We start from the raw sequence: 72089 nt of genomic DNA on the forward strand, positions 1-72089 counted from the left end.
AATTAATGGGTACATTTCTTTCATACGTGATTTTAAAATGGGGATTTTGTTGTTTAGTCAATATTGATATTACTGAAACAGAATTGACAAGAGTCAATTACGTAATTCGTAATTTCGTAATGTGACTGATACTTAAAATCAAGATTATATATAGTGCCATCAGATGTTCATAGACAAAAAATCAGCATGCATTCCCAGCTTTTTTTGAAAGATATATATCAATTGATGATAATTCTTTGATGATTCGAAGAAAACTTTATAAATATATATATCACATATTTTCTAGATGTTTCTTTTATCAAAAATTGTTTACAAGAAGTGTACAGTACCATATACAGACATTAAAATATAGCACACAGTTTCTTCAAGAACCGGAACTCTTCAACTCCATGACAGTTAACGTATGACGAACTGAGACTTTCGCTTGAAATTTAAAACAACTTAATAAAGCAAATGTCAGTATTTATAAATGATTGTGCTGAATTGCATCACAAAAACATCGATAAATAAAACCATTTCAAGTGTTATTTTTACGCAAACAGCAATATTTATGCTTAAGTAAGGGAATTCCCAAAAGATTCACTCTTATAGAACCTAAATTCTCATTGGCTGTCCCAAAACACAATCTATTAAGGTCAGTAAACATGGCAGATAAATTCAAGAGGTGATGTTGACCTACACGAAAAATAACCGATATATGGATCATTCTGTATATTTTTGGATTGATTTATGTCTTGGATAACTACATTTTTGGAATCCAGGTAAGAAATGTTAATAAAATAGCCATTTACTGACAATTTGAACTGAAATCCATGCGGAAGCAAATCAAGCCTGCAGCTGCACCATTACGGAGATCCTAAGGAGTTGTAGCCCTCTGCCCCCCCCCCCCCCAAAAAAAAGGGGGAGAGGGCTAAATTATTGCAGCTAGTAGCATTGTAGTCATACTAGACTTGGAAATGAGTATTGGGTTATGCTAATCAACTTTTCCGTGTGAAGCCTCTGCATGGAATCTACTGTAAATGTATTATATTTAGCTTGTACAATATTTGACGGAAATTGATTTTTGAATGAGTTAGCATAGATTTGATGTAGCGCAATTTTCAATGTTATTATTTATGTATAAATGAGCAAGACATTTAGCGTTGTACTTGAATTAGCGGAAGTTCCTTTCCGCTAAAAGCTCTAAAAAGAATACACAGCCAAATGTAATACGTTTACAGTATTATAATTCTTTAATGATTGTATAAAAGCTTTTACATATATCTGAAAATCTTGGCAATCAAATGGATAAATGCAGTAATTATCTTATTTGCAGTAATCTCAGATCTGTCTGAAACAATATTACTTGAATAACAGGTATAGTCCAGTCAAACTATCATAAACCTTAAACAAAGTTGCAACAGAATTTTTATCTTTATTTTTAATTAGTAAATTGTATTATAATCAACATATAAAAACTCGAGAAAAATATATCAAGGCAAAAGATGTGATTTTAAGAAATAAGTATTCCATAGTCTGATAAAATATGTATTGCAGAAATGTGCTGCCATATGCAACAAGCAGGGTTCTCCACATTTGAAAATTTAATCGTGGAGGATGCTGATCGAAGGCGAAAAACATGAGAAACGATGTGACTGAAAACATGAATGCATGTTTGACTTCCTAACCTTCATTAATCAATACTCAATTACTGCAACACAAAAGTTTAAACAACCAATCTATAAATAAGAATAAACATGATAAAAAAAGTTATGTATGTTACTTTACAAATGTGTAACAAAAACCAAAGACTGTATAAGGAACAATTTGAAGGAATTTCCAAAAAAAAATTAATTGATAGAGTAACCATGGAAACATTATAAAATTGATATAGGCCTACAGAATTGAAGTTGCCTGTATGAAACATTTTATTTAAATATGAATAAAACTAATAATGAATGGGTAGTCTTTTTTTTTTAAGTTATCAGACACACAAACACTGACGTCCTATCAATATGATTCTCAGCTTTTTTTTACTGTATGGTCTATAAAATTTTGCTGATGGCATGCATGGTAGAAGTAACTTAGTATAACCAGGGGCATAAAGAATGAATCGTTTAAACGTCCAAATCTGGCACGTTGATAATTTACAAAAAATATAATTTAAGATTTTCTACGTATTTTTGCCTCAATCTTTCCATCAAACATTGTACATGTAGTTTATTAATTTCAATTTCAAGTTTTACTTTCATGCACTGTAATTAGGTGTTTATCTGATTAATATAGCAGGGGTACGTTCCCGCACCTCAGATCTCCATATATTTTCCATATTCAAAATAAGGAGAAAATGCGGACGGGAGTATTTGGACTATTAATTTCCTCTTGTATATAGAAAGGACACAGTTTGGGCAAAACCATGATTTATTCAGCATTGTTACAAAGTAAACATCAAAGTATTATTCAAGTAATCATGGGTAATTTTCCGCATCGTGAGAAATACAAATCATGGTAGGATCTAAACTAATGTTACTACTAAACTAGACATTATATAAAGACATCACGCACACACCAAACACATACACACACTCACACACATAGAGAAAAAAAAAAAAAAAAAAAAAAAAAAAGTGACGTGGGTTCTGCCTCGGAGGAATTTCTAAGAAAGTGAAGTTAACTGGCCAAAACATGGGTTGAAATAGACGATTAAAGCAATTTGATTGGATGGCACAGTGGACGAATTTAAAAACAAGAAAGTAAGCAATCTGATTGGATAACGGTGACGTCAATAGGTGGCGCTAGTTTGCCTCCGATAGGGGTCGCTTTACAAGAATAGAAAACCCCTTGATTGGTTAACAAATAGAATCGCCCTCAATTTTCCGCATTCATTCCAGATTTCCGTAGATTCAAATTTCCAGATTTTCTCCGTATTCAAAATATGGAGAAAATATGGATGGGAGTATTTGGACTCTTTTTCCGTATTCTCTCCAGATTTCCGCATTTCCATATATAAAGAATATGGAGGTATTTACTTGGTTGATAAAATGCGGAAATACAGAAATCCGGAGAAAATACGGAGTTAATCACATGGTTATAAAATGGCTTAAAACTGCTACGTGATGCATACATACATACATATATATTTACAAAACCATCAACAATGTGCAAAATTATATACAATTTATTATACCATTATGAGAAAAACATTTAAATGAATGAAAAATTTACACATTATGGACATGAGCAATGTATTGGATCTTATATCTTGGACAAACAAACAGAGGAGCATGCATGGAAAAAGTTTGAACTCTTATTAAGCCACAAATTCATCATGAAAAAATTAAGAATGTGGCATTTTTTATATATATAAATTAAATGGAAATCTATTAATTCTCTAAAAGCAAAAGTGGTAGTGAAAAGTTCAACACTTTTAGATATTGGGGGAAAAAATAACAATTGACATAGCTAGCATTGAATATTTACCCCCAAAAAAGCAATTTTATAGATATTTTTTATCAATCTGGATCACATTTGCCATTTTCTACCTGCATCCCTGATTCATATTTCTCACAATTCAATTTATATCTCAGGTCTGTGCTTTACACCCATCTGTCCATTAAAAATTTTCTTCAAACTTCTTTGTAATTTGTAAGGTCACTGCATGTTTAATTTCTTGCAGCAGCACTTGCGGTCGAATTGGCAAATCCTATAAGTTAAAAAAAATACTTATATTATGGTGCAATATTAATAAAATTGAAATTAATTGCTTTTATTCCTTTTATAATCTTTTTATAAACACAAGTTTGGGTTCTTCAATTTTATATCAATTTGTTTAAAGTAATATTTATAATAATGACAATCATAGTTGACTGTTCTTAATTAAACGAGCAATAAAAAAGAAAAAAAGGATATATATATATCTCATACATAACCATCCATGAACCAGCTTTAAGCCTGTTAAAACTGCAGTTAGTTAATAACCACTTATTCTTTTTCAGAAAATCTCCTCCTTTTGCACAGACGCTTCCAAAATAAAATGTATGGTAAATCATTGCTAGAGATTACAGCCCATGGCTCCCCAAAATTAATTTAACACCTTTCATTGTGGTTAATCATAATTAAGTTCTTTGAGCTGGTTGAATAATTTGAATCACCAGGCATATTGGCTGAAACGAACGTAGCCTGGTAGCTCAGTCCTAGGCCTAGAGCAATTTTATTTTCATCATCACTGACACACATTAAAAAAAAATGACTGACCTACTGTATATGAAATACGTGATCTGCATCTATTGGTTGATACAGTAATACGATCTCAGGCTTCCTGGTCAACAAAACTCCTCTTCAAAACAGTGCAGACGTTACAACATGGAAGCCAAGGTCAAATTTTGGCGGTCTGTTGTTTAAATTAATTGATCACTGAGCCCGACTTTTTGAAACGTTCTTTCGATCCCGATCAAATTGTACATAACATTTAGGAAAAACAGAGAACTGCTGAAGTCCAGAGCTCCGTACTTTTTCCAGATGAAAAATATTCTAAGTTAAGAGTTAAATATTTTTCCAGATGAAAAATAGACTAAGTCCAATTCTCCATATTATTTCCGTATATTTTCCAGATTATTTCCGTATATTTTCTACTTTTCCGTATTGTTAATTCTCTGTGTATTTTTTCCACATTTTTTCCATATTTAAAATGAGGGAAAAATGCGGAATAATGTGGAAATCTGGAGATCTGAGGTGCGGGTTGTTTACATCGATTTCTCATAGGCTTTAGGCCACACCCCCATTTTGCAAACCAATTTTTTATATGAGCGCATGGGTGTTTCAGCTGGCCATGAAAACGGTCAATATAAAGAGATAAATTAGTCATTTTCATTTATGAAAGAAATTGAAACAGTCTTAGTGTGCTCATTTATTATGTTTTAAAAAGGTGTAAAATCACAGATACTTGTTTCTATAGTTAAGGCACCTTACAGTTACAAATTTCAACCCGCCTTTGACCTCAGGAATAACAAAGCGCTGAACACCTGACTTAAATCTATTCACTTTCACGCTTTGATCACACCTATGCGACATCGGGTAAAGATGTCTGCATGCAAGCTATCGATGGTCAAATCATTTTTAAAATGGGTAATTGAATATTCTTGGAGAAAATTGTATATTTTTAAAAAATAAACTGTTTCAAGTGCACAAATGCATACTTCCAGTTGAGAAACATTTAGGGGAAGAAATTGACATACGGAGCGCTAAAAAGACTTGTATATTAAGGGATAAAAAGTCACTGGATGAAAACATTTGCACAAAATGCACCTATAATTCAAATATAGAAAGGTTCAGGTTTCTTCTGAAGACTCTGCAAATGCTAAAATTTTTACATCGGCACAAAAATTCAAATTTTTTCAGATCATGTAAAATGTTCGATGTTCGCAAGTATTTTTAATGCATAAGTTTAAAAGCAAGAAAATGCACTTGTATGACCCTTTCAAAAATATTTTGAAGTGAATTCTCACTTATCTTACTACAGAGAGAGAGAGGAGAGAGAGAGAGAGTTTGTTAAAATCAAAAAATACACAGTAAATTTCAACAATTATTGAAATCCCATATGAAGAAGATGATATTAACTTGTCTGGCATGAATAAACATGATTTTGTTCCAAGCAATATTAATGCAGTCTGGATGGTACAAAGTACTCTGACACTGATGTACGTTTCATTATCCACCAATGATGATACTGATGTTTTTGATTTTCACTTTCTTAACGATTTATTTTTTGTACACACAGTGTACTTTTTTTAGCTCTTCTGAGCCAAAGGCTCAAAGAGCTAATGCTATGGCCATTTGTGCGGTGTGCGGTGTGCGTTAACTTTTTAGAATATGGGCCATAACTCAAGAACCCCTTGGCCAATCATTGTCAAATTTGTTACAGGGTATCCTTGGCCCATTAATACTAAAACTAGGGTTGGGACCCTAAAACAAGGGGAGATAATCAGGAAAATAGAACCAAAAGTACTGGTTGCTAAAAAATCTTCTTCTCCAGAACCACCTGGCAGATTTTCACCAAATTTACATACAGCTTCAGGATATGTTGAAGATTAAAAATTTTACAAGGCATGACCCTGGGGCAAAGGGCGTGGTCTCAAGGTCACTTCAAAGTTAACCAAAATTTACACTTAATAAAAACGTTGATATTTTGCTTACTATAAAGACTAGGATCATCAAATCTTGTAAGTTGATGCATCTAAGGACTTCACATCATGTTAACACAAAAGTAGGTCACGGTGACCTACTTTTTAAATTTTACGGGCTTTTGTTTTCAAATTGATTTGGATGCATATTTTGGACACTTTAAGGCCTATGATCATCAAACTTTGTCAGTTGATGCATCTTGGGTCCTTAAACAAGGTCAACTTAAAAGTAGGTCACCTGACCTACTTTTTGAATTTTATGGCTCATCTTTTCTAAAACATTTCATCCCATTATTTCAGATACTGAGAGGTTTAGATTCACCAAACCTTGTAATGTGATGCATCTTGGGGCCTTAAAACATATTTATGAAAAAGTAGGTCACTGTGACCTACTTTTTGAATTTTGCAGGCATTTGTTTTCAAATTGTTTAAAAGGCATATTTTGAATACTTTAAGGGTTTTCCTGGCTTATTTTTGGGTCCGTTTACCGGACCCATTCCCAATCAAAAAATCAGCCATATTTTCCCAATTTCCAAATTTTGTATCCTTAGATAAATTTTAAGTGAGTTCAGAAAGAAGTAAAATATTTGTTTCCCTGCAAGACGTTCTGAAAATCTCAAGAGGTGTCAACATGCGATCGGATCATCGAGCTATAAATATTAGTGATGCAACACGTTTGGTAAATCACCTACTACAATGTATGTTAAAAAATGACTAGTTTTTACATTACTTGTGTTTCATTTAAGTCACTTAAATCCTATACTGATCATATAAAAGATTGTAGTTATCATGAAAGTTGTCAGTGAGCTTATTCCCAAAGTTACTGTGCACTCCCTGTGCATTATCTAAAAATAGGAAGGGTTTGACTAATTTGTCAAAACGCACAAAATCTGTCACCCTACTTTTCTATCTATCTTCTCATTAATATAAGCCTATTCAAACATAAGTTTTTTTTATTTCTTTGGTATAATTAGTGTTACTATACACTTAAATCAATATAGATAACAATTAATTTCATAAATATTATTCCAATTAAAGTATTTTATTTTATCTTTTACTCCAGTCATGAATGCAAAGTACAAGAAAACAATGTTTTCCTGCAATTTTTTTTTTTATTATACAACAAGAAAAAAATTATATTCACTTATTCTCAGTTGTGAATGGAATATATAAATACTAAAAAAAAAATTCTGAGAATTCCCATTATCAAATAAAACACTTAATTTTTTTTCCTTATTTCAGTCATGATCAATAAAACTAAATATTTTTTTTCTGGAATTATTCATCATTATTATCCAATTAAAAATATGATACCCTTTTGAACATTTTTTTTAATATGGATACAAGTGTATATAGCAATAATTTTTTTGTTGTTGCATTTTTTATCATCCAATAACAAATAATAATGTGCAACTCTTTATATCTGTCTACAGTTGTTCACTCTATTTTAAAACAAGACACTTTTGGTCCCTTCATTTTCATTAATATGGGAAAATAACGACATTGTTCCTTTTTAAAATTTTCCCAATTTGAACGCATTTCGCGTCAATTTTCCCAATTCTACGGACCCTGGACCCAGTTTAAAAATGGTAGGAAAACCCCTGACTTTCAGATCTATGATCATCAAACTTTGTCAGTTGATGCAACTTAGGTTTTCGAAGAATGTCGACCAAAAAGTAGGTCACTGTGACCTACTTTTGACATTTTATGGCTATATTTCAGTATCTTGGGTACTTTTTGGCTTAGAATCATCAAACTTTGTCAGTTGATGCAACTTGGGTTTTCGAAACCTGTCGACCAAAAAACAGGTCACTGTGACCTAGTTTTGAATTTTATGGCTATATTTAAAATATCCCGGGTACTTATTGGCCTAGAATTGTCAAACGTTGTCAGTTGAGGCATCTTGGGTTTTCGGAGAATGTCGACCAAAAAGTAGGTCACAATGACCTACTTTTGAGTACTTATTGGCTTAGAATCATCAAACATTGTCAGTTGATGCATCTTGGGTCCTCGGAAAATGTTGACCTAAAAGTAGGTCATGGTGACCTACTTTTGACATTTTATAGCTATATTTAAGTATTTTAGGTACTTTTTGGCTTAGAACTATCAAAACTTTGTCATTTGATGCAACTTGGTTATTCGAAGAATGTCGACCAAAAAGTAGGTCACTGTGACCTAGTTTTGACATTTTATCGCTATATCTTAGGTACTTTTTGGCTAAGAATTATCAAACGTTGTCAGTTGAGGCATATTGGGTTTTCAGAGAATGTCGACCAAAAAGTAGGTCACAATGACCTACTTTTAATTATCTCAGATACTTATTGGCTTAAAATCATCAAACATTGTCAGTTGATGCATTTGGGTCCTCAGAAAATGTTGACCAAAAAGTAAGTCACGGTGACTTACTTTTGACATTTTATGGCTTTATTTAAATATCTCTGGTACTAATTGGCTTAGAATCATCAAACTCTGATAGTTGATGCACCTTTGGTCCACGGGGAATGCCAACCATAAGAAGGTCACAGTGACGTACTTTAATATGTGAGGTACTTATTCAATAGAACCATCAACCTTTGTCAATTAATGCATCTTGAGTCCTCAGAAAGTTTCAAATCAAAAAGTAGGTCACCACGTCCTACTTATGGTATTTTATAGCTATACTGAAATATCTTCAGTCCTAACAGGCAAAGAATCATCAAACTTTGTCAGTTCATGCATCTTAGAATACTTAGAGTAAGAGACTTCAAATAGAAGTGATAGATTGTACAATTAATCAGAAGAGCGATTCAAGGCCCTTGGGCCTCTTGTTTAATCATAATTCAACCGCCTAAATGTTTTTATCGTAGCACCTGGATTTTGAAATTATATATATGCTATAGGCCACACCAATAAAAATTTTTGGTCGTCGGACCTGCGCGCTCGTATTTAAACAAAACTATACAAATAATATTGATTTAAAATCCCCGCTCAATGGTAATTCTGTGCTGTTTTCTGCTCCATTTCCGCTCTATTTATCGTACTTTTAATCTACTTACTCTGCAAATCAGAAAAATATAATTCTCCTCTCATATTTTTTCACACCCCGCCTAAAAATTTTGCCTACAATAAAGTAATAATATTATACAATTATAGCCTTTTGATGAGGTCAATCCCTCGATATATAGACCTTAGAGAAAGCATATCGACCGAGCACGAAGTGCGAGGTCGATATGCTTTCTCTAAGGTCTATATATCGAGGGATTGTACCGATTCAAAAGGCTACAATTGTTTTATTATTTTTTAATAGTTAATAAGAAATGTCTTAAAATCCTTCTTTATAATACCCAATACCTTCTCATACAAGGCATTGTTATGTCATTGCCTTATGACATCACAGTAGTGAAAACCAGCTGCAGTATCTGTTTTTAGAAACATCCAGTCTATAAAGACTATTGTGACATCAGCGCTATTGTTGCTTCACAGAATAACGTTTCCAATTTTAGAAACAGCAGGTTTATAAATTTTTAAAATAAAAACATCCAGTCTCTGTTAACACTTTTTATACTCGATCATGTGATCCAGTTTGAGCCAATCAGATAGTTGGAAAAATAAAGAAAAATAATAATATTATTTAACCGCCAGCCCGCTCATACTTTTTTCATCAAATGTCCGACGAACAAGAAATTAAATTGGTGTGGCCATAGAATAAATTCTAATTATACGTGTAAATGTAATAATCTTAATTAAACAGATTAATTATCTCTTTAAAAATAGGTTTTTAAATGTATGAAAAATAGTGTATGCTGTGTTATACAGTGTACGCTCTGTTAAGAGTTTACAGATTTCATTGTGTACTAACGAATTTTAAGTGAGGAAGGATATGGAGATAACGAACAGTATTCAATCTCATAGTCTATAAAACAATACAAAATTAAAGCAGAGCAAACACGGACCCCCGAAGCATCAGAGGTGGGATCAGGTGCCATGGAGGAGTGAGCATCCCCTGCTGACCAGTCACACCCGCCGTGTGCTCCTTGTCATGATCAGGAAATAACGGAAAAAATCCGTCGTCAATTCAGTGTATAACTAATGGACTAACAATTGGTACAGTAAAACTTGTTTAGTACGAACACGGATATAGCGAATTCACGGATATAGCGAAGTTTTTCTGGGTCCCCGGCAAAATTCTTAACAAATCTTTGTAAAATTTTACAGTTATAACGAACTTTGATATAACGAATTTACGGATATAGCGAACTGATTTTGAGTCCCGTTGAGGTTAAATATAATGAAATTTACATCTTTTATTACGAACTTTCAAAGATTATATAAAAATTGATAAATTGGACTAACTTTACTTCCTTTAAGCATTTGTATATAAAATTCAATTCATAAGAAAACCTTAGTTATTGAAGATATGTTTTGTAATATTTGCTTCCGTAACATATTTGGTAGTAATACTTGAAGGAAAACATGCATACGTGCAAATTCACTATGATGGTTATACGAATTCGTTATACGGATATAACGAATTACGGATATAGCGAATAAAATTCACAGGTCCCCAGGACTTCGCTATAACCGAGTTTTACTGTATGAAAAACGTCAGTCAGCATTTGACTCAATGATAAATTGTATTTGCTGACAAGGTCATTGTATCGACCATAGAACTTATGAAATGATGACTTTAAAGGAGACTGCTGATATTCTTGTTTCATCAACTTGCTTGTCAATAATTTACCTCCTTTTAGAAATTGTTTATACGTAGAGCGTGCTCTTGCGTATCAAATCAACTGAGATATATATACTCCGTATGCAGGTGATGAAGGTATATTGCTGCATAAGTAAGGGAAGTTGACGATAGAAAAGTTAAAGTCATCACGTTTATCATATAGCTTGGTTGTTAGATTACCATTAGTGTCTTTTTCAAGTAAAATATCCAAGTATGAAGCAGAAGTGTTGGACTCTGTGGTATCTTTTATCTCAAGCTCACCAGGATATATCGAATCGACGTAGGAATGGAAATTATCATTATTAATTTACAATACGTTGTCGATATATCTAAATGTCGAGTTGAAGGCCACTGTGAGCAAGTGTTTTCTTCTTTTCACGCATAAGATTTTGCACAAATTCTGCGTCATATGAATATAAAAATAGATCTGCTAATAACGGGGAGCAATTGTTACCCATGGGAATTCCAATAGATTGTTGTTTTACCTGCTCTCCAAATACCACATAGATATTGTCAATCAGAAACTCAAGCATCTTCTTGATGTCAACTTCAAAGTACTTGTGTCTACAATCAGAATCTTTTTTAACAAAATAATGTTGCAACTGACCGATGACAAGGTAAATAAATTTACATGTTCCATTTTCATTGAAGAAGCAGCTGTTAATGATACCAAAAAGCCTGGATTTTAATTTGTCTTGGGGTATTGTTGTGTATAAAGTTGAAAAGTCATACGTTTTTAAGCTGTTGATTTTTGTAAAGTCTTGTGATTTCAAATTGTCCAAAAGTTCTTTAGAATTTTTAAATGTAAAATAATTTCAAATATAACTCGTTAGTTGAAAAAAACCCTGCCAAATAATTTAATTAAGAATCTATGCTTATATTTTGTAAGTCTCTAGCACAAAATAAGAGATTTTTTACGTGTCAGTTATTCATTAGTTAACACTATGGCAAGCCCTTTTGTTATTTATTCGGAAAATAAAATTTGTCTTAAAATTTCAGAGATATCTCTCATTTTAGAGAGATATCTCTTAAAAAATAGAGATATCTCTCAAATTAAAGAGAAATCTATCATTTTTAAGAGATATCTCTATGACAAAGAGATATCTCTTAAATTTAGAGAGATATCTCTTTTTAGAGAGATATAGATAGATATCTCTTCCACTTGAAAAGATATCTCGTTCTCCTTGAAAGATATCACTTTTGCAACAAGAGATATCTCTTTCACCTAGAGAGATATATCTTTTACTTTTGGAGATATCTTTCCAAGTTAAAGAGATATCTCTTAAAGTAAAAGAGATATCTCTATTAGTTTATCTTAAGAGATATCTCTTAACGTGAAAGAGATATCTTTCAAAAGTGTCTATCAGAGATATCTCTCAAGCAAAAAGAGATATCTCTTTGTTGCAAAGAGATATCTCTCTTCATTATTTTTATTTAAATTCCATAGACGCCCCGCCTTCTCATTCAAATAACACAATGACCTACATAGCTGTAATGGCTAAGTCGGGATTTTTCATAGATTATAAATAAACCTTTAAACTGATTTACTTTTGACCATTTGTACAGATAGTCAGAACAAAAAAATTTTAAAAATGGAATTTGATACATAATACTAGCTAGTACATTAAAACCTTCCCAAATGTGAAAATGATACTGTTCCTGTATTTCAAGAGATCTTACACGAATAATTGAGAATACAATTTTTCATTTTTAGTTTGAGTCACGATTAAAATATCAAGACTTTTATTCGTAATTATTACTTCTTAGCTTAACATTTGAGATTTTCAGTTTGAGGAAATTCTGTAAGAATTGATACATTTTTTCTTGAGGTCTTAAAATTACTGTATACAGGGAAATTTTCGCCCCCGTTTTATTTTCGCCCCTTTCGCCCTACCCTCGTTTGGGCGAATTTAAAACGGGGCGAACTCAAAGAATACAGTATAATTTCTTAAATAAAACTATGAGTGGGCGAATTTTAAACGGGGCAAAATTGTTTGCATGTGTGAAAGGGCGAAAATTACACGGGGCGAAAATAACCCTGTATACAGTTTTTTTCCCCTATATAACTAAGCAAATTTACTCTTGATTTCTCAAACTCTTGATCTCTCGAAACCCTTGATCCCTCGAAGTCAAAATGCAGTCCCGCTATGCATTTTCTATTGAAATTTACCCTCGATACCTCGAAGTGGCAATGTGTATACAAGTTACGTAATTAGCAACTTTACCTGGACATTTAATGGCCCCAGGCAAAAGACGCGGGTCTCGTGAAACGGGATGTTTATTCACGTGACACTTATACTGCAGTGATAATTGATTTATAATTAATCTTATGTTGCCTATATGCTATTTAAATAATTATCATCGACTGTATTATGATACTTTAGATATGCAGTGTCACTGAAAAATTTTAATTGCAGATTACAAGACGAAACACTTCATAAATTTAGTTTTTATTTCGAGTCAGTGTCAAAGTTTAATGAAGTATGAAAATCCAGAAACAGCTTCAGTGTCAATATGAAGACTATTGTTGGACAAATACTTACAGAACTTTATTCAATGCACGTGTATGGAAAAAATCACAGTGCTATGTACCATGCTGTGCTGTAAAATGTCGTTTTCATATAACGAATGCGTAGTTTGATGTCCGTATTATAAAGAATAAAAAAAATAAACATAAAATGACGATGTACATTTTTAGCTTTACTCAGATTAATAAATACTCATCTAAAATACGAAATCATATCGCTGTTTTATAAAAATCACGTGTGAAAACTTAGCACTGCATGAAAATCACTACATGTATATCCAGTAAGACTAATTTTAAAACCTGCCAAACAAACCCGGAAAATTCCGGACTCTTGAAAACTCGAACTCTTGATCTCTCGAGGTTTTTCCTCGGTCCCGCAGACTTCGAGATATCGAGAGTTACCTGTATATAGATTAGACCATCTTTTAAAAAAATTGTTTGGTTGACCGACTAAGTGTGACTCAAAACTTTTTTGCATTCCAGGACATATGATATTTTTAGCCGGGCGTATTGCTCAAAGAGCAATAATGCCAGCTTATTTACAGCTTAATTGCCTGCCAGCTTATTTACAGCTTAATTGCCTGTTCAAGGCAGGAAGTCCACCCCATAGTCGCCAAGTTAAAGTTACGTGTAAAAATATAGGCTTACTCTCAACCGCTTTTGATATAACACAAACACTAAATAAAGCAATTTTTTTAACAAAAATAAAACGATCGAAGTTTAATCTATACAAATAAACATCAGTAGTAATGATTGAAAACTTCAGTCCTAAGTCAAATACCATAGTTCATTTGTGTAAGATTTTTTGATGGTCAGTGTTATCGTAGTCTAGCTTGCTACAAACAGGAGAGGGAACCATCTGTTTACATTCGACAGTGCCAGATTAACTCTGATCCTGATTAATTTTGACCGTGGTATTTTGACCCTAAAACTAATAGTCTAATCATTTTTAGCTCACCTGAGCCGAAGGCTCAAGTGAGCTTTTCTGAACACATTTTGTCCGTCGTCCGTCCGTCGGTCTGTCTGTCTGTCCGTCTGTAAACTTTTCACATTTTCGACTTCTTCTCAAGAACCACTGGGCCAATTTTGACCAAACTTGGTACAAAGCATCCTTGGGTGAAGGGAAATTTAAATTGTTAAAATAAAGGGCCAAGTCCTCTCACAAAGGGGGATAATGAAGAAAAGACAAAAATAGGGTGGGGTCATTAAAAAATCTTCTCGAGAACCACTGGGCCAGAAAAGCTGAAACTTATGTGGAAGCATCCTGGGGTAGTGTAAATTCTAAATTGTTCAAATCATGACCCCCCGGGGAAGGGCAGGGCAACAAGGGGGAATCAAAGTTTTACATAGAAATATATAGGAAACATCTTTAAAAATCTTCTTCTCAAGAATAACAAAGCCATAATTGATCATATTCATATGGAAGCCTCCTCAGGTAGTGTAGATTCAAATTTGTTCAAATCATGACCCCCGGGGGTAGGGCATGGCCACAATGGCCAATCAAAAAGTTTTACATTGACATATATAGGAAAATTCTTTAAAAATCATCTTATCAAGCATAGCAAAGCCATGATTGGTCATGGGGCTACTTTTGGATTTAAACTGTTCAACAATAAAGGAATTTCTACTTTTTCCTAGCCACAGTGCTCAGGTGAGTGATGTGGCCCATAGGCCTCTTGTTCTATTTTGTTTGCACCCTTACAGAAATTTCTGATAAGTGACTTGTAAGTGATTTATTCTTTTACATATAAGTTGTTAACAGTTTATTCTGGACTTACACTTCACTGATACATTTAACTTATAATTAAGTGACTAATATGTTACTCATTAGGATTTTATATGCAAATGAGCTGCTTGACCTATAAGTGACTTATAAGCCAGTATTAGCCACTTATGCTTTATGCAAGTATAGTCACTTATAAGTGACTATAAGTGACTTATAAGTCAAGCATTAACCCTTCATACTTTATCAAGTATTAGTCACTTATAAGTGACTATAAGTGACTTATAAGTGAAGTACAACACTACCTGTAAGCTCTTAATTTAGAACAGAACTTCCAACCATGCAGGAGTTGCATGATATGTTCAAAGCTATTTTTTTTACATATACACATGTATCTGCACTTTAGATGAAATAATCAAGTAAAAATTTCATGGAAAAAAATCACTTTCATATAACATTTCTTTGATGATGCAAACTTAACATATTAATTCAGTTTACAAACAAAAATGTTGAACAAAAAGGCAACAAGATTTAATGACCTTGAGGCTTCTTCAAATTTATGAAATCTGAAAGCAACTGAGTCAATTGATTCAAAATTTCAGGCAAAGGAAGTTAAAATAGAGAGATGATGTAAATAGAACCTACTTGTTGTACCTGATGTGAAGGCATACTCAAAATAAATCTAAAATCTCCAACATCCTTTCACAAACACAAACTTGGTTTCAAATTCTTGTTGCTGATCTCTGCAGAGACAAACTTTCTGATTGGCTACCTTGAATACCCATAATGCTCCTTGAGAGAAGTCTAGTATAGGGTAAACATTCTAAGTCCACACTTATACTTCGCTCATACCATACTGATCTTCACTTATAAGTGAGGTATAAGTGAAATATTCTCTGATATGTAGCTCATCTTTACTTATAAGTGAAGTATTAATGAAATCCGTTCCTCACTTATACTCACTTTGACTTATAGTACACCTATAAGTAAATTTCAAAATTTATAAGTGACTTATAAGTTGCTAATAAGTGGATTATAAAACACTTATAAGTTTCTATTAGTTTTTTCTGTAAGGGTGCATGCATTCAATAAAAAAGTGACTTTTTAGCACACTAGTGTCAAGTAAATCATGATGGTTTGCATTGTCTCTCTTTATATTTCCGGTAAAATGAAGACGGGCACTTGGTGCTCATCAATAATGTTCCTTAGCAAATCATGTTTTAATTTTTTTTTAAAAACACTGGAATCAAAGAAGGGCAGATGATATATAAAGGTAATTCAATGAACAAACATATATCATAATTTAATGAATCTCATTCGATACTGCGGGAATAATTTCATGTTGATTTTGAGTTTTCCAGATGCATTAGGCCTATTTGTATGTAAGCACATTCAAAATGCTCAAACATTGATCTGGAATTTCACCTCCGATGATTTCAATTTTTACGGACATGCTCAATTCGTAAAAAATTAACACATAATAATTTAAATCACCTTATATCAGCTAAAACTCGTAAAAATTTACAGCAGTAAAAATAACCCGTTATAGGGTATTCACAAACTCATTTGTGATACCAATTGCTTTACATTTATTTCCATGCCCATTCATGATCGATAAGTAATTGCCTCGATTTTCTTTTTGACATCGGGTTGGATGCTATCTGATTTCTAGAACTTTCAATAAAGAGTGAGACTGGATATAAATGGAAAGGATTTGAACATTTTGTTTTTTAATCAATGACCAGAGCTTATCTCTTATTTAACACTCATTTGAAGTTTTGATTGAATAATTGCATTATTAAATTAAATGACATTTTATGAAATAGATTACCGCTTGCTTGTCATCAGTTTTATTATAAAATGCCAGTAACTTAGATCCGCAAACCGGAACCATCACTTTACTCTATTTTATGCTATTTTTAGGCTGTTAACCGAAAATGAAAGTAGATTTTAATTAAATTATGATAATAACTATGCAAGTGAAATCTGAATATAGTTTACGGACATAACCTAATGCCTAGTGTTTTCCTACAGGCTTAAGTAAGAACGCTTGTGCAGCCGTTTCGGAGTTTATTGGCAAAATTTGTTAATTTATAAGTATAGATGAGAATCTATTCACATTTGAGATGCTAATTACGTATTGCTGTAAATTCCACGCCTTACTGAAAGTCCTAGGATGAAAGAGAATTCTAAATTAACCTCCAAAGTTGGTCAAAATAGCATTTAGTCCATTGAAGCACTAATTTTTGCATGATTTTTGGCATAGAAGTCCTTTAGGGCAGGCCTGCCCCTAAATTAAAGGAAATTTTGATTTAGGGAATAATTTAAAACAAGATTTTTATGGGCACCCCTGCAAATGTTTAAGTCAATTTTTTATGTCCCATTGCCATTACCCAGACATCAAGTATTTAGGACCTTCATACAAAGGATGTATCTGTAAATACTGAGGTAGGGTCATATGAACATACAGTTGACTAGAACTAAAGATAGATTAAAGTAATTTAATATTTATTAATCAAATCTGAAATGACGCCATTTTGTTTTGCTATTGTTTTGTTTTGTTGCTTTGTTTACTTCCGGTCAGTAGTGCCCCCTAGGGGTAAACCCCAGTCCTAATTCTGGTTACCAGGGTTGCAAAAGCGCCCCCTGGAAAAACAAGTTTCACCAGCCAATCAAAATCTTGTTTTTCGCATCCTTAAACCAATCAAATTAACGCTGGACTGTCTTTTAAATTCTGACCAATGAAATTGCAGTATTTTCTTAAGATTAGGAAAGACCTACCATTTTAGCGTCACTTTCAAAAAATTTTTCAGTGCACACAGACGTCAAAATTTTTCAGCCATTTGTTGCGTATTTTTTATATAAATTATACCAACTAACCTTACCCAATGTTGTAATGTAAATTGGAAATCGAAAGTGAAACTGGTGACGTGTTTCAACGCCCTTTGAACTTTCTGTGCCATTTATAGATTGGGAAAAAACCTGTGACTCTCTGATTCAAAATGGCGGATTACCAACATCTCCGAGTGTTCTTTGACATTCCTGATTGGTAGGGTAAACTGATCGTGAGTCGGACGCGATCATGAGTCGGACACCAACTTTGTTCAACATTTACTATCGCATCCTTTGCTTTATGAATAAACTATCAACAGATATCGTTTTTGTTGTCTTTTGGTTATTAGAGTTATCGCGCTTTACACACAGTGTCATCCGGGTCTTTCTGCTGCAGCGTCAAGAAGTGGCAACTTCAAACACGGTAAAATGAGGCACCCATTAAGGGGTTTTAATCCTTTTTGATATCTTTTTATTCATTTCATTTCTGTATTTTAAGACTACGTGATTTACAGCGACGAGGCGAAACGTTTCAATTCATACATTGTTGAGTGTAACGGAGCCAGAGACCAAGTGCTATTTTACATCAGCCTAGACTGTTCTGCTTTCTGTGAAGGATGTTTTTTCTGTGAACCCGTTTCCCCCGTGTGCGCGTGCTCGGCACACAGATCCAGTTAGACTCTTCGTGTGATTTCCCCATTTGACTTTAGGCAGAGACCTACATTTATAAATCATGCCTGGACAAGACGAAGAAGTCCGATTCGTGACATAGAGAAATGGGCCGCAGCCAAAAAATTGTCGGAAAAAACTATTGAAAGCCTGCTCGAATTAGGCTTCGATTCAATGGAAGCGTTGAGCCTAATTACAGACGACGACCTGCATGATACGGTTATTCCTAGAGGTCAGAAAAAACTCCTACTGCACGCAGTAAAAGCCACATTTCCTGAGGGAGCCGCCGCTGCCCAAACAAGAAATCCGGTTGACATCAACAGCAGTGCCAATAACCCCGTTACTGAGGACTTAGGGCAGCCCTTAAACATCGGTGACAAAGACCAGTTTGTGAACGACGTATTGAGAAATCTGCAGCCCCAAGATCAACCCCCTGCTGCTCAAAACATACCAGGTATGTACTCATGGCAAGATCCTCAGGTTTATTTAAAATCATTAGATTCTGTGGGTTTGGGGGACAACAATTATTTAGACATAACAGACTTTGTTAACAGTTCACATGCAACTGAAGAAAGGGTGGTGTCAAAAGACGGTGAGGGACAATTAATATACAAATCTGGCCCAGCTAAGCCAAAATTAGAAAGTATTTCTATTTGTCAATGGTCCACTGCCAACTTGGCTATTATGAATAAATTACTTCAAGGGGGTAGTTTGACTCATACAAGTCTCCTGGATTACTTGTCCTATACCACTCGGGTTTACCAGTTATTGTCTGTTCATGACACCAGGTCAGTGTTCCTATATGACAGAGAATATAGAAAGCTGCAAGCTTTACACAAATTTCGCTGGGGCACAGATATCCCCCACCTACAAATGGTCCATTTAAGACCCAGGGTTTCCCAAGGGTTTCAGAATAATTTGGCCTCCAAAACCCGCCCAAACTCTCAGCCTTATCCCCCTAGGGCATCGCACAATGCTCAAGGGTTAGAAATTTGTAAACGATTTAATGTAAGAAAGGGCTGTTGTGCGCTGCGTTGTCGCTTTGACCACACCTGCTCTGTGCCAGGTTGCGGTCAGACACATCCCGCATATGACCATGCCACAAAACCAAAAAACCAATAATCACAAAACCTTGCAATGGCCTGAATCTTGCAACCTGGGAGGAAGAACTAACAAATGACTGATAAACCTTTTATTTTAAATGGAATTCAAAACGGCTTTGATATTATAGACCCTTCGCTTTCACCTAAACCCATAGAGCTTGACAATCATTTTTCGGCATCTGAGACAAATGACCTTTATGAAAAAGCTACTTTACAAATCTTACAAGAAATTGAATTAGGGAATTACAATCACGCCCCTTCACCTCCAACAATTGTAAGCCCTCTTGGGGTTATTCCAAAATCTGATGGTGGAGTTCGGCTAATTCACGACTGTAGCAGACCCAAGGGTCGGGCAGTCAACGACTATGTTACAGAACTAGAGAAGCAAAAATATCAGTCAGTTGACGATGCCTGTAAACTAATCGAGAAGGGTTCTTTCTTGGCTAAAGTTGACTTGAAATCAGCTTATCGGTCTGTTCCTATAAGTAAACACAGCATGAAAGTAACAGGCCTTAAATGGAAAATTAACAACCAGATTCAATATCTTTATGACTCTAAATTACCTTTTGGCTCTAAGGTGGCACCCAGCATTTTTCATAGACTATCTCAGGCTGTAAGACGCATGATGTCAAGGCGAGGTTTTGTAGTTGTTGTTTATTTGGACGATTTTTTGATTTGTGAGAAATCCAGAGATAGGTGTGCAAAGGCAATGAGGGTCCTTGTTAGTCTTCTAAGAAAATTGGGTTTCTCAATAAACTGGCAAAAAAGTTGTAGACCCAAGCCAGGTCTTAGTTTTCTTAGGCATTGAAATAGACACTGTTAATTTAGAACTTAGACTGCCTAACGATAAATTATTGCAATTAAAACAAGAATTGGCATCATTTTTGCACCGTACACGTGCCTCAAAGCGCCAACTTCAATCTCTAGTGGGAAAATTGAACTGGGCCGCCGCTGTGGTCTATGGCGGGAGAGTGTTCCTCCGTCGACTAATTAATGCTTTTTCCCCACTTAAGCATAAAGCGCACAAAACCATTCTTACTTCTGCAGTGAGGGCAGACATTGAATGGTGGCATACTTTTATGGCCTCATTTAATGGTCGCTCTTTGATGCTCCACAAAAGCCCCATTACCACTGTCCACACAGATGCATGTGTAGAAGGGGGGGCAGGCTCCTGGCTACAGGACTGGTTCTATTGCAATTGGCAGATGGATTGCCCATCTGCAGCTAATATGCACATAAATGAAAAAGAAACTTTAGCTGTCGTGCTCGCAGCACTACGCTGGTCCAAGTTATGGACAAATCACAATGTATTGTTCTTTTGCGACAACTCAGCTACAGTTGCATGTATAAATAAGGGGTCATCAAAAAACAAAACCCTCATGAACTATATCCGTGTACTTTTCTGGCTGTCTGCAATAAATAACTTTAAAATAACTGTTAAACATATACCTGGCAAAGCAAATGTGACAGCAGACCAATTATCAAGATTACATGAACAACAAACGTTTTCCAAATTATTTACACAAGACAGTTTTCCCAATGCCTCTTATGGTCATATGTCTAAGGCTACATCTGCTCTTCTTTTCAGAAGACATGCTCCAAGACACCAGAGCCAATTTAGATGCCACAGTGGCTAAATTCAGGAAAAGCGCTCTTGCTGACTCGACAAAAAGGACTTACCGAACTTATTTGGTGGCCTATATGAAATTTTGTACTCTGATGCACATTTCATTAGTGCCCATTTCACCACAAAACCTGGGTAGATTTGTGGCGTTCTTGTCCTGCAAGTTGTCGTTTAATTCCATAGCAAATTATTTGTCAATTAAGTTCGGTACATACACCTGCAAGCAGGCTACCCAAACCCCCTAAATACTTTTTATGCACAGAACATCATTAAGGGGGCAAAAAGAATTATGGGAGTTACGACGAAATCAAAGCTCCCTATTACCCTGATGCTTTTGTCAAAAATCCATTCAGTATTAGATTTTTCGAGATCTCAGGATATAACTTTTTGGGCAGCTTGCCTAGTAGCTTTTTTCTCATTTTTCAGGAAATCTAATTTATTTGCTCCTTCAGATACCTTATTCAACCAAAACAGGCACTTATCCCGTAATAATGTATCTTTTTGTTCTACGGGAGCCCTGATTAAAGTTTCCTGGTCAAAAACTATTCAGTTTAATCAGCGAACACTTCAGATTCCCCTACCCCATATTCCCAACTCAAAATTTTGCCCTTGCTGCATTTTAAAGTTAACTTTTATCCTTCACACACCAGCAAGCCCCATCCCCTGTTCAGCCTTTTTATTTCGGGAAGGACAAAACTTAAAATTGTTGACTTACAACTTATTTCTATCCAAGTTAAAATATTCATTACGCCAAGTTGGTGTGGACTCATCTGCTTATTCGGGGCATAGCTTTAGAAGGGGTGGCGCTTCCTTCGCTTTAGAGTGTGGTCTCCCTTCAGATTTAATTAAATCCCAGGGGGACTGGGCCAGTGATGCTTATCAATTGTACATTGACCCCTCCCTTTCTCACCGGTTGCAGGTAGCTCAGAAATTGGGGGAGGAATTCGGAAAATTTACCAAGTAGTTGATAATATGCAATGTTTTGCAAAAATTTTCTGCTTGCCATGGGTACATACCTTAACATTCTGTATGCATATCAAGTGTTTGCATGCTGTGTTTCAAACATGTGATACCAATTCATTGACTCCTGGATCAGTGACAGAAATCTAACAGTCATGAAGACATAACACTGTGAAATTTGACTTCCACATTCGTATGTCTTTTGTGATTCATGGAGAGCGGACAGACTTTGATATATGACGGTTGTGCTTTCATAACTCCTGTGTCGTGCGTCATCCAGGATCCAGCCATCTGATGATGACCGCCGCTTTCTATCTGTAGTGGGCCTTGGTATCACGAAACATTTTGTGAAGTGACAAAATTTTAAGACTACTGTACAATTGACAATTATGCACTTTGCGTTTACTTGATATTTATTATTGTGTATGTGGACTTGTGAGAATGTGAGTGAAAGAATTTACAAGTGGAGGGGTGATTTATTTTTCCATATTTTTTCATCTCCCCCTTTTTTACCATGTTCTTTTTTTGCTACCCTTTTTTTTTTTCATTCCTACCTCTTCATGGTTTGGGAAAATTTTGGAGATTTATCACATGATTTATATTCATAGATATTCAGTGTTCTGCAGTTTATTATGTTCATTATCGCTTATTATGTAATCTGCAGTTTCTATGTGTATTATTGGTTATTATGTAACACTGAAACATATTGATGTTTTACTAAAATAAATCATGTGTTCACCCAAACCATGGTCTTAGTCCTGCTTCTAAGTTGAAGATATAGAGATTAATGATAGATTAAAGTAATTTAATATTTATTAATCAAATCTGAAATGACGCCATTTTGTTTTGCTATTGTTTTGTTTTGTTGCTTTGTTTACTTCCGGTCAGTAGTGCCCCCTAGGGGTAAACCCCAGTCCTAATTCTGGTTACCAGGGTTGCAAAAGCGCCCCCTGGAAAAACAAGTTTCACCAGCCAATCAAAATCTTGTTTTTCGCATCCTTAAACCAATCAAATTAACGCTGGACTGTCTTTTAAATTCTGACCAATGAAATTGCAGTATTTTCTTAAGATTAGGAAAGACCTACCATTTTAGCGTCACTTTCAAAAAATTTTTCGGTGCACACAGACCTCGTCAAAATTTTCCAGCCATTTGTTGCGTATTTTTTATACCACCCCTCCCGCCCAACTTTATGAGAGAAAGTGATTGAGTGAAAGTGATATGAGTGGTTAGTGTAGTGGAGATTTATCACATGATTTATATTTATAGATATTCAGTGTTCTGCAGTTTATTATGTTCATTATCGCTTATTATGTAATCTGCAGTTTCTATGTGTATTATTGGTTATTATGTAACACTGAAACATATTGATGTTTTACTAAAATAAATCATGTGTTCACCCAAACCATGGTCTTAGTCCTGCTTCTAAGTTGAAGATATAGAGATTAATGCTATACATGAGAAACAAGAATCTACATGCCTGTGGCTTAAAGTCAGTGACTGGAATGGATTAAGCTTTTTCTAAAGACTGAAACCAATTTGGCAGTAGGTCAATGCATATATTTTATAACTAGTCTAAGATTAAGTTTCCCTTAATTTTATACAAATTTAATGTAAAAAAAAATATTTTTGCATTATATGTGGAAACTTTTTGTTTTGTTGATGTACGTGTCAGAATGTCAAAGAAGAAATTCCTAGCATTTGATAAGATTTTCATTTAAACTCATTTACTGGAAGTTGTGATGTTTATTAGTTTTCCATGAATAGTTTATCAAGTGGCAGATATGTCAACTCAGTGGGGTCCAAAATAAAATCTGTATTTACTGAAACAAGAGTGTGTGACTGGACACGGGGAAATAACAGGATTTATAGGAATTTTGTGAATTTGACATGAAAATTAAATAAGGGGGCGTTTCAGAACAAGTCAGTAACAGGTCACCGTTTCTGTTAGGCTGACCATAGGGTAGTGAGACGATCACATTCCACCAAGACTTTGTCATTTTGTCCTGTAAACAAAATGGCCACTGACAGAGAATGTCTTGACGCTTTAAAAAGCATTTAAAGAAGTTTACTAGCTAGGTTTTGTTGAAAGACAATCTAGATAAATAGTAATGAAAATATTTAAGGTAATTCCACCCTCCTGTGATGTCATAGGTTTTTGCAAAAACTAGCTGTTATTAAATTAAATTCATACCCCGATAGCACAATATATTTTGAAAGAATGGTTTTCCATAGATGTAATGACAAATATTGTTAAGTAAAAGAATTTAAAAAATGCATATTTCCTTTACTTAATAAAATTATTCATTCTTTAAAAAATGTTGACAAGGGCAATAACTCCTGCACAGGTAGCTTCATTCAGCATTTTCTTTATCGTACTTCTAATGTTAAATAGTTTCCCTGATATTCACAATTCAAAGCAAGTATTTAGGAACTTTCAGCATCATAATTATGCATTTGACTCAGTTTTTAGAAAATATTTATGATACATTTGCTGTTTACAAAAAAATGTACAATTTTTCATGTTGACAAATGCTTCTGATTATTTACATCTCCCATCTTAAATAATATGGAGACCTATACATTTTTGGAAATAATTGGCAAATTTAAACTATATTAAATGAAAATAAATTTAATTTTTGTACTTTTAACCATTAAAATTGTAAGGGTGGAAATACCTTAAAAGGGCAAATTTTTGTATACTTAAAACATGGTACATGTATCTTGTGTTTGTAAAAAATGTAGTTCACTATAACATAAATAATGTCTAGATACTGTAGATCACTTAATTTTCGCAAGATAGTCATTGACTCTTGATAAATTACATATAAGGCCATTCCAAGTTTTTTCTATGTTTAGCGTCCGTGTGCGCCTTGGTTTTTGATACCCCAAATAAGAAAAAACACACAACATCAGGAGTCCTGAAATTGATTAATTTAATTGAAATTTTTAAATTTTGTCAATTTCTTCAAATAATTCTGTACAGTAAGTTATATTGGGTGTTTTTTAAGCATTCAATCCCTTGTTTTTGCTTAAGAGTAGATATTTCTTCTATTAAAGCAGTTTAGTTAGATCAAATCATTTGAAGGGCGTCATTTTTATCACTTTTAAGCCTTTGTTTTATGTTTTGGCTTGTGTGTTTTTTGCGAATAGGTAGGTAGGTTTTTGAAAGATGGGTGGATGCTAAACAGAGAAAAAACTTGGACTGGCCTAAGCAAGACAAAATTTTCACTAATTGTGCTTATTGCTAATCCTAAGGAATACTTTTATCAGTCTTGAGAATTTAATTTTCGCCAGCACACCGTCGCCCTTAATTTATGCGAAAATAAGGTTCTTGCAAATAAAAAGATATTAACAGTATAATATATGAGAAATTAATTTATTTAAATTTGTATCCTGTACTTGTAGGTTGTTTGACAGGGAGTGGAGATGTTGTTCACAATGCAACCTGGCAGGAGGATGATTGTACTTCCTGTAGATGTGTGAATGGAAAAGCAGAGTGCAAGTCTATGTTTTGTGAGACCAGATGTTCCAGCCCCAGGAGAATCTCTGGCCAGTGCTGCCCTGTCTGTGATGGCATGTATCTGTCAGACTCTCTTCCCAATTATAGTAAACCATTTACTGATAAATCTGCAGTAAAATTCAACCTTTACCCTAGCTTAGTACCTCTCCACATGCAATCATGTACCACCACAAAATGCCACCTCCATAGCTGAAAGCTCAATTAGTGAGCCTCTCTATTAGTTGTTTGTCTTTTTGTAATGTCTTCTGGTGAAGAGCCAGTGGGTTAGTTTCAGCTAAACTTGGTATAGGGTATCCTTGGATAAAGGAGCTTTATGTTTATCTTTAAGTTTATTCTTATGATTGGCCATATACCATCTTCAGGAGATGATTATGAAAAAGTGAAAATTGGATGGAATCAGGCTGTGTTATAGAAAATTTTTTGTTTACCATCTCCCTACCGACTGGCTAAAAACCTTAATCTCCAGGAAACAATTTATTATGCCCCGCTTTGAAGAATGGAGAGCATATTGCTTTAATTGCTGCTGTCTGTTGGTTGGTTGGTCTGTCGGTCCACTTATTTTCTTCATAACCGTTGCACATTCTGAAATGAAATTCAGCATATTGATTTATCATAAGAATATCTAGGCCAAGATCTGTTTTGGATATGATCGAGCAATTTGGCACAGATTTATGCCCCTTGGACTTAGAAAAATTCAATTTATTTGGGGGAGGGGGGCATTAGTGTTTTACAAACATCTTTTATTTTACTTTTTTCCCCCTCAATCTTGTCAACAAATATGTTTTAAGTTGCTGGGGGAAAAATTCTCTACCTACCTTTGAACCCAATTTATTTTTTGTGAGTCGGGAGAATGCAAACAATCATTATTTTAAAAATCTCTTCAAGAACCACTGGATCAGAAAAATATGCAAATTTTTTGAGAGCTGTCTGACAAGAAAATTTTGAAAGGATTCATTTTCAATTTGATTTTGATGGATATCAAAATATGGTGACCTACTTTTGAATATCTCAGGTACTTATGGGCTTAGAATCATCAAACTTTGTCATTGATTCATCTTGGTTGTTCAGGAAACGTCAACACAAAAAAGTAGGTCACCATGACCTACTTTTGACATTTTATGGCTATATTTAAGTATTGGCCTAGAATTTTTAAACTTTGTCAGTTGAGGCATGTTGGGTTTTCGGAGAATGTCGACCAAAAAGTAGGTCACATTGACCTACTTTTGAATATCTCGGGTACTTATTGGCTTAGAATCATCAGACTTTGTCAGTTAGTGCATCTTGGCTTTTCAGAGAACGTCATCGAAAAAGTAGGTCATGGTGACCTACATGTGACATTTTATGGCTATATTTAAGTATCTCGGTTAATTATTGGCTTAGATTCATCAAAACTTTGTCCGTTTATGCATATTGGGTTTTCAGAGAATGTCGACCAAAAGCTTAGAATCATCAGTCTTTGTCAATTAAAGCATCTTGAGTCTTCAGAAAATTTCAATCAAAAAGTAGGTCACTGTGATCTACTTATGGTATTTTATAGCTATATTGAAATACACATGTACATGTACCTTCAGTCCTAACTGGCTAAGAATCATCAAATTTTGTCAGTTGATGCATCTTGTGTCTTATTAACTTAGAGTTAAATGTATTATATTTAGCGTGTACAATATTTGGCAGAAAATGATTTTTGAACAAGTTAGCGTAGATTTGGTTTAGCGCATTTCTTAATGTTCTTATAAATGTATTATGTTTAAGACATTTAGCATTGTACTTGAATTAGCGGAAGTTTCTTTCCGCCAAAAACGCTGAAAAAGGATACACCGCCAAATGTTATACGTTTACAGTATTGGCTTCAAATAGAAGTGGTAGATTGTACAATTTATCAGAAGAGCAATTCAAGGCCCTTGGGCCTCTTGTTAAATATTTTCTGAAATAGATATACTGTATTTAATTTTTTCTTTTATATTATACTAAATAACTTAAAGTCATAAAAAAGAAAAAATTTTATGTCCTACTACAGCTTAGATACTGGTTTAGGAATGGGAAAATTTTCATCTTAATCGTAAGATTTTTTTTTTTTGAAAAGGGCCACAGTGTCTCCAAAAACCCATAGATATTGTCAATCAGAAACTCCAGCATCTTTTTGATGTCATCTTGATAGAGTACTTCAGTGTACAATCAGAATGATTTTTATGCCCCACCATGAATATGGCTGGGGCATATAGTGTGTGTCATGTCCGTCTTCCGTCCTTCCGTCCTTCCGTCTGTCCTTCCATCACACTTTGCGTTTAGCTCTGTTCAAAGCTAAGTTTCAAAGAAACTATCCAAGATATTTTCATCAAACTTCATATGCTGATAGATATTGATGAAAGCTATGCAACTGCATCAACATTTTTTGACCTTGACCTTTCCTTTGACCTTGACCTCACTTTTCTTAAATTAGTGTTTAGCTCAGTTTTAAACATACCATTCAAGATGGTGTTATCAAACTTCACATATTGACACAAACTTGCACGGATGATGCATCTCGGGATGAACAATACCAGACTTGCTTCGGATGCTGGATCTGACCTACATTTTTCAGATGAGTGACCAGGTTAAAGTTTTTGGAGCAGGTCCATTCCTAAGGAACTATAAGCCCTACTTGGACCATTCCTAAGGAGCTATAAGCCCTACTTGGACCAAACTTGCATGGATGATGCATCTAAGGATGGACACTACGAGACTTGCTTCGGATGCTGGATCTGACCTACATTTTCCAGATGAGTGACCAGGTTAAAGTTTTTGGAGCAGGTCCATTTCCAAGGAACTATAAGCCCTACCCAAACCAAACTTGCACTGATGATGCATCTAGGGATGAACACTACTAGACTTGCTTCAGATGCTGGATCTGACCTACATTTTCTATATTAGTGACCAGGTTAAAGTTTTTGGAGCAGGTTCATTCCTTAGGAACTAAAAGCCCTACTTAGACCAAACTTGCATGGATGATGCATATAGAGATGGACACTACCAGACTTGCTTCGGATGCTGGATCTGACCTACATTTCCATTCCCAAGTAACTATAAGCCCTGCCTGAACCAAACTTGCATGGATGATGCATCTAGGGATGGACACTACCAGACTTGCTTCGGATGCTGGATCTGATCTACATTGTTATTCCCTAATAACTTTAAGCCCTACCTGAACCAAACTTGCATGGATGATGCATCTAGGGATGCATGGACACTACCAGACTTGCTTCGGATGCTGGATCTGACTTACATTTTCATTCCCAAGTAACTAGAAGCCCTGCCTGAACCAAACTTGCATGGATGATGCATCTAGGGATGGACACTACCAGACTTGCTTCGGATGCTGGATCTGACCTATATTTTCATTCCCAAGTAACAATAAGACCTCCATGAACCAATCTTGCAGGGATGATCCGTCTAGGGATGGACACTACCAGACTTGCTTCGGTTGCTGGATCTGACCTATATTTTCATTCCTAAGTAACTATAAGCCCTGCCTGAACCAAACTTGCATGCATCTAGGGACCTCACTTAAATGAAATTAGTGTCAAACTTCATATGCTGATACATACTAATGTAAACAATTCAGCTGCATCACTATTCGAGATATTCTGATCAAATTTTATACACATACAAATTTTCGTGTTGCTTCACTAATATATCCTCGGCGGGGCATTCATGTCCTAGGGACATATTTCTAGTTAACAAAATATTTTTGCAAATGACCAATGACAAGGTAAGTAAATTCAAGAGTTCCATTTTTATTGAAAAAGCAGCTGACATTGATATGGTTGTGTAAAAAGTTGAAAAGTGTTAAGTTTTTAAGTTGTGCGATCAGTCACCTTTCAGATATATAACTAAATGGTTACTCAGCTCAGCCATCAGTTACATTTCAGTCATGCATCTTTCAGGTAACTAAATGGTTACTTAGCTCTGCTATCAGTCACCTTTCAGTCATGCATTTTTCAGGTAATTAAAAGGTTTCTGAGTTCTGCCATCAGTCACCTTCGGTAAGTTCAGTCATGCATCTTTCAGGTAACTAAATGGTTACTCAGCTCTGCCATCATTCAGTCATGCATCTTTCATGTAACTAAATGGTTACTCAGCTCTGCCATCAGTCATCTGTCAGTCATGCATCATCAAGTAATTAAATGGTTTCTGAGCTCTGCCATCAGTCACCTTCAGTGAGTTCAGTCATCCATCTTTCAGGTAACTAAATGGTTACTCAGCTCTGCCATCAGTTACATTTCAGTCTTGCACCTTTCAGGTAACTAAATGGTTACTCAGCTCTGCCATCCATTACCTTCCAGTCATGCACCTTTCAGGTAACTAATTGGTCAATGAGCTCTGCCATCAGTTATCTTTCAGCCATGCACCTTTCAGGTAACTAAAAGGCAGAGTTTGATGGAACACTGTGCCTAATTTGTTTTTTTTTCTTTTGTTGAGTTTATCAAGAGTGCAGTTGATAATTAAGGTTCTTTTTATTGAATATTTTTAGATGATGATTCCTTCAGGAAGAGAGATCAGTGTCCAGATCTAAACAAATGTTCCCTGAACTGTCTAAGTGGCTTCCAGCTCAACGAAGAAAGTTGCTACATTTGTAAATGCAAGCCAGGTGATTAGTTTAAGAATTTTTTTTTTTTATATTTTCAACTGGAAATTTTTACAATATTCTTTATAAATCACATGCCCTAGCTGTATTTGACCATGTGCAAAATATTTCACTTATTCACAAACTCTTCTGAAAAAACTGTCAAAGGAAAAATCATTGTTGATAATATTAAGGCCATAAAACATGGACCCCCAGAAAATCCATAGGTGGGATCAGGTGCTCAGGAGGAGTAAACATCCTTCATTGATTGGTCACAGCTGCTGTAAGCCCTGTGTGTTGAACTGATACACAGAATATTCTGTAGTAAAAAAAAACAGTTTGAAACATGAAACCCAAAATACAACTCATTGTTGATGGGTTTAATTTGTAAACAAGGTCGTTAATGCAGTAAAAACTGTGATAGCAACCCACTGTATTAAGCGACTAATTGTCATATGTGACTGTAAAATTCCTCCCACTGCTTTTCCCTATATATTTTTATATTGCTAACATTTTTAGCTCATCTGAGCTGAAAGCTCAAGTTAGCTTTTCTGATCACTGGCCGTTGTCCGTCGTCCACCCATCCGTCCATTTAGCTGTCAATCCATCTGTAAACTTTTCACATTTCTTGCTTCTCAAGAACCACTGGGCCAATTTTAACCAAACTTGATTCAAAGCATCCTTGCGGGGAGGGGAGTTAGATTATGAATATGAAGGGCCTAGTCCTCCTATAAGGGGAGATAATCAAGATAAGACAAAAAAAAAGATGGGGTCATTGAAAAATTGTCAGTAGCCTGTCCTACTTTATTTAGCTACCAGATCATATTATTGACGATCAAATGATAGGGGAATATTACTATGTAAATAGGGAAAGTTGGCTTTGGAAAAGCCAGTCATTTTGTTTGTCCTGCAATGGATATTAGACCTGGATGTTGTGGAGATAAATTCATGGATGAGGGTGTCAAATCTTCTTCTTTTTAGCTAATTGTTACTTAGACTGCAAGGATGGTTACAAACTGGACTCCAAAGGAATGGAAATTTGTGAGTGCGCCAAACCTTATTCTATCTGCCCATCGCTGGAAAACTGTAAAAAACAATGTACATACGGACTAAAAGTGGCTAACAATGGTTGTCAGAAGTGTAGCTGTAACAAGTGTCCACCATTTTCATGTGGCAAAAAGTGTGCAAATGGTTACACGGAAAATCATCAGGACTGTAAACTTTGTAAATGTAAAGGTATGCACACTAATCTTTGTAAATAAGGTATGCACTGTAATATAAACAAAAAACACTACTGTAGAAACAGAAATGTTTGTGGGGGATTAAATTTTGTTCAACTTTTTCAAATTTTGGTCACCTCAGTACAGACCCTGAAACGTTCTACTTTCCCACCTGAAGGGTGAACGAACGCTGAACAAACGGTGAATGAACGCAGAGTGAACGGTGAGTGAACAATGTGCGAACGCTGAACGCAACTTGGTGAACAATGTGTGAACAGTGAGTGAATGCAGAACGCGAACGGAGCACAAACGCGAGCGCAAAGTGAATGGTGAACGAACGGTGAATGCAAGATGAACGATTTATTCGGAATGCCTCCGATTTTTTCCTTGCATTGAGATTATTCTTTTATTCTATAATTCTAATTCCAGGTGTTTTAATATAAATAAACAATAGATAAATTTATAAATAAATAAATTAATTAAAAAAACCATTTTTTCTGTTCATATATGTACCTATGTTTTAAATCGATATTTTAATAACATGATTTTAATTGCCGTAAAACATGTGTATTTGTTACCGAATGCGTGTAGTTTTAATATAAAATTAATCTACTTATATAGTAAATATGCTTATTCTTTTGACTAATAAAATAATGTGGACTTTAGAAGATAAAACTACTACTTATAGAATGAATTAATTACATTGTACGCGGTTGAGACAACCATATATGTATTTCCTTGCCAAGGCAATTCTGAGTAAAATAACGGATTTTTTTTTTTTAAATTCACAGTTGTCTGTCGACGTATTGCATAAAAACTCTCGTTTGTTTTAAATTCTAATGCAAAATATTCCATATTTGTGTGTCTTTTGTATTCTTTTATCATGATTATTTTAGCTAACTTCTGTAAACATTTCCCGGCCTTGATTATACTCGGTCATTAGATGATGAAAAGAGGCATTCAAATTATTTGTAATAGATTAAATTTTCAAAACTAAATAAGTAATGTGCTGTCATAGTTTTTATTGAACAGAGAAATGTACGAGAGAAAGAGAGAGAGATACCCCCTCAATTCTCAGATATCTGTTGTATCAATTAAAAATTCTTATTATTTTTCCTAAATATTCCAAGCAGTAAAGGTAATCAATTTTTTTTAGATTAACAGATCCATTTGACAGTAATCATTGGCTTTTATTTTCCATCAAGTTCACACGGTTCACAGGAAGTCCACGTGCTAGTAGCATGCTTGTCCTGTCAATCAAAATCATTCGACACAGTGGATGTGTGGAAATCGCATTTCACCGAACATGCCGAAGGCAAAGAGTCACTTAGTATTTCCAAGGAGTTTTAATATTTTTCCCTATCATTTCTAGATCTGATTTTTGAATTCCTGCAGAAAAAATAAAGAATGGGAATATATACTTGGAAGGATTAAGTTTTAAATTGAATTTGAAACATATTCCCTGCCAATTTAAAATACTACTGTCGGCACAAGTGTTTTCTAAAATACTATTCTTTAATGACCGTTTGATGTTTGTTTGAAGACTGATTTTCTTGTGTTACAATACACATTAAATATTAATCAAAATATACTGAAAATACTCACTAAGAATTTAAGGGGGGGGGTCTTAATTATACTGAATGGCAAACATTTATTTAAACATATGTTTAGGTAAGGTGAAAGAAGGAATTTTCCTTCTCTAATAATAGACTATTTTAAACAGTTGGTCTTTTCTAAAATTTAAAATCACACCATCAATTTAATTAGCTCTAAAGATACTTAATTTACTGAATATTTGCAGTATTGTTCATAATTCTCAGACCTACGTGTACTTTGAAATACGAGTTACTGTAGAAATAATTTTTTGTGTATTTTTTTCTTGTAAAAGACTTGGATTAATTATTATACATCCATTAATGATTTGTCATCTTTAAAATTACAACAAATTGAAGCATTTGTACATTGCCCTTTTTAAAAATTTATATTTTAGCATCGTTCTACATACATGTAGGTACTTAATGTATTATTTTACAATGAAATTTCATGACATAAGTAGCAGCTGAGTTATAATAATAAAAATATAAATATCATAGATAATTTTTGCAATGAAATAATTATTCTTCAAACACGATATCTAAGTTATTGAATTAATAAATTGTAAATCCTTACCATCAAAAAGATAAGTCCTTTCACTTCGGAGTTCCGAATGATAATGAAGACTGAACGATAAGTGAACGTTGAACGCAAAGTAAACGGAACGAAGAGCAAATGGTGAACGTATTTTGAACGGTTAATGCAAGTGAATTGGTCTCTGCATTAGCAACTTTTAATTTTATCAAAAATAAGTAACAAGATGTGTTTGTGAAACACTATGCACCCGGTGGCAACAAAGTTCGAAAAAAACTTCTTTTTAGCATTTAGGTAACAGTCAATGTCACAAGGTCATTGAACTCAATTAGTGGAGTAGGCATATCAAATACCACGTCTCTATCTCCTATGGTTTAAAAGTTATGGCGAAAGTTCCAAAAAGCTATTTTGAGCATATGGATCACAATCAAGGTCACTAGGTCATTGATCTTGGTGTCACTTGAAAGAACTTTATTAGTGGAGTAAGCATATCGAATATGAAGTCTCTATCTCCTATGGTTCAAAGGTAATGGCGAAAATTCGAAAAATCCATTTTTAGCATATAGGTCAAAGTCACAAGGTCATTAACCTCGCTCGCATTAATCTCCCTCTAGATCCGCCACTACTTTTCTTCTCTTTGCTTTCTTATTTTGGTGTGAGATGTGGTGGGAAAAGGCTTGGCATATTGTAAAACGCACTTCATCGTCGTCTGTTGGAACAAAATCTCCCAATACTAATTCTGTCAGATAATAAATTAGCATTTAATCATATTTTTGAAAAATTTCCATTGGAAATGTATACATATATACACATCATTTTAAGGGTCCTCCACACCATGTGACTTGTGACGTATATAGAGAAAAAATACTTTTACTTCCGGTTTTATTTCGATTTTGCATCGGCGAATTGCCTGGAAACCGCTTGTAAGAGAGTCTTCGAAAGAGAAAGTATGTAGCACACTCATAACAATGAACACATGGCATGGTCACGGAGTGACCGATAGAAAAAGATGTCCGTTTTTTCTATAAAAGACAGACAAATGACTGGGTTTATGTTACATAATAATTCGTAAACAACGAGTGCCGGTATGACGGGAACTTTTAGGTTATTTATACTTTCAGGCTAATCAACCCACTGTCATATGATCGTCAACATCATCTCATTGTGTATAAATAAGATGTCAATATCAACAATTGATTTGCACACTGAAATAAATATGTTTTGAATTTAAATAATACACTCTCCATCTCATTGTGTTTATATAAATATTAATAAATAAGTAAAGTTTTGTGCGTTATTCACTAAAAGTATCCTAATTATATATTTTTCCTATGGAATATATCAAGGGTAAACATGTAAAACATTTCTGAAATTTCAAAACTTCTGATGTTACAAATGTATAGCCGATAATGAGTAACTATTGCAATTATTCTTAGTTAATTGATTTCCTGATAATGATTCTTTTGCATAAAAAGTTTTTGTACAACTGTGTACAACAATTAAAACTAATTGTAATTACTAAACACTGTTATACTACTAATTTAATTATCAAATGAATGAAAGATAACTCCAAGAAACGAACTTTGATACCACTGATTTTGAACAATATTTTTTCTTTTAAATGATATACATTAGTGCATTTAATTTTAATTCAATTTTTTGGTGTAATCTAATTCATTGATTTTGTTTCATTTCATTTAATTTTAACAAAATGATGTCTTCCTTGATTTTTCTCTAGGTGTTTTAGAGAAAATGAGTTCTATTTATTTTTTTATAAATTAAATTAATTTCTCTAAAAAATATGTTGATCGAAAAAATTAGATTTTTATGGTTATTCTGTGAGCATAAAAATATACAATAGGGTAAGATAAAAAATTTTATGCTACATATGAAAACGCCTTGGGAAAATTTTTTTGAAAATTGTTAAATTATTATTTTAAAAATTCCGTATAAATTACATTTTAATCCCTGGTCAGTTTTTAGAGGTTGATATGCTTGTTAAAAGTAATGCTCAATAATATGAGAACATAAGCTGTATGTGTGTGGAGGACCCTTAAAATATATACAAAAATCCTGTTTAAGAGAAAGTAAAGTTGTTTATACATGTATAAAATGCGGTCTTTGCTTTAGACTATGCCCAAAACTGTGCTTTTATGAATGTTAAATTTTTTTTATTAAATTGTTTTAATTTACTCACAGGGCGACTTCAAACTTTCATATCAAATAACCAACCGCCTCCTGGCGGACGGTAATGATATGAGAGAAATTCAGTTTCTCCCATGGGCATAATTATCAACCACTGGTCAAGAAGAATTTTGATACAGAAATTTGCATGTCAAATTAGAGAGAAATTAATGAGTTTATTGTCAGGAGCTAACTGGTAGAGCATCTCTGATCAAGCAGCTGTTATCTCTATCTCTTGGGAGTTGGGCAAAAGAAATCTGCCTTATAATTGCTTGTGTTAAAGACTTCTTGATGGCTAGTCTAATTTTCAAGATAAATTAAGGTCTTTCAATTGGTGTAATGTAATTAAAACAAACTGATGTTTTAAAATACAGTGCATGATTAAAACTAAATTAATATTGTATAATATAATTAAAACTTAATATACATGCGTACAATGTATAATATTTTTTTCATTTTAATTTTTTATGTATTAATTTGCAACAAATTGGAGTGTCATGTCTCACTTAAAGTCTAAAGAATACTTTATTTTTGATGTTTTATTAGATTGAAGCATATTTAATCAGTCATAAAATATGCAATAAACAAAGCTGCAAATGAATATTTGTTAAGCTGTAACTCAGCCAGTTTAGAATTATATGATGTATTATTTGTTATAATTAATACCTACACTGTAAGTCTCTTAGAGATGTGTGTACGTCAAACATGATAAGGGATTGGAAAGGTCATTTAAATCTGTGTCAATCTGGTAATCAAGGCTACCAGCTGATTTTCTTGCACTTTAAACCAATTTATGATTATTGAACAATATTTGATGGGTGTATCATGCTGTGGTGGGGAACTTTATTGTTCCTAAAGAAGTCCAGCAATTCAACTAATTAAAAATTTCAAGGTCTGGATTTGATAAAATCAGACACATTTTTTCACTGCCTTGCTGGATATGATCATTTATTTTCATAACATGCTTTCAACCATTGACATTTGGCAACAGGAGAATAGCCTTTTTCCTTTGAGCTGATCATGTAAATGATGGAAGGGTAGAAAATTAGCACATTTATGGGAAGGGATTAATTTTTTTCAATTTGACTACTTGACCTAAAGAGACCATACATAGAATTGAGCTCAGCCAAAAGTTGGCATCTTGTTTATTTACATAGCTGTAAGAAAGTATATGTAAACACATCATTATCTACACAATTAATCTGACTTTTCCTGGTTAAGATAAAAGATCTTCATAGCTGTGATATATTTGAGTTGCATTAGGTGAATGAAAGCTAGAGTTTAAAATGGAAAATAAATATGCTACCATCTTCCATAAATTGCAAATTAAAGCAAGAGTTTACAGTAATAATCAGTGCTAAGAGTGTCACTGATGCTTGTATTTTAATAATTTTTATTGTAATATTTAATAAAAAGAAATAATATATTTTATATGTCTTAGATGATAAAAGGAGGCATTTTGTGAAAGAAGGTTGTACATCAAAGTACAATGCTTATCTAATTTGTTTATAAATCAGTCCATGGCATAGGCAAGTCAGACTGCAAAAGTAGCTATAGTTTAGTGATTTATTATTTTACAGTTCCTATTTTTTCCCCAGATAACAGTAGACTTAATAACACTCCCTCCAGATATGATTCAAAGCATACAGGAAAGTCCTGCTTGTCTGTAGAAGGTCAGCTCCATGAGGATGGGGATTCCTGGCATGACGGGTGTCGGATGTGTTACTGTTATGGGGGGCAGGAGATGTGTGCCCTGATATCCTGCCCACACCCCTCTTGTACAAGCCCTGTTTTCAGGCTTGGAGACTGCTGTCTTTCCTGTCCTGGTAAGTATTAGAATTTTACTAAATATTGGAAACCAGATGAGAACGACTGTACATGTACCATAGGAGGGGATGTATCTACATGAATCTTATGAATGTACAGGGTGTTTAACATTGAAAAAATGCAACCATTTACTTTCCTGGCTTTATTGACATACTAACAGGAACACTTGATAGTTTTAGATAATATTAGGCTAAAAAGGCTAGAGTTATTATTAGCCCTTACAGAAATTTCTGATAAGTGACTAAATATAAGTGCATGATTTATTCTTTTACTGATAAGTTGTTTATTCTGGACTGGCAACTGAGATGATATTTTTAGTATCATTTTCAGAAACTACACAATACCTGCTTTCAGAATATATAAACATTGGTATATACAAAAATTACAAGAAATATCCCAAAAAATGCATTGAAATCTTAACATCAATTTCTCCAGAAATGCTTAAGGATATCCAAGGTCAATCCTCAGTCAGGAAAGATAACTCCAAAAATTAATATTTAATTTGAAATACATCAAAATGAAGCTTGAAAATGATTTTTTTTCATGCAACAATTTTCATTCTATTTATCTATATAAGATTCAACGTTTTTGGAACTCTCAGAAAAGGTCCTATAAAAGTTGACATTTGTGCCCTATATAAAGGAAAAAAGTTAATACAGTTTTAGGGAAATAAGATTTTCTTGAATCCAGCTTTAGAAACCACGCTTTTTAACATGATATGAAATTAGAAGTGATTTGTGGTGGTTTGCAATTATAGCAAAAGCCTTTTATACTATGAATATAGAATACACGATGGAAATAAAAGAAAAAAAATACCAAATAAGTGTAAAAATCATGACAGTATCTCTGAATGCCTGGATACCTATCGTTTTTTAACCTAAAATATATTTGTTGATCAATTTGCAATTAGAAAATGCATTGCTGATATTCCAATTCTCTTTTTCTGCAAAAATATTGGAATTTTGACAATTTTTCCTATATGATATGATTAACTTAAACCTTTAACTTTATAGAAATACTGTGGATAAATTTACATAACTTTGTGGATTCAGAGATACTTTTATGAGTATTTCTAATCACTTAACAGCTAATTTTATAAACCTGAGGATCGGACTACCTTAAAATCTTTGCCATGGAAGGGGTTAATATTAAATCTAAAATAATAAAATTGAAATAAATTCCACATGCTAAAGCAAGAATACTTGGTATTAAAATGTCGAACTAGAGCAGGAGTGCTATTAACAACAACTGAAGAAATAGCCAATACAAGCTTTAATTTATTTTTATGCTCATCAGCACCTAAATTTCAGGTAAAGAATTTTTTTAATTTTTTACCGATAAAATTTATCATTTCATATTATACTTATGAGACTCACTGTGAAACTATTAGTAAACTCTCTATGGGGTCTCTTCTACAGGTTTCTGAACTTTTTTATGTCAATCCGAGGTGTCATTTGTGTTTTTCAGATATTTCTACGTTGCTATTGATTTTTTTTAAGAGAAAGGGGGGAGGGGAATAAATTCTTGCATTTGTTAAAGTGAAAGTTGTAAATACCTCCACGAACCTATATAAGCTTGATTGTGACCTTTGGGTCATGGGGTGAAAGTTCAAAGGTCAAGGTCATTCCAAACACACACACACACACACCAAACAAAAAAACTTGAGTTCAACTCTTGAAACTGAATCTAGGAAAAGGTAATGAATATTTATTTTTTACTTTTCAGTAAGGGTCAAGGTCAAAAGTCAAGGTCATTTGGATAAAAAGCTTTTATCAACAATTCCTGTAGTTTTTCAATGACCTAAATTTGAAGGTGAAGGTCAACAGCTCTTATGCAGGTGGCCCAATGTCTTTATGACTTGTCATTTAGAAAGTTTTAATTATTCGTAAACATTATACAGTTAAAGTATATCGTTGAGGGAATCGGCAAGATTACAGTTACCCAAGAGCAAGTCTATTTACCGAGGAGCTTGCGCCGAGGGAAATAGGCGTGCTCGAGGGGAACTGGAATCTTGCTGACTCCCGAAATGATATACTTTAACTGTTTTATTATACCGATACAAACAAGACATTTGAAGAAATTATATTCAATACTGTATTCAGTAACAATGTTTAATTCCAACAGGAATAGATAAAAAATATGACAAAACAGAATACAGCCATGAAAGGAATTCCATTTTATCAATAAATCAGTTCATTGTCCGAGTTTTTACTAAGTAAAATCGAAAGTTACATTACTCAAATTTGAGCACGCCATTTCTGTTGTTGTTCGCTTCCAGTAAACTGGTTCTTTTTGATTGATATGGGACCAGTTGACTTGCGATGCATTTCGATTCAATAATGAATATTCATGAGTTTATTCGGAACATTTTTAAGTTTGTCGTAAGTTGAAAGAAAATGTCAAGCATTCCGAATAGGTGTGTATCAGTTCATCATAAAAACGTACTTTTTTTGCAGGGAATCAGTCTGTTTTGCAGGGAATCGGTTTATTTACGGTGATTATATTAGGAAATCAGCAAAATATATCGATTTACTTTTATATAGTGAAAAATCAGTAGAGGTATAATAACATAGACTGTCAGGGGCTATAACTACTCAAAGGGGTTTATGAATCCTTTTGCACTGAATAGATTGAAGAGTCTGCTAAATTAGTCAAAGACATTGTTGAAGGTTTTATATCTCTACAGTTTACGGTTTCGGAGGAGTAGTGATAACAAGGTTTTTCATACAAAGGGGCACTAACTTTTAAAGGGGTCAATCTTAGGGGACAAGAATGAAAGGGGGGGCATCAGTGTTTCACAAACACATCTGGTCTTACAGTATACATGATAGGTAAGTGTAATAAATTAATTTGTGATCAAAACAAACTACAATATCTACTAGGGTGATTAAAACTAAATGCAAACTCACAGTGATCCATTGTCTCCGAGAATGATGAGTTATGAAACAAAAGTGAAAGAAAATGAGATATAAGAACCTATAGCCTTGGGAGCTGCTGTTATTTCATAAATAATTTGAATAGGTGATATCACCTATTCAAAATGATAAGGTGATATCACCAATTCCAATCGATATCACTTATTCAAATAGGTGATATCACCAATTGAATAGGTGATATTATACAATTATGGACATCAGTGTAGGTCGATATGTGGTTATAAGGACTCATGGCAATTGATATTGACCGAAGACACAGAAAGTAATAGCGACCGAGCCTGCAATATTATACAATTATGGACTTCAGAAAAGTGTGCGAGGTCGATATGTGGTATATAAGGACTCATGGCAATTGCCATTGACAAAGCAAATTATGAGTTTTCTCCCTTTATATAAATTACACCCACAGAATACTTCATTTATTTGATTAATATTAGAAACATCAAATCATACACTGAGCTTTGATTGAATACAGTACTATTTTGTTTCATTTTAAGAAACCTCAAGTCGATATGCATTTCAGATTCTATAAATAGTAACTCAAGTCTTTATGCTGTTATATACTTAATCATGTGATCAAGTTTGAGCCAATCAGAGAGCTGGGAAAGTCCATAATAGTTATATTATATAATCACTCAAATTGAATGCACTGACACGGTCCTAACTGAATGGACTTGGCTGTCATTACGTCATAATGGTTAAATTCACGCTTCTTAGATTATGACGTCACATACTACATTACTTTAGTGCAACGGAACGTTGTGTCGTGCGATATTATTTTCCACGGACGCGCTTTTGCACCGATATCACAAAAGGAGGTATATCATGTGACGTACTTTCAGCCAATGAAAACTACGAAAATTATCTTCTTATATAATATATCAATATTAATGTATAAATATCAATATTGCCATGAGTCCTTATAACCACATATTGACTGTTCACTGAAGTCCATAATAGTTATATTATATAATCACTCAAAGTGAATGCACTGACACAGTCCTAACTGAACAGACCCGGTGTCGTATAGTGAGGCTTCCCCCGGAAGGCTCACTATATAGTGAGTCTTCCCCCCGGAAGAATGGCTATATAGTGAGACTTCCCCCACGGAAGTTTCACTATATACCCTGGTAGCCGTTCTTCCGGGGGAAGGCTCACTTTATAGCCAACCTTCCCCCATTCATAGTGAGACTTCCCCCTTTTATTATTGTTTCCGGAACATTGTTTTATTATTTTTAAAAATTCTAATAGTGTTAATTTAGGAATAACAAACAACTTATTGGTTTGTACATGTGTTGAAGTTAACAAATGAGTTATTTTTGTTATTTTTTTAAATTCATGTTCAAATATCTTATCTCAATCAAGTATTGACTGATGCATACATGCACGCTCTGTGTTTCAACGTATAAAGTGTAAAAATGAAATTGCGACAAAGCAGATCTACACACTAAAATTGACAATTAGCCATCTTCGACTTTAGTGCAAAATAGTTTAGACAACTAAGTGACAATTGCAATGCAGTATATATTTTTTTAATTTTACGTATTTTTTATACGTGTATTCAAACATCCAATCGTCCAAACCCAGTTTAATAAAATATCTTTAAATAAATGATTTTTAAAACACGACCAAAATGAAAAAAATAATTGTATGAATTGATGTATGGGTGTGATGAGCAGGGGATACACACATTTTCATGCAATTTTTCCGGTCATAAATTTAAAAAAAAAAAAGGGGGGGGGGGGGGGGTAAGTCCAATCCATGCATCCGGTGCCTTTGCTAAAATATGCATGACAGTCAGAATTTGATTTAAAGTGTATTAGAACTCAAATCCATCTTATTTGATTTTATAGTGATGTAATTTCATTAATATCACGCAAATTTAATTTCAAAATGAAATACAAATCCTAAAAATACTTCAAAATTTATAAAAGTTAAAAGGTCCGTAAAGCATACAATAAATATCTAATCATGTCAATGTATATAAAATCCGAAACCGAAAACCGAAGGGGGAAGACTCACTATGGTCATTATGGGGGGAAGTCTCACTATATAGCCATATTTCCCCCCAGGGGGAAGACTCACTATATAGCCAGACTTCCGGGGGGAAGTCTCACTATGGCGGAAGTCTCACTATATGACACAGGCTGTCATTACAATGGTTAAAACACACTTCTTATATTATGACGTCACGTTCCACTTAACTTTAGTGCAACCGAACGGTGTGTCGTGCGATATAATTTTCCACTGACGTGCTTTTGCGTCAACATCACAAAAGGAGGAATATCACGTGACGTTTTTTCAGCTGATGAAAATTACGAAAATAATCTTCTTATTCAATATCACCAATTGAATAGGTGATATCACCTATTCGAATAGGTTTTTTGGCAGTAAATACCAAAAAGGCACCTCATATACATTAAACAAAGATGCATAAAAGATGCATATAGTGTGTTTCATTGTAACAGTCACTATTGTTTCAGATGCTTCAATTTCAGCTAAGGAATGACCAGGTTATTGTTCTTCGAGCACTGGTTAAATTTTTTGTGCAGGTCTCATTTCCAAGTAACTATAAGCCCTATGTTAACTAAACTTGCATGCATGATACATCTAAGAATGCACACTACCAGAATTGCTTCGGATGCTGTATCTGCATGACCCAAATTTTCCAGAAATGTAAGATATATAATGCCAAAGGATCAAGCAAGTGATCAGGTGATCAGACAATTGAACATGCACCAATGCAGTAGGACGAGGGGCTCTTTTGGGATCATGCATTCCATGGTAAGAATGATCATGTGAGTCAGAGGGGGATGCCCGTATATATACTGCCCATTTACAAGGCTCTTCAGTTGACAGTTGAATGAAAGAGAAGATGCTATTGTCAAATGTGGTCCGAGATGTTTATACATGGTATATCAACTAGTGGCAAAGCATGCCAAATTAAAGCCCATAAATCCTGCAGTGATTATTGTAAAATGCATGTTGCAAGATTACATGAGACGCATTGAGCAATATGTTCGCAAACATGCAAAGACAGCTGCGATTAATCATAACTAACATTAAAATTCATTCATAGCTTTTGCGAGTACTCAAAGTATAGCAATGGCTCTGGTTCATTTCTTTCCATTTATTTTGCATTTTACAGGAAATATTGTTTTACCCCATAAAGGCAAAAGGGAAATGTGCGAGTCTCTGAATGGACGTTACTTTGTGGAGGGGGAGACTTGGTACCTAGACAACTGCACTCAGTGTTTGTGTCACAGTAGCAGCATCCTGTGTGAGACTCAGGCCTGCCCCCCTCTGCTGTGTAGCTATCCCACAATCCTACCCAACACCTGTTGCCCAGTCTGCCAAGGTCAGGGTAAAACAGCATATTAATATCCCCTTAAGGAAACATAACATTCACATGTATTGATGTATATTTTTTAGGGATGGCAATTTGTAACCGGTTAACTGATTACTCTGTCAGAACAATGGCAATCGGTTAGAAAATCTGTAATCGGTTAGTCAGAAAAAATAAAAAATATGTAAAGTTGAACGCAATATCTTTTATTAAAATTTATTTTTGCAGATATAAAATCTCTACATAAACGCTCATAATTAAGTGTTTTTACACTACTTTGGAGGTAATTAATGGTTCCTCGGATTGCGAGTGTAGGGGTAATTGTTAGGTGGTTTGTGTTTGAAGTGTTCATTAGTGTTAAAACACCATGTTGCTACCCCGATGGTTCTGTAATTCTTTGATGATAATTAAAGCACCGTTGAGCACTGTGAATTAGTATGTTTATCTTTTACAGTTGTATCTAATAAAATACTATACAATCATTGCAAATTAAGTGATGTAGATCTCCACTTGGTTTTAATTTTGGTGACAATGCAGAATGAACTAAATTGTATGACATTTGCTCTGGAAAAATATCAATAGATTTTCAAACAATCATGTTTTGTGGTTTTCTTAATTTTTTTTAATCTGTTGAAACTGAAATGAAATAAATATGCATGTAGTTTTCTTAATAAAAATCAAGACAAATGGAATGAATTTTAAAGAGCTAGGTTCACTTTATGCATAAAATGGCCCTGAACTTATATCAATTAATTATAACCCTTTATACTCTGCTGCATTGTTTTTATAAGTAAGCACTGTCTCTGCTGAATTGTTTTAAAGAAATGATGAAATATACACATACAATCTTTAACTTAAATAAAATGTTCATTTTTCAAGTTACAATGATATAATTTTCCAAGTACATATTAGATACCTATAGTTTTTTAGAAAATATTATCATATATATTAATTAGTGATAGGATGTTGCTATGGCAACCACTGTTTAAAGGTCATTATCCTGGAAAGCATAACTGTTCCTTTGTTTTTCAATAATTATAATGAAATTTAAGCTTAGAAATAATATACCAAGTTATGAAGATGAGTATATTGCTTACCTGATAAATTTTCATGGAAATTTCATGGTCAAGGTCATTTCAAAAATGATATAAAAGCATTAAACTTCAAGGTCATATGTGTTTTATCATCTTGATTATTTATCCCTAAATACTTCATAACAGAAAACAAACAAACAAAAACTTCAACTGCCCTAAAAGGTCTAATACCCAGTTTTTGGATAAAAACCATGTTACAAATGTGACCTTGACCTTAGTTAACTGATCATGGGTCAGAGTTATGACACATCTGCAGGTTATAAGCAACCTTTGTGCCAAGTATGATTATCCAATTTTTTTTTTTTCATGGACTAACCATTATTAGTTATATAGACACTTAGAGGGGTATATAAATACGGAAATATGTGGGGTCCTTGAAAAAATACATATTTGGTGAGGCGTAATGAATTTATCTTGACGATGGTTCTCTAAAAGACTAAATATTTATAGTATCGATATATCGCTTTCACTGAGGGAAGTAAATCGTTCCACATCTGTTGTTTTTGACAGACGCATTGTGACGTCAGTTATGAAGCTCCACACGGGGTCATGTGAAAACAGTATGATGATGTGTGGTTGATAGATTTTAATATATAGTGGGTAGGTCACGTGGAGTGGGCACATTAGCAATGTAAGGTGGGTAGACAGCATAACATCGTTTAATACAGTATTGCTCTCATGCAGCCAATGAAATTTCAAGATTTTGATCAGAGGCAGGATAAACTTTGTTGTTGTTAATGATGAGACATTGATCTTGGTTAAATGACCTTGAATCAAGGTCATGACACACCCTCAGGTAAGTATGTGCCTCCAAAGTTTTATGGAGTGGACACAAAAGTGTGACGGACAGACACAATGAGTGTTATATTAGTTTGTGGGAGGTTCACTATAACCAATGCATTCCTCTCCAAGAATTTTTAAAAAAGTACATATTACACTGTTCTAAAGAGAAGAAAATTTATTTTTAAATATTGAAAATACAAACTTCCTAACATAAGCTTTTGACATTTTTGCATACATGTAAATGAATTTAAACTTGACGAAAGAATGGAACATTCATTGGTAAAAAATCAACAGGTGGTTTTCAGTTGCAAAAACTAGATAAGATTGACAAATATTGTGATAAAATATATTTTACCCTGTGACTGTACAACTGCTTCACCCTTTAATGGTTGAAAATTGAAAATGGATATATATACTTATATGGGACAAATATCTAATGCTTAGGCTAAGCATGTCCATTCCAAATCATTTTTCAATATGAATTTGTATATCAGAAACAAACAAATGAAAATTGAGATCTAAATTTTGTTGGGCATTTTGCAAAATCAGGTCTTTTTGTTTGTGAGATTTGTAGAATAGCTGTAAAATTAACAATTGCATTGAAAAACAAGAGACCCATGGGCCTTATAGGTCACCTGAGCATCATGCAACAACTTTCAAATGATTGAATTTGGTTCATGTTTTAAGCTAGATGCTAAGGCATTCACAATTTAAAAAGAGGCACCATTGCTAATCATAACTATAAACTTAGTAATTGTTTAGTTTGTTTACTTAATACCCATAAGCAGGGTAGGGGAACAAAAATGCATTTCAACTAATCAGTAATATTCAGCAATAATTAGAAGTGCCCCTACCACACGTGAACCCCTGACCCTACCCAGGTCTACACATTGCACAATTTTTGAAAAGGCACACTTGCTTATCAAAAATGTTTGATTAATACCAAGGAGCAGATTTCAAACAATTCATTTTCAGTATATAAGTAGACCCCCCTCCCTCCTCTTTGGTATCCCTGACCCATGGGCCTTGAAATTCATAATTCTGGAAGAAGAGCCCTTGCACATCATAACTATATAGTTAGTTCATCTGCTTATTACTCAGGAGTAGAGAAAAACATTTTCATAGATGTAATGTATTTTCACTATATAATCATTATAGATCCGTGCCCTAACACAAGAACCCCTGATCCTGGGGCCATAAATTTCACAATTTTGGTAGAGGCACTCTGGCTCATCATAACTGTGTACTTAGTTAGTTTATTTAATACTCAGGAACAGAGAAGAAGATTTTCAAAGAATTAATGCATTTTCACTATATAATCAATAGAGCAAAAAAAGTGGAATAAACCGCAAAGCGGTTTATAAAAAAGTATGGAACGCCGTCACTGCCTCATAGCAGAACACTACTATTGCATTGTGTCAACCTTCCATTACATTATGTCAACTCTTTATGACATTAACCCAAACTACTATTGCATTGTGTCAACCTTCCATTACATTATGTCAACTCTTTATGACATTAACCCAAACTACTATTGCATTGTGTCAACATTCCATTACATTATGTCAACTCTTTATGACATTAACCCAAACTACTATTGCATTGTGTCAACCTTCCATTACATTATGTCAACTCTTTATGATATTAACCCACACTATTATTGCATCGTGTTAACTTTCCTTTACATTATGTCAACTCTTTATGACATATACACATACTACAATTATATTTCGTCAACTTGCATTTCGTTATGTTTACTTTTCATGAGATCTTAGTTTTTATACCCCCGCTCCGAAGGAGAGGGGGGTATACTGTTTTACCCTTGTGTGTCTGTCTGTCTGTCTGTCCGTCCGTAACAAATTTTCGTCGCATTTTTCTCAGCAACCGTTCATCGCAGATGACTGAAATTTTAGCACAATCTTTGCCAAGGCATGTCATACGGTGGGATTCATTTTTCTTCAAATCCGATGTCAACTTCCTGTTAATCCGTCCGTCTGTCTGTTTTATACATAACAAATTTTCGTCACATTTTTCTCAGCAACTGTTCATCGCAGATGACTGAAATTTTAGCACAATCTTTGCCAAGGCATGTCATATGGTGGGATTCATTTTTGTTCAAATCTGATGTCAACTTCCTGTTTATCCGTCCGTCTGTCTGTTTTATACATAACAAATTTTTGTCGCATTTTTCTGTTTTCGTCGCATTTTTCTCAGCAACCGTTCATCGCAGATGACTGAAATTTTAGCACAATCTTTGCCAAGGCATGTCATACGGTGGGATTCATTTTTGTTCAAATCCGATGTCAACTTCCTGTTTATCCGTCCGTCTGTCTGTTTTATACATAACAAATTTTCGTCGCATTTTTCTCAGCACAATATCGGTATATATATATAGTTCTAACAAGATGCTTTGGTTTCTATGTATTTTTACAGATACTTTCTGCATAAACTTTAATGATGATAAAGAATTTACCTTAAATGAAAATAAATACTTAAAAAGTTACATTTCATTAACTTAACACGTGTATAATTATTCACATAAAAGCATACATTCGTATCAGAGCGGGGGTATTACTAGTGAGCATTCGCTCACTGATTCCTTGTTATTAACTGATGTGAAAAGCTCATGCCATACTGTGCGCACTCTTCTACATTATGTCGATTCACTATTACGTTATGCGAACACGGGTATCCTCGGCCTTTATATGAGCATAACGTATTTTCAGCGTTCTGCAAGCACTAAAAATGGCGGGAAAAAAAAACTGTCGTAGAAGAGATTCTCAGCGCTTTGGGAATGACATCTTTAAATGAAAACTTTAAGCGACAAATGATTGACGTGCAAAGCCTTAACTCTGCGACTGATCGAGAATTAAAGTCATGTCAAAATTCAGTGGTGTTTACTTTAATCTCATAATTAAATAAATCAAATATTATGAGTCGTGCAGCAATCATTTTTTTCTTTTTATTTTGATTCTTTTTTTTTAAATAAAAGTCTTAAACTTTGAAGGACATTGCATTAGTTTCACAATAAGCTTAGCTGAAATAAGTTGAAAACTTTTTTCTATAAAACTATAAAGTCTGAGAGCTTCTCCGCTTTCCGCCCTTGGTCTCCAACCATATACCGCCCCCCTTCCTTGTTTCAAGATTCCCATATCTGCCACTGATATGTACCCATGCATGCTTACTAATTAAGGCATATTCAACTGATTTAGATGAGCGACTGGTAGATTTTTGTAATAGAATTCTGGCCCTGGAATGATTAAAAAAAATTACGAACTCCAGTGACGTAGCATCTTTTTTTGAAAGAGAAGGTCAGCCAGAAAAAAAAAATCATTTACCCGAAAAAACTTGACAAGCCAAGAAAAAAAAAGTCCAAGCCCGAAAATCCTATTTTGGGGAGAGGGGTCCAACTTCGATCAGTCCTATTTTTTCCCAGATATATTATATTACCCTTAGTGGATTATCCTTCAACAAAAAGTGGGGGTGGGGGCTGTACAGTTTCAATGAACACTACATTTTCTATGGTAAAGTTATGTCTGGGAAAAGAGGGGGGTTGATATTATGTGCCTGTAATTTGTCCTAATCAATCAGGACCCCCCCCCCCCCCCCCCTTCTCACCAGTCATTAAATCACGGTCGTCAACATTCATAATATACTGAATATACAGCTTTGAGATAATGTAAATGTTTTTTAACATCAGGTAATGAACTTTTGGAATCAACATGATAAAGAGTTAACACAATATAAAGATATTTTTAAATCACATAAGAAAGAGTTGACATAACGTAATTATATATCCACATCACGGAACGGAGTTTTGACATAATGTAATAAAGTATTGATATAATATAAAGATGTGTTCACATTATGTTATACACTTTTTACACCGCGTTATAAAGCACTGACATAAAGGTAAGATGTGTTCACCTCATATTATGATGCCCTGGCCATAAAATAAAGATAAATCCATATCACGTAATAATGCTTTGATATAATAGAAATATACACTCTCAAAAAGGAATGGGCTTTTGACTTCGTGTAATGATAAGTTTAATTATAAAACACAATTTACTTGATGTAATGCAATTTTGACCTCACATATTAAAGAAATGAAAGTATGTAAAGAAAAATTCATGTCGTGCAATAAAGTTTTAACACAATGTAAACACATTATCACTTCACATAATGAATTTTTTACTTCAAGTTATGAAGTGCTGACATAATGAAAGGTTGTATTTACTTCATGTAATGCAGCATTGACATGATGTTACGATATATTTACATCATCTCATAAAAAATGGACATAATGTAAAGATATGTTCACATCATGTAATGATAAATTGACATAATAAATGCATAGTCGTATGCTATAAGGCAGTGATGGCGTTCCATAAAAAAGCGTAAACTGCCCAAAGTTATGTTCTATCGTATAACATAAGTTGAAATAAGCTTCATTACTTATAATTTAATTTCAATGTAGACAATGAGACAATTTTTCCATTTTTTCCTTCGGAAAAAGGCTTCAAATATAGCATATTTTAAATGTTAACGTCAAGCGGAGTAATACATTTTTGACATAACTCATTGTGATGTAGGCAAGTTGTGTTATACAAAATGAATAAAACTGTTAAACCAATCAAATGACGTGTTAAAATTAAATTATATATCAATGAAATAAAATCCCACATGATATTTTTATATGTCTATATACTGAATAGTGTTACTTTTGAAACAATAAAATAAAATGCCCTTGAAACCTTTTTAGATGACAAATCAACAAATTTTTTAGTCCTTTGACAGTGTTTTGAATATTTTTATATATTATTATTCATTCTGACTATATTATATATATTTACAGAGGAAGACAAGTCTTTGAAAACTTTCAGTCTCCCTCATAAGGGTATCTGTCACACCAACAATAGGTTTGTTTACAGTGACGGGGATGTGTGGAAGACTAATCCCTGTCAGAGTTGTACATGTAGAAGTGGTCAGGTCCACTGTGTCTCCCAGGTCTGTCCAGCAGTCACCTGCCCCAAGTCAGTCCTACGCAAAGGCAGCTGTTGTCCAACTTGTCTAGGTAAATCAGCAAAATCATATCCTAACAGTTGTCAAATGAGGAATTACACATTATAAATATGATAGGAAGGGTGTGTAAGTACACATTCAATATATTCTATGAATTATTTATCATTTTGAAAGCATGGAAATGTACACATCGGGAAATCTATAATGCTAAATATGCCATAAGAATTTTTTTTGAGAAATATTCCTCCATGTTTTGATGATACCCTTGTACCGTATTCTTATTTAATTCATATGTATTGTCTTACTATTGCAATATAATCATGACATACTGCTTTATGCCACTTATCATGTATAAACAACATGCATGAAAATCCAGTAATCCAGCTCTGAATCAGTAATTAACAACAGAATATTCAGTATGTAAAATAAAATGCCAAAGCTTTAGATGCAATTGCCATTTTGATTCAATATATTTAAGGAACTCTTGCAAAAATTTCAGACTTGAGCCATCAGAAAGTATGTACAGATGAGGGAGTAAAATATACCTCAGGAGAGCACTGGTTGAGGAACAACTGTACAAAATGTTATTGTATTGATGGCAAAATTGTGTGTGTAGAGCAGTCGTGTCCCACCATACATTGTAAATACATGACCAGCATACCTGGAGATTGCTGTCCTGTTTGTTTAGGTAAGATTATTTTGTCTGCATAAATAGCCTAGTTCAAACCTGTATTTTTTCTATTCTTACACACAAGCCATTCCCGTTCCAAACTTGTTTGCAGAATCTTGATACTAATTAAAGTTCATTGAGTATTTGAAGAAGAGGGTTTTGTGGCTGAGCAGCCAACTTAGAAATAACAATCCGATCCTGTGGAATTTTTTAATGCCCCTTTCCCCTCTTCCCCCTCAAAAGATAACCATATCCTGTATTTTACCTCTGCAAAATACAAAGGAATATTGAAATAAGGCTAAAGGTAGACTATAACTATTATGGTAACTGATTAAGAATTTTAATTTAGATGAACAAACAACAATAGAAGAACAAACTCTGCCAGAGCCTGGCCCTTCTGTGATTGTTAAAGAAGAGGCAGAAAAAGGTAATGCTTTATATGGAACACAATCATTTAATAATCTTATATATTAGTAAGAAGATTATTTTTGTATTTTCATTGGCTGAAAGGATGTCACATGTGTTCCTCCTTTTGTGATACTGATGCAAAAGCATGTATGTGGAATAATAGAATCATTCATTACTACGAGTGTGGGATAGTGAAATTCCACTGAGGGGACAAGATTCACAGTCTAGGATGAGGCTTTGCCGAGTCCTAGACCGTGAATCTTGGCCCCAAGGTGGAATTTCACTATTCCCACACGAGTAAGTAATGAATGATTATTTTTCTCGCATTATTTTATCCAAATTAACGGCCTCTCAATGACGTCGCCATAGAGCTAAAAAAAATATTTTTTAAATTTTCCATCTAATCAAAAATCTAAATACACCATCGGAGAGAGCGTACCTGAAAATGGTTTACACATAGTGTAAACTAATAAAATGAATTTCAGTCCATGTAAATTAATTAGATAGATTAAAACTGGGAATAAAAAACTTATCTATCTGATAGCGTAAACATTCATTCTAGAAGAATTCTTCCGCGATCTGAATATAGTGCATTTTAAAAAGTGAAAATACGACAATATTTTGAATGAAAATAAGTTTATTTTAATAAGTTAAATGACAACATTTTAATTATATGTGATATTTTTTAACATTAATACAATTTCTTTATATTAAGACGGAAGGTTAACGTTATCGTTCGCGGCGTAGTAATACACAGTGTAAGACAGAAAAATCTCACACTGCTGTCTCACACCGGACAAGTCAATCTAACACTGGTAATTATGCGAGAAAGAAAAATTTCACACTGCTGTCTCACACGGGAGAAGTCTATCTAACACCGGTGATTATGCGAGAATATATGATGTCACATGACACATCATATTCACCTGCATCAAAGTTACATAGAACGTGAAGTCATAATATGAGAAGCATGTTTTTACCATTGTGATGTAATGACAGCCAAGTCAATTCAGTTAGATCGATTCACTTCGAGTGATTATATAATATAACTATATGGACTTCAGTGAACAGTCAATCTGTGGTTTATAAGGACTCATGGCAAGTGATATTGACCTCAGACACAAAAAAATGTTAGTGACCTCGCAGGCTTGGTCTCTCTCACTTACTATGTCCTCGGTCCATTTCACTTGCCCTGAGTTTTTATAACCACATATCAGCTAACAATGAAGTCCATAATTTTATAGATGCAATTAAGTCTTGTATTCTGGAATATATTTGTTTTGATTTCTTGTATTTCTTCAAAGCAGAAGTTTTTATCTGTTTTGGGAATAAAATACATTGTTATATCTTTAAAAATTTGTTCCTATATAAATCTATACGAAAGAGGTCTAACATTTCTAATGTTTTGTTGAGCGGGCATAAAAAGATAGATGTTTGACCGCTGAGTGAAATGTTGGACAGGTCGATGAAATGTTGGACCGCTTACGTCACAGAATGGTGGAGTTAAATCTCATTTTCATTCACTTGTGTTCAAAAGTGACAGACCTGAGGTTACATCACGGAAGACAGTACAAAATACATGTATGTCCAAAAAAAAAAATTAAAATGAAAGGTATAACAAAACATTTATTGACTATATGTTCTCGTGCAAAATGCGTTTTGTTGACCCTCGAACCAAACTGTCTGCCTGAGGCCGTTAAACAGTTTGGTTCTTGGGTCCGACAAAACGCATTTTGCACGAGAACATAGTCAATAAATGTATATTACTACAATTATATATGAACAAGTAAATGAGGATAAGGTTTAAAGGATTTTGGTTTCATTATCATTTTAGATCCAATCAAGAACAATAAGAATGCAACAACCATTATCATATGTGTGTTAGCAGCCATGGTGATCATTCTCTTACTGTTACTTGTGTTTTTCTTTCTGTTCAAATATGGAAAATGGAAATCAGTAAACAAGAAATATTCACCGAAATCTGTAGACATTGAAAACATTCATCCTGTACAGGTAAAATTGCTGGGTTATGAGATGTCTGTAAAGCCAGTAAAGAAATCTGAACAATCATGGAATCCTGATTTGTTGCCTGTCTCCAAACTAAATAATGAGGAGAAACATGTCAATTTACTTAGTCAGGAGTTTGATAAAACAAAACTGTGTCAAATTTGATGATGGCTTTTTCTGATAACATTGGAAATATCAAAGCAAAGTAGATTGTGAAAAGGATAAACAAACTTCATGACACTGTTGTATATCTGTTGTATAAAAAAGATATCACTCATCAAAGAACATTGATTAATTCTATGCCACTGTCCCCATTTTCAGTTTTGGCAGTGTCCTGTAGACAAAGATTGAACTATTTACTTGGAAAAAATTGTAAATTTCTCCTGTATAATAAAATGTTTCTACTGTGTAGATAAAAATGAATTTCTGAAGTCATTTGATATTCATGTACAGAGTTTGATACTTGCAAATAATATGTCCTACAAACTTATTAGAGTTTTCAAAATTTTCACTGTTCATATTTCTTTACCTAGCTGTTTTATATAGCTCATTGTTAACCCCATAACTTGCAAAGCAAGACATATTTTTTCATTTACTTATTTTCAAACTTTATGTTTTAGTCATATGTCATTGAATTGAATTTATGGAAATTTAAATGCGCTAATTAGAGGTATTAATTACATGTAAAATAAGTTGAAACACCTACGTAAAATTTTGATATTTGTGTTGATAGTTTCTTAGAATATTTATGAAAAATGAAAGAGAAGAAGCATTATGGATTTGAATTGATGTAACTGCCAAGCAGTTTTTAGCTCACCTGAGCCGAAGGCTCAAGTGAGCTTTTCTGATCAAAATTTGTCCATCGTCTGTTGTCGTTGTCGTTGTAAACTTTTTACATTTTCATCTTCCTCTCAAGAACCACTGGGCCAATTTCAACCAAACTTGCCACAAAGTATCCTTAGGTGAAGCAATCTAATTAAAATCAGACTTCTTAGATCCGTGCCGTATTCACTCTGCGTAAGAGTGAATACGGTGCGGATCTAAGAAGTCTGATTTTAATTAGATTGTAGGTGAAGGGGATTCAAGTTTATTCAAATGAAGGGCCGTGCCCTTATTCAAGGGGAGATAATTCAGAAATAGTGAAAATTTGGTGGCATGTTTTAAAAATCTTCTTCTCAAGAACCACTGTGCCAGGAAAGATGAAATATATATGGAAGCATCCTCAGATAGTGTAGATTCAAATTTGTTCAAATCACGATCCCTGTGGGTAGGGTGGGGCCACAATGGCCGATCAAATTTTTACATAGAAGTATATAGGAAAATTCTTTAAAAATCTTCTCAAGAACCACTGTGCCAGGAAAGATGAAAGGTATATGGAAGCATCCTCAGGTAGTGTAGATTCAAGTTTGTTCAAATCATGACCTCCGGGGTAGGGCGGGGCCACAATGGCTGATCGAAGTTTTACATAGAAATATAATGGGAAATTCTTGAAAAATCTTCTTCTCAAGAATAGCAAAGCCATGATTAGTAATATTTATATGGAAGCATCCTTAGGTAGTGTAGATTCAAGTTAGTTCAAATCATGACCCCTGGGGGTAGAGCGTGGCCACAACATGGAATCCAAGTTTTACATAGAAATATGTAGAAAATTTTTTTTAAAATCTTCTTTTCAAGAATGGCAAAGCCATGATTAGTCATATTCATATGGAAGCATTCTCACGTAGTGTAGATTCAAGTTTGTTCAAGTCATGACCCCTGGGGGTAGGGCGGGGCCAGAATGTAAGTTCAAATGTTAAGGGCAATAAAGCCACAGGTAGTCAAAGAAATATGCAAGCATCCTTAGTTAGTGTAGATTCAAGTATGTTCAAATCATACCCTCTCCCCTTTAAGGATTGGTTGGGACCACTTTAATAATAAATTGATTTCTGCTTTTTTCCAAGCTACAGTGCTCAGGTGAGCGATGTGGCCCATGGGCCCCTTGTTATATTTTCTTGTCACCAATCACCTTTTTAGCTCACCTGAGCCGAAGGCTCAAGTGAGCTTTTCTGATCACATTGTGTCCGTTGTCCGTCCGTCCGTCTGTCCGTCCGTAAACTTTTCACATTTTCGACTTCTTCTCAAGAACCACTGGGCCAATTTTGACCAAACTTGGTACAAAGCATCCTTTGGTGAAGGGGAATTTAAATTGTTAAAATGAAGGGCCAAATCCCTTAACAAGGGGAGATAATCAAGAAAAGACAAAAATAGGGTGGGTTCATTAAAAAATCTTCTTCTCAAGAACCACTGGGCCAGAAAAGCTGAAACTTATGTGGAAGCATCCTTGGGTAGTGTAGATTCTAAATTGTTCAAATCATGACCCCCAGAGATTGGGCGGGGCCACAATGGGGAATCCAAGTTTTACATAGAAATATATAGGAAAAATCTTTGAAAATCTTCTTCTCAAGAACCACTGGGCCAGAAAAGCTGAAACTTATGTGGAAGCATCCTGGGGTAGTGTAGATTCTAAATTGTTCAAATCATGACCCCCGGGGGTAGGGCGGGGCCACAATGGGGAATCCAAGTTTTACATAGAAATATATAGGAAAAATCTTTAAAAATCTTCTTCTCAAGAACCACTGTGCCAGAAAAGCTGAAACTTATGTGAAAGCATCCTGGGGTAGTGTAGATTCTAAATTGTTCAAATCATGACCCCCAGAGATTGGGCGGGGCCACAATGGGGAATCCAAGTTTTACATAGAAATATAAAGGAAAAATCTTTGAAAATCTTCTTCTCAAGAACCACTGTGCCAGAAAAGCTGAAACTTATGTGGAAGCATCCAGGGGTAGTGTAGATTCTAAATTGTTCAAATCAGGACCCCCGGGGGAAGGGCGGGGCCACAATGGGGAATCCAAGTTTTACATAGTAATATATAGGAAAAATCTTTAAAAATCTTCTTCTCAAGAACCATTGGGCCAGAAAAGCTTAAACTTATGTGGAAGCATCCTGGGGTAGTGTAGATTCTAAATTGTACAAATCATGACCCCTGGGGGTAGGGCGGGGCCACAATGAGGAATCCAAGTTTTACATAGAAATATATAGGAAAAATCTTTAAAAAATCTTCTTCTCAAGAACCATTGGGCCAGAAAAGCTGAAACTTATGTGGAAGCATCCTGGGGTAGTGTAGATTCTAAATTATACAAATCATGACCCCCGGGGATTGGGCGGGGCCACAATGGGGAATCCAACTTTAACATAGAAATATATAGGAAAAATCTTTAAAAATCTTCTTCTCAAGAATCAACTGGGTCAGAAAAGCTGAAACTTATGTGGAAGCATCCTGGGGTAGTGTAGATTCTAAATTGTTCAAATCATGACCCCCAGGGGTAGGGCGGGGCCACAATGGGGAATCCAAGTTTTTCATAGAAATATATAGGAAAAATCTTTAAAAATCTTCTTCTCAAGAACCACTGGGCCAGAAAAGCTGAAGCTTATGTGGAAGCATCCTGGGGTAGTGTAGATTCTAAATTGTTCAAATCATGACCCGGGGGGGGGGGGGGGGGTTTAGGGCAGGGCCACAATGGGGAATCAAAGTTTTACATAGAAATATATTGGACAATCTTTGAAATGCTGAAACTTATGTGGAAGCATCCTTGGGTAGTGTTGATTTCAAATTGTCTAAATTATGATCAGTGGGGTAGGGTGGGGTCACAATATGTATTACAAGGGGAAAATCTAGTATAGAACAGAATGGTCAAAGCTTCTCAGGTGAGCGATGTGGCCCATGGGCCTCTTGTTTCCTTTCTTTTTTTTGTTTTGCATAATGCTGTGTATTACCACACTGAGTTGCATAATGTGTAATTTAGAGCCATGTAGATAAACATTCATTTTATGTTGATATTTTTATATGATAAAAAATGACATTTTTCTTGTTTTTACAGGATTCTTCATTTTATTTCATTCATAAGGGTTTTTCATTCATTTTCCCCATAGATTCACATAGTTCATCTATGTGAACACATCTTGTTCACACAGGAACAAGATGTGTTTGTGAAACACTGATGACCCCATATGGCAACATAGTGAAAATTAATCTTTTCTTAAATGCAAATTAAATATATTGGTACCAAAGTAGGTTCTTCTCACAATAACAATCTCAGAAATACGATTGTGAAATATTAAAGCCCTAGCACCACCTGTTCAAAAGTTATGGCCAAGGGTAAGTTTTTGAAAGGTAGGACAAACTCCAAGGTCAAACGGTCAAAGTTGTTGGTTTCTTAAGAAAGGTCTTGTCACAAGTATTGCATATGTGAAGTTTGAAAGCCATAGCCTTAACCCTTCAAACGTTATGGCCAAGGTTCAAGTTTTTTAAAAGTAAGTCAAACTCCAAGGTCAATGTCAGAGGGTCAAAGTTCCTGATATCCAGTGAAAGATTAAATATATGAAGTATGAAAGCCCTAGGACTAACCCCTTAAAAGTTATGGTCAAGGTTTGTTTTTTAAAAGTAGGTCAAACTCAAAGGTCAAGGTCAAAGGGTCAAAATTCTTGATATCCAATGAAAGATCTTTTCACAAGGATTACATATATGAAGTATGAGAGCCCTAGCCCTTACCATTCAAAAGTTATGGCCAAGGTTAAAGTTTTTAAAAAGTAGGTCAAACTCCAAGGTCAAAGTTCTTGATATCCAATCCAAGGTCTTGCCACAAGAATTAAATATGTGAAGTATGAAAACCCTAGCCCTAACCCTTCAAAAGTTATGGTCAAGGATTTTTTTTTTAAGTAGGTCAAACTCCAAGGTCAAAGGGTCAATGTTCTTGATATCCAATGAAAGGTCTTCTCACAAGAATTACATATGTGAAGTATGAAAGCTCGAGCCCTTACCGTACAAAAGTTATGGCCAAGGTTAAAGTTTTTCTTAAGTATGGAAATCTCTTAAGTCAATGTCAAAAGGTCAAAGTTGATGGTCCAATAAAAGTTTTGCCACAAAGATGACATTTGTGAAAGATGGTAGTCCTAGTATCTACCGTTCAAAAGTTATGGCCAAAGTAAAAGTTTAAAAGATTTTTTGTAAAAGTGGGTCAAACTCCAAGGTCAAGGTCAAATTTAGTGGTACCCAAAGAAAGGTCTTGTCACAAGGAATACACATATGAAATATAAAAGTCATAGCTCCACTGAATCAAAAGTTATGAGCAAGGTTGAAGTTTTTGTGACAGATGGACAGACTGAGGGACAGACAAGTGAGATTTAATGTCCCCTAGCTTTTGATAAGAGCTGTTCAGTTGCATCAACGTTTTTTAGCTGGCCCTCTCCTGTATTAAACCTTGACCTAACTCTTTAAGACACCTGAGTAAACTCAAGTGACCTATTGCTATCCGTTTTCATCTGTCGTTGTGCGGTATGCGCCGTGTGTTAACATTTGAACATTTTCAGCTTATTCTCTGCAACTGCTCAACCAATTTCAACCAAATTTGGCATAAAGCATCTATGGGTGAAGGGGAATAAAAAAAAAAGTCTTTCATGGTCCCTGGGGCCTGAGGGGTGGGGCCAAAACCACTAAAATTAGTGCAATTTTTAAAAATCTTCTTTACTCTTGGACATCAAGCAGTCAAACTGTTGGCATGATTGTAATCTGCATTGAGCATCAGCACCAAGTACATAATTATGTTGAATATGACTGCCTCTGCCTAAATTGTGAATTTCATGGCCCCGGGGTCAGGGGTTTTAGTGCTAGGGCGGGGCTATATAGATTATATAGTGAAAATGCATTATTTTTTTGAAAATCTTCTTCTCTTTTCCTGGATAGTAAACAAACCAAGTACATAGTTATGATGAGCAAGAAAGTCTCTTCCAAAATTGTGAATTCCATGGTGCCAGGGTCAGGGGTTCTGGTGTTAGGGTGGGGCTCTAATGATTATATAGTGAAAATGCAATGAATTCTTTTAAAACTCTTCTCCTCTGCTCATGGGTATCAATTAAAATAACCAAGTACATAGATATGTTGAATAAGGCTGCTTCTTCTGAAATTATGAATTTTATGGCCCCTGGATCGGGGGATCGGGGGTTCAGGTGTTAACCCTTTCGATGCCTAAGCGACAAAAGTGTGGTTTACTGTGTCAACGCCAAACCGACAAAAATGTCGCTTTGTAATATATGTTTAACTTTTTTGTTAGTTTATCATTTATATCAGGTCAGATTTAATACAGTTATATCTATATTTTGACAAAAGTATGGGTCTTTAATTTATTTTTAAATTGGTACTGGTCTAAATATGACGTAATATTTCTTTACATTGGCGTTAAATGTTGACGTAGGTTTAGGAGTACGCTAGCATTGTAAATAAAATTTGGCGCGTCATAGCGTAAGTTTTTTTTAATGATCCATAGTTCTCGGACAGTTTACACTTATACCCCCCCCCCCGGGCGATACCTACATGCATATAAATATTTTATTGATTGAGAGAGAGATAGATCTGTGAATGTAAATTTTACTTAGTCTTTATAAAATGTATTGAGCATTCGAAAAATAAGATTTGTTAAAATAAATTGAAATTATAGATTAAATACATTTAAAAACAGTAGTACCTGATATTAATATTGAAATTTTCTGATAAAAAGTCACTTTGAAATTTTATTAAACTTGCAACTTAAAATTTTAAGGAAAAAAATACAGCTAGATACACGCAGATGCGTATTTATTTATTTATTTTTTAGCATTATACCGACAATGATTTCATGCTTGATAATATGTAAACAAAAGAAACAACAATAGACTAGGTTGAAAAGACAATATATGATATATTAATATTCCACAGGCGCTTGCGATGTTCTGATAAAAGATTAATTAATACTCATATGGCGACATCTCTTGAGAATGAAGTAATGATAGCGGAAAAACATTCAAGAAATCTGGGCCAAAATTAAAAATTGGTTCGTTTTCAGCTTCCAGCTACCTACCGATCAACTGAAAATGATCCACCCACCCAAAAAATCAAATCATTATATATTTTTCTTTTTTAGCTCACCTGAGCCGAAGGCTCAAGTGAGCTTTTCTGATCACATTTTGTTCGTTGTCCGTCCGTCCGTCTGTAAACTTTTCACATTTTCGACTTCTTCTCAAGAACCAATGGGCCAATTATAACCAAACTTGGTACAAAGCATCCTTGGGTAAAGGGAAGTTTAAATTGTTAAAATGAAGGGTCAAGTCCCGTTACAAGGGGAGATAATCAAGAAAAGACAAAAATAGGGTGGGGTCATTAAAAAGTCTTCTTCTCAAGAACCACTGGGCCAGGAAATCTGAAACTTATGTGGAAGCATCCTTGGGTAGTGTAGATATTAAATTGTTACAATCATGACCCCCGGGGGTAGGGCGGGGCCACAATAGGGAATCCAAGTTTTACATAGAAATATATAGAACAAATCTTTAAAAATCTTCTTCTCAAGAACCACTGGGCCAGGAAAGCTGAAACTTATGTGGAAGCATCCTTTGGTAGTATAGATATTCAATTGTTAAAATCATGACCCCCGGGGGTAGAGCGGGGCCACAATAGGGAATTCCAAGTTTTACATAGATAGATCCAAAACTTCGTGGAATTTCTTTCTAAAATTTTATTGCGATTTGATGAAAGCAAACAACATGCATGCATATATATAATATAGAGTCAAAATGCAACAACATTGGAAAATTTCACCGCATTCCAATTACCAATAAGGTCACACGAGCTTTCTGAAAATGGAAAGTTGTGAAACCCGGGGAGACTTCGACGTAACGTCAAGATAGATAGGTCACGTCACGTTATAGAAGCATCTCACCCTAATCTCCGATACGAATATGTAATTCTACAACATGCTGCCCTCTTAACCATTTTTTTTCTCATGAAAAGCCTTGGTATCCTCTCGCACCAAGTTTTCTTCATTTTATTACTCATATTTCAAAATACTTCTCGTCTTTCCATATGATGTTCAAAAATTTGTAGCAATGTCAAGAACAGTTCGTGAGCCGACAACCTCCATAAACGCTTTTCATTTGTCGAGGGAGATAAACACTTAAAACAGAGCCTCCAAAAGGCAGCGACACCTTTATTCAACGTCCATGAAAGTTCTATTTTTCTCAAATTTCTTATGCCACTGAAAAACCAGTAACTTAATGCATTTTTCCCCAGCCAATGTCAATAATATACGCATTTAAGATAGAGTGATCCCGGGATTATCACAAAACTTGTGACTTGACCGAAATTTCACTTTGTCTAACAACTAAAAGATAAACAATAAGTCATCAACTTATACACTAAATATCCAGTAAAATCAGTTCAAATCTCACACAAAGGTTTATAAAAGATCAAGCAATCGCAACAATGACATAATTTTCGTTTTATTTACCACATAGTGGGGTTTTATTCTTATTTCACGTATTAAGAATTGAAATAATAAACGCGTTAATGTCTCCCCCGCATTTCCAAACAACCGTTTCTATGGCAACTGCCATAGAGTTACTATCATAAATATTTAAAATGTTTTTTTTTATTTAAAATATTCAACAAGTGTCTATATTCTCATTTGTAATTTTCAACCAATTTCACTTATAAATGAATAAAATATGAAGAAATTCCACGAACTTTTGGATCAACCCTCGTATATTTAGGAAAAATCTTTTAAGAATCTTCTTCTCAAAAACCACTTGGTCAGGAAAGCTGAAACCTATGTGGAAGCATCCTGGGATAGTGTAGATTCTAGAGTATTAAAATCATGAAAGGGAAGGGGGTAGAGGGGTACGGTAGGTATAGCAAGAGGGGAAATCTGGTCAAGAACTGCATCTCCCAAGTTAATCAGTTGAGAGATGTGGCCCATGGGCCTCTTGTTCAGTTTCAAGCTTTAAGGCCTGGGATATTGAAACTATTTCATTTTCTATTTTTGATTTTCGTTATTATCAATCAGGTGTAGCTAATTATGTTTCATAAGCTTAATTTTGTTATGTAATAAAATTCTGAAAAATAATCTTTTTGTTAAATAAACATGTCAACCTACCCACTTTAAAGATTTTTGGGCGTCTTTAAACAAAAAAGAAATAAGGTAGGTCCTATGCATTATGGGAAAAATGAAAAATAAAAGCAGCCAGAGGCCATCTAAATAAAAAAAATTGTTGCCCTCTCCCGACCGATGAACTGAAAATGTTCTGACTCAAAACTTTGACTTAATATTCCAGGACAAGATTTTTTTGGGTCTTATCCCGATAACACATATGTTAAAGTTTCAAGAAAAAAATCCCAACTACCTATCAACCCATTTATTTTACCTTGAGTCGGGAGGGGACAAACAAACATTATTGGAAAGATGGCCTTTCTATCAAATCCATGTTATATCAGCATGTAATAATAATAAATGGCCACTTTTACCTTGAAATCATGGATGACGAGTTTCAACTCTGTTCACTCAACACCCCGGCTATGCCTTAAGGTGCATTGATACTCTGATAAGAGAGATAACTCTTAATGACATAAATGTCTATTATTCCGTTATGAATTTTACAAACTGAATTGTCTTTTTTGTCCTATTTTGCCCCGGTACAATTGTTTGTATTATACTGATAAAATACATTTTTTTGGAAAATCATTAACGAAGGTTCAAGCAACAGTTTATATGAGTGAGCAGTGGGTGTATGAGCCTTAAGGTTTTCTGCAAGTTCGATTGGGTTGCAAAAAAATCTCTATGTTTAGTGTTAGCGGACGGCTCGGAATTAGTTTTGAGGTGCATTTGAAAACAAACACCCATGAAAATGTACAAATACAAATGTTTGCCACACAGTTTACTCTTTGCGATCAGCACCCCTTTTTGTGTACGAAAAATCTTGATTTCGCTTAACTAGTAGTTTATCATTGATACAATTTATATTCCCGATGATGATGAGATATTCTTCATGTTGTGCTTTTCTATTTCAGTATGTGTTTTTTATTCGGATAGAAAGATTTATTTTTAGTTTTAGTGTGGACGCTAAACATGGTATTTTGGGGGAGGCATTGTATCAACACAATAAAGATTACATATGTATTTAAAAATGTTGGTAATGTTTAGAAACTGAATTCGAGACCTGCAACGACATTACACTATCATTGAGTAAAGCCAACGATGTTTTGAAGCGTCTTTATTATAATTGCTCATAAAATACTGGGTAAATGAGATAAATTATATATTTCAAAGTTATGCATACCGGGGTATTTGTATTCAGAAAGTACCTATCTATATAAGGGTCCGTTTTCTCGTATATGGCAGTCAAAATTTAATAACATTTTAATAGTAGAAATATAATTTTAAAAAAGAGTTGGGGCTTCTTTTGTTCTATTTAAAGTCTTTCTTTGCAATTGCTAGCTATATAGGATTAATGTTTGCTTACTTTATTGTACTGAGATTAAAATTATTGGAATAAATATCATTATGACTCTTTTATAAGCATTTTCCTTACATCTTATTACCTTGGTTAAACAGGTGCTTTTTCATTATCAATGTGACGCTTTTTTCCTGACGCAACTATTTTACGTCTTAGTTGACGTCACAGTACGGCATCCGTGACATTTTAGTAGTAACGTTATTCGGCGTGGAAAGGGTTGATATAAAAGAAACAAGTTTTTTTTTCATTTTTTTTTAAAAATCACTTCCGGTTGCCTTTTTTGTCCGATTTTCTTTTTTTAATTGTCATTTTTTCCACGCATCTTCTTGTAAACCACTCAAGAGTGAATCACGATATTTTCAGGGATGATAAAACATTTCTTTCAGTTATGTATTACGTCTTTATACCCCCGCAAACGAAGTTTAGGGGGGTATATTGGAATCACCATGTCCGTCTGTCCGTCCGTCTGTAGACAAAAGTCCGGACCGTTTCTCGGAAACTGTTGGATGGATTTGTCTAAAAATTTATACACTTATTATTCACCATATGAAGGTGTGCACCTGGTATTTTCATCATGATTGGATGATTTTTCTGCACTTTACAGGTGTTTTTTCTTTTTTTTTTTTATTTTGTGATTTTGTTTGGCTCATAACTAGAAAACTATTAGACTTACAATCATCAAACTTGGACAATTTATGCATCTTGGGTAGAGGGTGTGTCACGACCTATTTCAAGGTCACTGTGACCTTTAATTTAAGTGATTTGTTTAAAAAACTAAGTCTTTAAAATGTTAAATTTCATAATCCTAAAAAATGTAAAAATATAGTGGAATCCTTATTTAAAAATGCTAAATTAAGTAAAAACTTATTTTTTCATCATAATTTACAGCAAATTCTGTAACAAATATTAATGTTTTGAGAAGAATTCAGTTTGTCCCATGGGCATAATTATCAAGCACTGGTCAAGGAGAATTTTGATAGCAGAAATGTGCATGTCAAATTAGAGAGAAATTAATGAGTTTATTGTCGGGAGTTAACTGGCAGGAGCATATCTAGATCTGATCATGCAGCGTTATCTTAATTTATCTCGAGAGTTGGGCAAAAAGAAATGGCCAGTAGCTTATGTTAATTAAGAGTTCTTGATGGCTATAGTCCAGGTAAAGATCTTTCAATTGGTGTAATGTAATTAAAACAAATTGATGTTTTAGTGTATGATTAAAACTGAATTAGTACTGTATAATATAATTAAAATTAATTATACATGTATTCATTGAAAAAAAAATTACATTTCAATTTTTATATATTTGCAACAAATTGCAGTCATGTCTCACATAGAATTTTATAGTCTAAAGAATAATTAATTTTTGATTTTTTTTATTAGACTGTAGCATTTCCATTATTTCACAAAATATGCAATAAACAATTTAAAGCTGCAGATGGATATTTGTTAAGTGCTCTAACACAGCCAGTTTAAAATTATATGATGTATTATTTGTTTTAATTAATCCCTACACTGTAAGTCTCTTGGAGATGTATGTACAATATTTTAAACATGATAAGAAATGGAAATTAGATCATTGAAATCTGTGTCAATCTGTTAATCAAGGTTACTTGATTTTCTTGCACCCTAACCAATTTATGATTATTGAACAATATTTGTCGAGCGTATCATGCTTTGGCGGGGCACTTTATTTGACAATAGTGAACACCTCTAGATCCATAAAATATTTTTTGAATTGGCACCTACTCTGAAAAACCCAGCGGGGGTATTTGTCCCTGTTGGACAGTTCTAGTTTGATTTTGCATCGGTCACTTCCAGTCGACACAGGAAGTGATGTTTAATTTTTAGATTCTTTGGAAAATTTAATCATTTTGAATACAGGCAAAAAAAAATTATGTTTACATTCACAATCGTCAACAAAAAGCAAGTTTTTCCTGGCCTTGTGACTTGGATGTCAGCCGGAAATGAAGCTTGGATTGTCGAAAGTCGTCAAATACCATCACTTCCGGCCAAACCAGAAGTAGTCAGAAAATGTAATTTTTTGTGGTTTACAACATGTTTTTGGTTAATTTATAGCACTAGAAGCATCCCCCAAATTTTTCATCCTCGACATCACTTCCGGTCAAACTGGAAGTAGCCAAAAATAGCTTATTTTGCAGGTTTTGTCGCTAAATTGAAATTATAAAGTCACTGGAGACGTCTTAACTCATTGCTTTCTTTTTTATGTCTCTTCCGGTCAAAACAGGACGGAAGACCTACTTGTTGCTTTGCAACGAGCTTTGCTCCAGTTATTATTATTGTTTGTTTTTTTACCTATTTTGTGCATGCGAGTTCTCGATAATGGCTTGATCGATTTTCATGAAACTTTCAGGTCTGATAGAACATCAAAAAATCTAGATAATTTTTATTTTGATGACGTCACTTCCGGTTCGGATTTTTCTGCGATTTAGTGATTTTCAGAGGGTCTCTCTGTCCGGCAATTTTCTCAAAAAAGCACTTAACATAGAAGTATGAAATTTTCAGAGAAAAAGCATGATTTGACCATAACTTGAGAACCCTTTGACATTTAAGCTTCAAACTTGGAACATGCAGAGGACACAGAGATGAAGAGTGTATGTGATCAAATTTTTTACCTTGGGAGACATGTGTTGTTGTTTTTTGTTTCCACTGGTTTATCTTGATTTCCTTTTACCTTTGTGACCTCACTTTTCTCATTTTTGTGTTCAGCATAGTTTCAAAGAAAGTATTCAAGATATCTGCTAGGTAAGATTATGTACTGATCGATATATTGTTTGGTGAGAATCAAGCAACTGTGCCCAATTTTTGTTTCTACCTCTACCTTTCCAATGACCCTTTACTTGACTTTTAATTGTGTGTAAAACTCGGTTTGAAAGAAACTATTGAAGATTTTTATTTCAAACTTTATATGCTACTACAAATTTTCAGTCGAGTTGCTAACACACCATGGGTGGAGCATTCATGTCATATGGACATATTCTAGGAGTTTTTTTTATTATTTGTTTGATATTGATTTTAAGGACAGATGATACAAACAAACTTTTGTCAAAAAAATTGAAAATAACAACTTGAGTCATGTTTTAATGAGTAAAACGAATAGGTTTCACCGCATAGTTTTTATTTTTTTCATTCAAATTTTTACTAAATGGGATTTGAAGTGAAAGATATTTGTATAGATTAATAAGGATGATTTCAGAGAGGCAGAATTTTGAACACCATAGAAGGTTTACAATTTCTTTATATTCTAGAAATTTATTCTTTGCATTATTTTCAATGAAAGTAGGCCAAAAAAAAATATTCCAATCCAGGCATCCATTTTTAGCTCACCTGAGCCGAATGCATTTTGTTCATCGTCCGTCAATCTGTCCGTCTGTCTGTTAACTTTTCACATTTTCAACTTCTTCTCAAGAACCACTTGGCCAATTTTGATCAAACTTAGTTCAATGCATCCTTGGTTGAAGGAAAATTTAAATTGTTAAAATAAAGGGCCAAGTCCCCTCACAAGGGGAGATAATCAAGAACAGACAAAAATAGGGTAGGGTCATTAAAAAAATCTTCTTCTCAAGAACCACTGGGCCAGAAAATCTGAAACTTATGTGGAAACATCCTGGGATAGTGTTGATTGTAAATCGTTCAAACCATGACCCCCAGGGGTAGGGCAGGGCCACAATAGGGAATCCAAGTTTTACATTGAAATATATAGGAAAAATCTTCTTCTCAAGAACCACTGGGCTAAAAAAGCTGAAACTTATGTGGAACATGCTGGGGTAGTGTAGAACGTAAACTGTTCAAACCATGACCCCCGGGGGTAGAGGCAGGGCTGCAAAAGGGAATCCAAGTTTAACATTGAAATAAATAGGAAAAATCTTAAAAAATCTTCTTCTCAAGAACCACTGGGCTAAAAAAAACTGAAGCTTATGTGGAAGCATCCTAGGGTAGTGTAGATTCTAAATTATTCAAACCATGACCCCCGGGGATAGGATGTGGCTGCAATAAGGAAATTCAATTTAAGTTTTACATTGAAATATATAGGAAAGAACCACTGGACCAGAAAAGCTGAAACTTATGTGGAAACATCCCAGGGTAGTGTAGATTCTTAATTATCCAAATCAAAATCCATAGGGGTAGGTTGTGTCACAATAAGTATTAGGGGGGGTCTGATAAAGAACAGCATGACCAAATTTACTCAGGTGAGCGATGTGGCCCATTGGCCTCTTGGTTTTTTTTTAATCATCTCTCCTTAATCAATTGCAATTTAAGTTTGTCTGTTTGGAATTGTAATGTTTGAAACAGCTATTATTTTTCATACAAATTTGTTTTTGTCAATTAAAACCACAAGTAAACATGGAATCATCCTTAATGATGTTGTATGGGCAAATTCAAAGATTTTTATTGCAATACATGTACATATGTACATAAATAAAGGACAGGAAAAAACTGATTTTTTCCCTTGAAAACGTAGAAACATTTTTATTGCAAATGGTATGGAATCCGGATAGGGCCACGCACTTCACTATCGCACCATCGAGCATCAACTTAAAGGTCGATGGCGCGATAATGCGATGGCGCGATAACGATGAAACGGTGGTGCGATAACGATGAAGCGAGATGCGATAGCGCGATGACGATGATGCTATGGCGCGATAATGCGATGGCGATGGTGCGATAGCACGATTGAGCGATAGTGAATATCGCTTCATCGTCATCGTACTATCGCACCATCGTCATCGCACCATCCTTTCATCACTATCGCACCATCGCGTCATCGCACCATTGTGTCATCGCATCATCGCACCATCGTCATCGCATTGTCGCGCCATAGCATCATCGTCATCGCGCTATCGCACCATCACTTCATCGCTATCGCACCATCGCCTCATCGTCATCGCATTATCTCTTCATCGCACTATCGACCTAAACCTCGATGGTGCGATGATGCGATAGTGAAGTGCGTGGCCCTATCCGGATTCCATAAAATGGTGCAATAAATCAATGATATATAAATCCTTTTAATAATTAAACAACTATTGAATTTACACAATATTCTCTAAATAACCTGACTGGAGTTTGGAAACAAACTAAATTTGAAGGCAAAATATTTTTTTAAACAGTTATGTTATATTCTCCCTCACTTTGTTCGTCCGAATATAAATCAATTATATTCTCAGCATGAAATAAAAGATGAAAACTTGTATGTTAGGAATGGTACTCGCTATAACCTTTTTATTTTGCATTACATAATATAATTATAGTTACGACTCATTATATTATAAATGACTGTTTCATTAATCAATTGTAAAACATTCAGAAACATAAACGTACATAAACCAAATACCTAATGTTCATTACCTATTTTAATATACGTGTATACCCGTAGGTTATAGCGAGACTCGATAATCGAACATGAATGAGCGAGGATTTATATAGTACATGATCACGTGATAAGATTGGTATGCAACGAAATTAATTTTATTTATATTCTCCCTCACTTTGTTCGTCCGAATATAAATCAATTATACTCTCAGCATGAAATAAAAAGATGAAAACTTGTATGTTAGGAATGGTACTCGCTATAACCTCGACTCAAAGGGTAAATACAATATTAGATTAATTGAATTTTATTTGTTTATTATTCATAACATAATTCTTATCGATTTATATTCCCAAATTTTTAGATATGACACACTGATTTTCAACTTTGTCTGTTATGTATCCGTCCTTAGCAATGTCAGAGCGCCATCTCCCATGTTCTTTAATTAGTCTGTCCGGTAAATTATTGTTCGCTGCCGCTGTCGCCCCACCACTACGTAAGCTATGAAGACAAAATTCCTTCCTGTTTAATCCAATCTCTGTCAAAGCATCTAAAAAGATTTCCCTTGCTCTGGTGTACGAAAGCGGAGTATTTTTTACAACTAGCTTGTACACTTTCTTAGATCTAAAATAACTCACTATCTAAAAATGTATTGTTCGGAACTGAAATTCAAATCAGCAAGCTTTATGTAATTCAGTAACCAAGTAACTGGACATGTCGAATGACCTGTTTTTGAAATTATAATATTATTTCCACGCCTATAAACATCGGTCTTGGAGCTTTCGATGTTCACAATCATATAACTATCATGAAATTTTAAGTTGCACATTTTCAGGTTTGCGAGTTCACTATAGCGCAAAAATCCTGCAAACACTAACAATATCATTGTACATAACCTTACGTTCGGTAAATGTGTACGATCGTTTCCGAATCTTTGAACAATTTTCTGTAGATGAACGGCAGTGATTGGTTTCTTTTTAACGGTAGGCCTTCCAAGAATTCTTCTGGCTCCTTCCAGCATCATTTGGAATAATTTGTCATCACATGGGTTTTTTAATAAGCTTAAATCGTGAAACCACTTAATGCTATAAAAATGAGCACATAAAACTGAATATGACACTGATTGTTGCACTAATCCATTTAAATACACGGCCACTGATGGAATAGTTGCGGGTAGATATTTACAATGATTTTCTATGCACAACTCTTTGAATTTTTTGAAGTATGTTTCGTATTTTTTGTTGGTGGATGTTGATTTACTGCTCTTGATTATTTGATAAATCTCTTCATCGTATCCAGAAAATTTTTTATCTCTATCTGTGAATCGTTGTATGTTGTCCCATGAAACATCACCTGAAATTTTGATACAAATATATCTTTAAATTTCATTTCTATTATCTTCATAATTTATACTCTGTGTATTTCTCAGCTCGTTATCCTTTTTTTTTTTTTAATTGTCAATTACTGCATTATACCGCATAAACATATATTCACTTCACTGATTTATAACGATTAATGATTCAAAGACTTAACTAGATGATCTAAATTATAGTTTCAAATCTCAGACATTTGATTACTGGAACATCTGAATTAAACTGCTACTGCTTCAAATAAGGAACTCTCCATCAGCTACAATCTATAACTGTATTAAATCATACTGGAACAACTTGGTATTTATGTCATTACTGAACCGTTCACATGCCAATCGTATACATCTACATAAAAACTGCAACGCTACACCATATTGTCAACTGCATTCTACTGGAACTACATGTACTGGATCCACTCTGCATACACTCGTCACATTTATTGATTTTTCACATAATTCATGCACAATCTATTCTTAAAATCAAAACATTTGAAATAAATGGCGACTTCGCAAACACAGTTGCTTTATCTGAACCGCCCTTGAAAAATTTAGTCGGTCGATTAAACTCTATGACATCTTTGACAAAATCATAATACTTTTGTTCTGTGTAATTCCACAACAAAGGCCAGAATAATGCCGACTTCCACTTTGGTACTATCAATACACCTTTTGCTTTACATGTCTTCAAATGATTTAAAACTCTAGATACTAATCCGATGGGTGGTACTAACCAATTGTTTTCACATGACCAGTCAAATGCAAATGCATCCACACCATAGGTATCTGGAACCCAAAATCTTGAATTGAATTTTTTAACTTTTTTGTTTTTGCTGTCAGCAAATCTATCAATTGTAAATGGACCCCATTTTTTATCGCACAATTGAAAAATATTTTCAGAGACAGACCAGTCGTCGTAATCGAAAATTTTACTAAAATAATCTGCTTGAACGTTTTCTGTTCTTGGTATCCACTCCATTTC

The 72089-nt window shown here is 34.3% G+C and overlaps 1 protein-coding gene and 1 pseudogene across 7 annotated transcripts; both read left to right on the forward strand.

Moving 5' to 3' along the window:
- The first annotated feature begins 21214 nt into the window (after positions 1-21214).
- LOC134264681 (uncharacterized) lies at positions 21215-23749 on the forward strand (annotated as a pseudogene).
- A 1945-nt stretch (positions 23750-25694) lies between these two features.
- LOC134264682 (cysteine-rich motor neuron 1 protein-like) lies at positions 25695-55075 on the forward strand. 7 transcript variants are annotated; one of them, XM_062746943.1, is made up of 10 exons: positions 25695-25881; positions 30108-30165; positions 30339-30455; positions 31428-31667; positions 37561-37788; positions 43874-44089; positions 50807-51025; positions 51473-51661; positions 51993-52070; positions 53886-55075. In XM_062746943.1, the coding sequence occupies exons 1-10, from the start codon at positions 25792-25794 to the stop codon at positions 54221-54223; spliced, it is 1773 nt and encodes a 590-aa protein (XP_062602927.1). In that variant the 5' UTR covers positions 25695-25791; the 3' UTR covers positions 54224-55075. The 7 variants fall into 7 exon arrangements, with proteins under 7 accessions (XP_062602927.1, XP_062602925.1, XP_062602926.1 ...); XM_062746941.1 differs by having other exon boundaries at positions 31413-31667; positions 53886-55074; XM_062746942.1 differs by having other exon boundaries at positions 31413-31667; positions 43874-44083; positions 53886-55074.
- The last annotated feature ends 17014 nt before the right edge of the window (positions 55076-72089 follow it).

The sequence above is a fragment of the Saccostrea cucullata genome, unplaced genomic scaffold (assembly GCF_032062105.1).
Source record: "Saccostrea cucullata isolate Sc308-1 unplaced genomic scaffold, CSIRO_AGI_Scuc_v1 ctg2191, whole genome shotgun sequence".
NCBI classification, from domain to species: domain Eukaryota; kingdom Metazoa; phylum Mollusca; class Bivalvia; order Ostreida; family Ostreidae; genus Saccostrea; species Saccostrea cuccullata.

Coding starts and splice junctions, on each gene's coding strand:
- LOC134264682 (XM_062746941.1), top strand. CDS start 25,792: ATGGAAAAGCAGAGTGCAAGTCTATGTTTTGTGAGACCAGATGTTCCA. Junction 44,090..50,806: donor CCCAGTCTGCCAAGGTCAGG/GTAAAACAGCAT, acceptor ATATATTTACAG/AGGAAGACAAGTCTTTGAAA. Junction 51,662..51,992: donor TTGCTGTCCTGTTTGTTTAG/GTAAGATTATTT, acceptor ATTTTAATTTAG/ATGAACAAACAACAATAGAA.